General features: G+C 41.8%; 1 protein-coding gene across 1 annotated transcript; it reads right to left on the reverse strand.

The window, feature by feature from the left end:
• Positions 1-16,199: 16,199 nt before the first annotated feature.
• Positions 16,200-55,183, reverse strand: LOC126456204 (odorant receptor 43a-like). Its single transcript, XM_050091957.1, has 4 exons — positions 54,348-55,183; positions 53,627-53,726; positions 30,439-30,645; positions 16,200-16,271 (listed from the first exon to the last, which is right to left on the reverse strand). Exons 1-4 carry the CDS (start codon positions 55,181-55,183, stop codon positions 16,200-16,202), a joined length of 1,215 nt encoding a protein of 404 aa, XP_049947914.1.
• Positions 55,184-72,089: the final 16,906 nt, after the last annotated feature.

Here is a 72,089-nt window from a genome sequence, read left to right on the forward strand (position 1 = left end):
TTGCGGCGAGATCTTCTGACAAAATTTAATCACCAACTTTCTTCTTAGAATACGAAAATATTTTGCTGTCGCCGGCCCATGTTGGGGGAAAGGATAATGGTAATAAAATAAGAGAAATCAGAGCTCGCACAGAAAGATTTAAGTGTTCGTTTCTTCCTCGCGCTGTTAGGGAGTGGAGTAACATAGAATTATTGTCAAAGTGGTTCCATGTATTCTGTGCCAGGCACTTAAGTGTGATTTGCTGAGTATCCATGTAGATGTAGATGTATATGCCCCATCTCGTCACATAAAGCTCTGCATGTTGAACAGTCGCGTTGTTTTCCTATGTCTGTCACTAAGGGAAATTTTATTTTTGATTTTTTTTTCCTGTGCGATCGGCTCGTACTTCATGTTCCACTTTCCTCTGAGCTTTGTTTGAAAAACAGTGAAGGCAGGTACACGTTCAGATAACACCAGCAAACGACATAAAAGCGGTTGATGGATCGCTATTCAATAGAGACACAACACAGCGACAAAGAAATGAGTAAATAATAATTTCTTCACTGTGTAATGCCGTAATGAACACAGAAGCGCCGCAAAATAATAAATACACGGCACATGTTGACAGCAGGTACAAGCTGTGTGATACATTCCAAATTCCGTATTTTTGTTCATAGAAGAACTGGGAAGGAATGGGGGATCAAGATAGTGAGAATAAAGTACTGCTGTCGTCGACTTAAATTACCAGTCATTAATACAACAGAGGCATATGCTTTCTTTTTATTAAACACTGTTTGTAGATGACTTATTACTTACGAAAGAAGAAGACGTATCTATCTTAATCAATCTACTATTGGCTTTAAATGTGTTTTTACTAACATATCGATACCTGGATCCCTTGTCATGAAACACAAGAACGTTAGTAAAACTAGTCCTAACTGTCGATTTTGTTAATTTTAGTGTTGAGAAAATACTTTCACACAAATATATAGTCTAGAACATATTGCAGCCTCCAGCAGCTATTGCGCGAACTATTTTTGAGGATATTTCTCTTGAACCATATCAGTATTTCCTGCAGTGTGAAACCTCCCCCTGAGCACACGTCTACACTCAAAGTCAATGAGCTCGAGCTAAATTTCGGGAGGAGCACTTTCAACGTCCATTGCCAAAGGGATTGATAAATGCCAAAATCATTAAGTGTTTTATCAAAATTTTCTAACAAAACTTGTAAGGCAGTAACAAATTCACACAATTTTTGCTCAACGCCTGCTTTAAACAAGATTTATTTCTTCTACAACTTGTGCAATATTGAAAGGTTCACAAATTATCCTTTTGAAAGTTTATTAGTCCACAAAAGCAATTCATCCTTTTGTACTCAAGTCATGGATGTACTTTGTAAGACCAGTTAGAAGTTAATAACACCATGTCTTTACGTAAGATGAAGAAACTTTCTAAAACAAAATCTCGACTCAGCCAGTGTATATCACTAAAATCCGGCACATTGCCATTGTGGCACTCTAGATCACCCAGGATAGGATTTAACTTGCCCATCTCCAAACCGCGCGATCTTCATTTATTAACAGTTTTCACAAAAATGTTGATGACGCCACATATTTTGGCAGACCAGGTTAATGGGATGCAGGGCGCAGTCTCGAAGATCTTTCCTATTGGGTAAGAAATTCTCTACTCTTTTCTCTTGCCAAAACAATTACACCAGAAATCTGACCAGTCATTGCAGGTGTCCATCTGTGCAATCGAGGACTATTTTTTCCCAACGAAGATCAAATTAGTCAATGTTTTCTAAGCAAGAAAATATGTCGTAGGTCGTAGCGTCGACACCTCATAACGATTTATAAATAATAATATTATTTTCAAAAAATGACATATATATATGAAATTACTTCTTTCTCTGTCTTCTGTTTTAGCTCGAGAAGCTAGGCCTACCTCTTCCATATATCCAATGTCATCACGAGTTTCTTATGAAGGAGTGGAATATATCGGTTCACATTGTACTTCTTCCATGCTGATAAAGTACACTACTGGCCATTAAAATTGCTACACCACTAAGATGACGTGCTACAGACAGGAAGAAGATGCTGTGATATGAAAATGATTAGCTTTTCAGAGCATTCACACAAGGTTGGCGCTGGTGGCAACACCTACAACGTGCTGACATGAGGAAAGTTTCCAACCGATTACTCATATACAAACAGCAGTTGACCGGCGTTGCCTGTTGAAACGTTGTTGTGATGCCTCGTGTAAGGAGGAGAAATGCGTACCATCACGTTTCCGACTTTGATAATGGTCGGATTGTAGCCTATCGCGATTGCGGTTTATCGTATCGCGACATTGGTGCTCTCGTTGGTCGAGATCCAATGACTGTTTGCAGAATATGGAATCGGTGGGTTCAAGAGGGTAATACGAAACGCCGTGCTGGATCCCAACGGCCTCGTATCAGTAGCAGTCGAGATGACGGGCATCTTATCCGCATGGCTGTAACGGATCGTGCAGCCACGTCTCGATAGCTGAGTCAACAGATGGGGACGTTTGCAAGACAACAACTATCTGCACGAACAGTTCGACGACGTTTGCAGCAGCATGTACTATCAGCTCGGAGACCATGGCTGCGGTTGCCCTTGACGCTGCGTCACAGACAGGAGCGCCTGCGATGGTGTACTCAATGACGAACCTGGGTGCACGAATGGCAAAACGTCATTTTTTCGGATGAATCCAGGTTCTGTTTACAGCATCATGATGGCCGCATCCGTGTTTGGCGACATCGCGGTGAACTCACATTGGATGCGTGTATTCGTCATCGCCATACTGGCGTATCACCCGGCGTGATGGTGTGGGGTGCCATTGGTTACACGTCTTGGTCACCTCTTGTTCGCATTGACGGCACTTTGAACAAACGACGTTACATTTCAAATGTGTTACGTCCCGTGGCTCTACCCTTCATTCGATCCCTGTGAAATCCTACATTTCAGCACGATAATGCACGACCGCATGTTGCAGGTCCTGTACGGGCCTTCCTGGATACAGAAAATGTTCGACTGCTGCCCTGGTCAGCACATTCTCCAGATCTCTCACCAATTGAAAACGTCTGGTCAATGGTGGCCGAGCAACTGGCTCGTCACAATACGCCAGTCACTACTCTTGTTGAACTGTGGTATCGTGTTGAAGCTGCATGGGCAGCTGTACCTGTACACGCCATCCAAGTTCTATTTGACTCAATGCCCAGGCGTATCAAGGCCGTTATTACGGACAGAGGTGGTTGTTCTGGGTACTGATATCTCAGGATCTATGCACCCAAACTGCGTGCAAATGTAATCACATGTCAGTTCTAGTATAATATATTTGTCCAATGAATACCCGTTTATCATCTGCATTTCTTCTTGGTGTAGCAATTTTAATGGCCAGTAGTGTAGCATTACAAAAGAGACACTGAGAGCTAGTTTGTTTTTCGATAAAATATAATCTTCTTCTGATTGCGGATTGATGCATGGGGTCCCGACCAATTTTAACTTTGAGGATCTACTCAGTCGACTTACTATCACTAATTTTGTCCTAACACGAAAGCGAAAGAGCCTTCGATACCGACGACACTAACGGCACGAAGTAAACAGGCCGGTCTTGCCACTAGCGCGTGCCGGGTACGGACGAGCGACGTTAGCAGAGACCTGGAGGGGAACTGCTGGGTGACAGCGCCCGCGGGAAAGCATTAGCGCATTTGTCCACCCGTGCTTTAAAACCATTTAAAGAAATTACGGTAACCCTATATCAGAATGCTCACACAGATTTGACCCCTTTTCCTGAATAAGAGTCAAACGACTTCCACTGCACCACATCGTCAGGGCATGTCAATTCACCAGCCTGTCCAAAGTATTTCACAAACAGTTCGTGAGCGCAAAGGTACAATTTCTATTTTGTCAACAAGTGTCCTTCCCTTGCCTCAGGAGTGGGACTGAGATGCTTCCCCTCCGGAGTCCCATATTCGGTGGAACAGGTGAGAAGTGTTCATTTTGCTGCCACTGTGAGGTAGCACATTATACACCCCCGCACAGTCAAATGCTTGGATTCTTCCCTTGGCACTGGTTCACACTTCCACGAATTGTTTCTCCGTTGTCCATCCTATGTTTCATCGATATGGCCGGATGAACTTAACGTTGCTAAGTACCCATTTTGTTTGTTCCTTTTCAGGCTTTTATAGTTTTGTTACTGAAATGTGGTCCCTTAAGTTTAAATAGTAAACCATTTTCCGCTTAGGGTTATCAGTGAGTGCTGGAAAGGATAATGAGAAGAATCCTGTGATAATGGTGCCTGCCTGGTTGGCTATCAATAGTAATATATATTTATACTCTTACTACTGGAGACACTAGAAGATACAGCACGGATCCCTGGATCGTAAGAGGTACCCAGGAACATACGGACTGTAGTATTTTTACGAGAAATAGCTGAAGTTTAAGGAATGATCATCCAACAAAGAATGTGTGATACGATTGTGGAACGATAATGTCTGTTCGAAGTTCTCTGAGGCTGTGGATACTCCGATATTTAATATCCCAGTAGGTGTAAGGGGCAATCAAATGAAAACTAAACACACGGAAAAAAGTTTATCATTTCCAAAGTAAACCTCACAACTCTTAATAAATTTATCCCAGTGTGAGACAAGGCGGTCAGTGTTTCATGGAAAAGTGTTTTCCGTTGTCTAATGAACCATGGTATACATGAAATGTATTCGCATTTGCTGATATGGACAACCAGCAGCTGTATAATGGAATGACGACAGTGAAAATCTGTGCTGGAGCGCTCGCGACATGCGGGGAAGCCGCCTGTAGTCACCGCAGTGCCTGTTAATTCGGACATACATATATGACCGAAGGAGCACTGCGTTGTAATTCTAAACAACACAGGCACTGCAGTAGCGTATCAAATGTAGGTTCTATGCAAGGTTGCGTCTGTTTGTCCGAAGGAAATCGGTAGCCACAAATGTATTTCTTCAGGGCTCCAAAAACTTGGGAAACGCATGGGAAGGAAACTGCACTGACAAACGCGGAAGAGGGAGCGGATACGTGAAAAGACAACATAGAAGGGAAGAAGCGGAAATGTGGTACAGTTGGGTGTAAGTTTGGAGTTCAGATGTACAATTTTTATTTGTCACTTATCACTTCTTTCCAGCTCCATCTATGTCTGTCAATGTGGAAAACGCGGAATGTTTCCATGACCAGGAGTCCACGTTAAACTAGGTTCCCTGTAACTGGCTAGGTGAGTCATTTCAGATGTCGGATGAAGACAACGGCATATCACCACCAACAAGACCGTGGCTAGTAAAGCACTGTGATGTTGAAACCAATCTCTGGGCTGATGATAGAAGGGAATTACACTAAGGCCGAGTTTGACAGAATTTTGGTAGACATTCTATCCATAAAGGCAGATAGTGATAGGTTATTATGCTTTGTAATCCTTAAAATCATTGGGAGGAATGGTAACTGGAGAACAGAAGCGTACCATCGGATTTCCTGGGAAGCATCTGCTTGGTGACCAGGTTATTATACACAACAATCGAAAATAGACTGAAGATCTGTTACACTAAAATCTGTTGAACTGTAGGTGACATTTTTTCTTTTTTTTTAAAAAAAAGAAAAGACAAAGTTATGATATTATCCATGACAATGGAAGTAAGACATAAACAAAATACGTATGTGCTATAGGAAAAGTCAGGTAAATTACAATATGTACAAGGCATATCAGGAAAGAATAAGAACGGATAATTTAGAAAAACGTTCTCAGATTAAAAAATGTTTAAGTCTATCTTCTACGATTCAACCAGCAGGCAGAAGAAGCAATGAAGAGAATAAAAGAAAGGTTCAGAAAATTTCCTGTTGATTTGCTATCCTCTGTGGAAGCGACGAAGAATTACAGGATGTGCTGAATAGAATGAACTGGCTACTAAGCATAGAATGTAGATTCGAGGTTTGCGGAGTAGTGGAAATGAGATTAGTTGAAGATAAACAGAACAGGCTACTGAGTGCAGAATGTAGATTCGAAAACTAGACAAATATGATATTGGCTCGATGAATTTTTGACTAGTAGAACACGGTACATAATACAGGATACTGTCTGTTCTGCCGGCCGCGGTGGCCGAGCGGTTCTAGGCGCTTCAGTCCGGAACCGCGCGACTGCTTCGGTCGCAGTGCGGCGGCGTGGTTCTTTTCGTCCCTTTACGACGAACCTGCACCTACCTGTGAACATTGTCTCAGCAGATCATCAGTAGGAAAGCCAAGTGAAACCTACTGTACTTCGACGTGAACCAGGCTACACTTAAAGTCACTAATCTACGTCTCGGGAGAAAGTTATGTCACTAAATGAAAGGTTGGAAATTTTGTCCTCAATTAATATATTCTGAAACTTAGGTGAGCAAGTATCACTGCCAATCCCGTGCTAGTCTTAACACAGTCACTCACAATCCCTTTCACTCACGTTAGCAAGTTTATTGTGTTGCGTTTCCCGAAAACGTAATAGCTACAAAAATACTGATTCTTTTTGATGATAATGCTCGCCAAATACTAAGTCTGTCGGTACCAAATGCAGTCACAGTTTTAGCCACCGACCTGCTCAATACGCCACGCGGAATATATGTCTTTTCTCGCCACAAAATTCCCTTAAAAATTCCGAAATTTCTACAAACACATCGGAATAGTTATGCCGTCACTTTTCAACACTTTTGATGTATGAAACACTGCTAGACCCGGCAACTTATCATTTCCATCGGAACTACTACTGCACACGTCCGATCTCTTTCATGGCTAGGCTTCGAGTCCTCTCTAGAATATAAGTCTTCTCTTCTCTACCATCCGAGAAAAGCGCGCGAAGAATATTGCTTTACCATTGGTCAGTTTACTCAACAGCCAATATCAAAACAACACTCTCCCGCGTCATTCCGCGCTTTTCATCAATAACCAATGGGAAAATAGTAAACCCAACGACTGCACCTTTTACCGACGTAATTATCTAATATGCTGAAGTTTTGTTTATGCATAAATTTATTTACTACTGTTATTTATACCTGAATTAACTTTCCCTTTACCATAAACTTACTTTACAAATCTATTCTACAAAAATCCCCTTTATTCGTATCCATACCTCTTAGAAATGTTCTCACACTAAATCCTACTACATAACTCGTTAAACAAGTATCTTCATATTAACATTAATCCACACTCACGCATCATTCATACTGCTAAAACACATTTATAACATTTTACATACACAAAAAGACATAATAACACTTTATGAAAATACTAGAACAGTTTATGAAAAACATTCTACTACTTTAGTGCACACTAGTGGGCACAATCGAAACTAAAATCACAGTCCCCCATACAATATTGTCCTCTATCGGCTGATACATAAACTACGTGCGCGTCCAGTCTCGCGTCACCATCTGTCACTATCCAGCTCTGAGACACATCTCCCACTTAACTACCTCCAAGGCAGGATCGTTATACGGCGCTACGCCTCAGCAGGTTCGAATCCTTCCTCGGGTATGGATATGTGTGATGTCCTTAGGTTAGTTAGGTTTAAGTAGTTCTAAGTTCTAGGGGACTGATGACTTCAGATGTTCGGTCCCATAGTGCTCAGACCCATTTGAACCATTTTTGAGCTGACTGTTCTACAGAATCAAAGTAACATCTGGTATGTCTCAAAGAAGTGAGGGATAATAGAACATCCAGTTCTCAATATACACAAACGATTCATCACGTAGGATCAACAACAGTTTCAGAATGTTGGCTAACAACGCTGTTGTCACCATAATGTCGATGGACGGTCGTAAAGAAATATTAAACTATTGGAAAAAATTTCTACTTGATGTAATGAGTGATAGCTGCTTTGAATGCAAGATAATGTCTATAACAAAGAGGAAGAACGTGATTGTATCCGTTTACAAGACTAGCTGCGACATCTGGAGCACGCCACGCGTTTGAATAGTTAACGGTAACGCAAGTAACGAAACTTTGATTTTATCCGTAATGGATATGAGGTCGTAGTTGTAAAAATAGATGGAAAATGGCGGCTCACCCAACTATTTGCAACGTGAAAACACTAGAATTTACGTGTTTTGGAGAACAAGCCTCATAGCAGTTTCTTGTACAGTACTTCAGAAGACGAAGGTTTGATCTTCACAGTGCATAAATTCAATAGGTGCTTCAGCTAACATTTTGACTTCAAACAAGAAGCGATATAAAATGAAGAGAACACGTACAATCAGTACTAGAGAAGCCGCCTAGGAGATTTGTTGGACTGTTGAAAGCTTTCTGGGAAAATGCAAGGGAAGCCACGTGTTAGAACCTTGTACTACGAGTTGTGATGTTATAGCATTAGAGTCCTCTTCAGGATGACCTGAGTCATTTTGAGATGCTCTGCCGGGATACTAACAGGTGAGTATAGTTCACACGAAAGTGTGACAAATTTTAAATGGGGATCATTGATAGAAAGAGGCTATTGTTCCCACGAAAACTGTTTAGCTACATTAAAAAAACATCCTGAATAATAATCGCTTGGCTATTCTTCAAAATAATTTACTTAACAATCAGTTTCATAGCTTGGAATCACATCATTACGTCGGATCTGTTAGATAAAGAGTTCGCCACATTTGTTGTCTATTATAGCTACAATCAATAGTGAGATATGCGGCAATTATTTACATGTTAAATCATAGCATTAAGCTGCCGACATGGACGGGACCTAACATTCTTTGTCTACGTCAGGCAAGCGGAAAGAATGGGTCCACGATTCATGAAGCATGCCCAATAAGTTTTTTGAAAAACTTTCTGAATCATCAAGAAAATGAATTACTTTTGAATGCATTACGGGAACAGCAGTGATCAATGTCTTATAAATAATTACTATTAAAAACAGTCTTGATCACGATTACTTAACAAGGTGACCAGTTTCGACCACTACTGTGGTCATCTTCAGACCATTAGAGTAGTGATTCTCCAACAGAGAGAGGTTCCTACTCAATGGTCTGAAGATGACCACAGTAGTGGTCGAAACCGGTCACCTTGTTAAATAATCGTGATCAAGACTGTTTTTAATAGTAATTATCAAGAAAATGACACAATAAGAAATTTCCTAAAACCTATGAGAATGTAACATAAAACTAACAATGGCCTGAAACATGTAGCCAGACATGTAGTCACCTAACGTGGAGGACAATAGGTCGAACATAACAAGTTAACCATTAGATTGAGAGTCACAGTCCATCAAAAGCGCCGACACAAGGATCTACTAAGTAATAGAAACAGTATAAAAACGATAACCGATGAGGAAATTTGTATTCTGATGAAAAACACATACCATAAAAGGAGCTCTGTTTCTCACTATTGTTGTAACTATAAAAGATCACAATTATAGTGAATGAATTTTCTAATTTAACAGGTCAAACTGGTAATGTTGCTACGGAACCGATCGTTAAATAAATTATTTGCAACTACAGAGCAGCCAAGTGGTTATTACTCAGGATGTCTACATATGGGTGCGGCTGTTCCTCATACAAGACAGTGTGAAAATTTAAAGATCCTTTTTTCAAAAAAGACCGAAGGGATGGTTTTCTTCTACCATCGTGCGTCCAATGCAGTGATCACGAGAAAGAGATAAATGAGGGCGGTCAAACAGATGAGTGAGAGAGGATACAAAGTAGTTAACATAATAACTACGTACGTGTATAGTGGCTTGTGAGTCGTAGATGTAGTTATCTAAACCCATGTGGTGATTACATTTCCGGCTTTTACACTATAAAAACCATCCTGTCAACATCTTGTTTACGCTTTTCAAAACGTGTGGCGCGTAACTCTGAGCCTGTAAATAGTTTCCTAATTCGTCTCTCAATATTCGGAGGAGACGCTAGATCAGATTTGTGTATCGCACAGATTTTTCATGTTTGCCCTCTCTGAGCTGTTTTATGTTTCTGGACAGCAAGCGTGAATCAGGTGAGCAGATTTCGATAGGGGGATATGGAGGAAAGAGCCTAAACGTGACTACGAGAAAAGAAAGCTTTTGGTACCAGAAATCTGCTTATGTGACAGAATTTCCAATAAAAGTGATATTTTCCGCTGACGTAGCAAGTGGAAATCTGAAAGGGGAAAGAATTGTCCCGACGCGGGCCGGCGCGCCTTTGATGTGTGCCGTTGGGTGTCGCCACCATCCCCTGCAGTCTCCCTGGCGCACGGGGGTGGGAGCGCCTGCAGGGGATGAAAGTTCCCAGAGGGGGCTAGCCGGGGCAGTCAGGCTGGGAGTGGAAGGACCGAATGAGGAGGCAACGACCTCATGAATACTCCCTCTGTCAAATAGATCTTCTGAGACGAAATTGATGTATACCATACATCCTGAATTTACTTGACATGGAAAAGCATAGAGCAGTTTGAAAGGTGGATGAACTGGTAAGGAGCGAAGATTATCAGCTCCTATAAGGAGCGAAGATTATCAGTTCTTACATTTAGCAACTCTTCTTGACTCGAGTTGATAAGAATAGCCGGCCGAAGTGGCCGTGCGGTTAAAGGCGCTGCAGTCTGGAACCGCAAGACCGCTACGGTCGCAGGTTCGATTCCTGCCTCGGGCATGGATGTTTGTGATGTCCTTAGGTTAGTTAGGTTTAACTAGTTCTAAGTTCTAGGGGACTAATGACCTCAGCAGTTGAGTCCCATAGTGCTCAGAGCCATTTGATAAGAATAATTTCGATACGGTTTTCTTGGTCGGTTTACGGGGCGACGGCAGACTCAACCATATTTATAACGAGGAAATATCACTAACTTTGCTTCGTAATTTAAGGAGAAATAAGCACACTTTCAAGATATGAGCTCCAGCAATCGATCCCCCACGGATATTTGGGCACTAATTCTGATATAAGCTTCTGATTACTTGCTGGCAGTACAGCTCTTAAACTTCCTCACGCACTGGTTGTTTTTCACTAGCTCGGTCCCACTTCAGCCACCCACCGCCCAGGCGCAGGGTACTGCACAGCGGATTGACCAATTGAGCCTAAACTAATACCGGAATGTTAAAACTGCGCTAAGTGGAACTGGAAATATCTGCCCAACGCGCTCTGAACTCTTCTTGGAGAACAAATGGTACTACACGCGAAAGATACCTACAGTATACGCAAATTTCAACCTCATACGTTCAATATTATTTTAACAATATTCTTGTATCGATATTCTGCAGCTATATATAATGATCAGCCAGAACAGTACGAACACCCACTTACTACCGATATAAGCCCGTCCAGGCGATAGCAGCGTCACATGGCGAGGAATGACTGCAAGTCAGACACACAGATATGACTGAATAAGTCGCTCCTGGTTAAGAACGGGTAAAGTGTCACAAAATCGTTTACTTTCCAACATGAAAGAAAACACAAGAACTGTATCTATTAAATATTGCATTAAGAAGCAAAAATTCAAAGAGAAACTACCAAAGCACGCAGATGAAACTATACAATTCGCTCCTACTTAGGAACTCGTAAAATGTCACAAAATTGTTTACTACTACGCTATTACTCTGTCTTGGCCGGCGGCTATTGGCTGACTGCATAAAAGCATACACACTGTATAGCGTTCATTCGTCTGTTTTCGTCACAAAAGAGTTATTATAAGGTAAGTTCTACTACTTTTTCATTCGACCGCACTTTTGTGTAAGACAAGGTAGACTACACAACTCAAATACTACACTCTTGTTGTATCTGCACTGTCGTGCTGCAAAAATTAAGACAGTGAAAAGAATGCTTCTAACAATCTTACGTGACTACAAAGTCGAGCACCAGCATTCGATTGCCCTTAGTCGGCAGTCTTCGGTACCCTTCCCTTCGAGAGTAGGAGAATGCAAGCTGCGCCCGCTTCGTGCCAGCAAGGCGTCACAAACCACAAGTCACCAATGCCCACGGTGTCCGCGGGAGCTTCGCCGTCAGCTCACCCGTCCAGCCGTGTTTTAGAGAAATGTCGGGATTGTTTGTTCACAAGATCAACGCCGACCTTCATTCCCTTTCTTGTGCAGCCTGAGCTTCCGATTCGTCTCTAATTACCTCATCGTGAACGGGACGTTAGCCCCTAATCTTCATTCCTTTTAATATCCAGATGAAAGGGCCTTAGTTTGCGCATGACGTGATTCGCAATTACCAATTTCGTTCATCTAATGCAAGCATACTTTGATAATCATGTCGTGGGTTAAAAGCACCCCTTATTACCACATTTCGGCCACAATAAGAACGCAAAAATGTATATCTGCTTTGCGATTTCTTACTAGATTTACAAAATAATTATATCACTGAACTTTTTCCTTCGAACTGCTACCCCGTCGGCAAAAATAGCATAGTTACATTTTCAGTAATTGGATTATTAATGAAGTTGCGAGAACACATTGCTGTATGTTTCGTGGCCACCTGTTGGTCTCGGTGAAAACAGATAACGAATGTCTGTAGCGCGTAAAAATTAATTTGGGGAGAAGCAGTTAGCGGCCTCATTCTGGGCAAAACTGGACGTAAATTCGATGTCTCTTTTAATGAACACGCCAAGGCTTTCGGATACAATACTCCTGGTATCTCTGGAACAGTAACAAACTTGAAAGACACAGGACATAATTTTTGAAACATATTAGTGTAATGCCAGCAAACAGTTTTTATGTAACTAAGTTACATTTGTAATATTCGGTAAATACGTTTGCAAATAGGTTGAGCTTATGATGGAGTAGTATAAAAGTGCTGAAATCAGCTGAACCAAATTACCAATTTTTATCACTGTTTCTTTTTTAAATTAAAATAATTAATTTCATTAGAATATTTTCAAATAGAACTAAAAATCGATGCCTCTAATGTATCTCCCTATCTATTAAGGAAATCTTGGCACGTGTCCAGAATATCTGTGATAGGTTTGAACCTGCAAGATATTGTAACACTCAAAAGTACCTTGCGACGAACACGTGGAGTTCACTAGGCCGTATACAGCATATATGTATTTGCCCAGATACGCAGTAAGTACAGAATTCACAAACATGGAGAAAATGTGTATAACTCCCTTCACTACCGTAAATAACGCTGATGTTTCTCCACCAGTGCAAGAGGACATGCAAGCTCCCTGGTGGAGCGCTGTATGCCAGGTCGAGAACACACATGTATATCACAAACTCTTTCAGTATGTAAAAGTATAGTAATTCACCTGATGATGATGGCGTGACGCAGCAGGTAGCGGTGAGTACAATAAAAATAAAACTGGCATAAGGAATGCACCAATAACTTTTCTGTATTTCATGTAATATGTCGTAACTCTTAAGAAGCAGTGCATTTTGGACGACATTTGTGTTTTTATTTTGCAATTCACTAATGATTCAATCGAAGCATTATCTAACAACAGTTGAGGTATTAGCCCGGCAGCTAACAGCTAATGTTGGATGTAGCGGCATAATATAGCTGTATATTAAATTCACGATCTTGTGTTCACGTGAGATGGGTGAAGAATCTCCTACTCGACATTAGAAAGCCACTGAAACTAACTTACGTCCAGACCAAAACTGTACGTCATACTTAATTCTAATTCCAGTTTCAACAGGCAGATCTTCACGTAATTCCAACATTATGCTGGTATCAGGGTCAGGTACTCAATACAAACCTATTTTTAAATTACTAATTAAGGTTGAAAGGTCTCTTTTGGATTCCTTTCATGATAATTTCTTAAATATGTTGTCATTTACCGCATAAATTCCTCTTCTAAATTTACTGTGGTGTTTATGACTATCTGGGAGGAGACTGAGCAGTGAAACGTGTTACTTTTACACATAAACAAGAACGATCTGTCACACTACTACACTTTAAAACACAGTTTATATGTAATTCATGTCACACAGTCTCATACGGAACCTACATCCGCTTTCTTTTATATACTGTATATGATAAGATACTGTCATCCCCCTTCCCTTCTGTGTGGGAGGATGAATGAGCAAATGTATTTCTAGTTGTATGCTTGATGGTAGCAGACAAGCCTGTCTGCTAGAGAACAGTAGGACCAACGTCGGAATAGGTAGCTACGTTTTCTAAAAGCAGAGAGGTTTCTATTCTTAGTATGATCCTGTCCATCCCTTGTCATATTGGTATAGGAAGCTGCCTCTCTGGTCACTTCCGTTTGAATCTGTTAAGCACGCTCGGTAGGGTCCCAGGTCAGTCTGTCCGCGGCAAGCGTCTGAAGTGGTAAGATCTCTGGCTAAGTGCATGTCTGCTAAGTCCGTAGGACAATGGATTTCTTAAGTTGAGCCTAATTGAAAATTTAATCACCTTTATTTCAGGTTTAGATCTAAAATACGTTATCTTAAATTGCAACGCAGTGTAATTCGAGTATGAAGTTCAGAATATATTCCAGTAGTTGCTTTGTCACTACTTTGTGAGTAAAGTGGAACCACGTGTTGATCAGTAACTCTAACTAAGATCATCGATCTTAAATGCGAATGTGCGTGAGATTATAACATCTCGTCTTGACAATATTTTTCAATATAGCAACTTTTCTTTATGTTCAACCCACGTGGGGTGTACTTTGTGAGACCGGTACCACGTGCTTATACAATTGTTTGACCCATCAGGTTAATAATAAGACGATAGTAACCAGTTCGAGGTTTTATTTTGAATTGCGTTTCGATGTAATTTATTTTAATTATCAAAATTATCGTGGAGTTACACTATTTGTGTAAACCAAGTTGACCACGTGAAGCATGTGCTGTAAGCATCAAAGTAGCCCTCAGCTATTCTTTTTGGGAAGATTTCACAGAGTGTTAGTATGAATTTAGTATACCAGTGTGTGGTAATTTCATGACGGACAGGATTGCGCTACGAACATAACTTCTTTGGGTGAAAATTGAATCGGTTGGTTGTTGTTAATTTCCTCTTGGATATGTTTCAACGTTCTTCGTGAGTTATTTTATGAATGCAGTGTTGTATGTAGTCTCCCAATCTCGACTCCCTATTTGATGTGTTCCGTAAGATTACAAACTCACATTTTCACAATCCTAAATAAGGCACCAGTTTAGTTATGAATCAAGTTTGATACGCTGAAATTTTAACAGAACAATCATCAATGTTAAAATAAATGTCCAAATATAAACTGATTTATTTCTTTTTATTTAAATTGTCTATATATATAGCACTGGTTATCGTAAGATGAGTACTAAAAGATTCTAATTAATGTTAGTCTGGTTGGGAATTTGGTAAGCTAGACTGGATACCTGGTGAAACAGTTCCGCAGTAATGCAAGGTTAACTTCCTCAGATAGCTCACAGCTTTTAACCCACTTTTATGGTCTTGAATATCAGCACCGCTTACAGAACAAATTAAAGCAACAACATTACAAGGTCTTAGTCAGATGTGCATATAATATTTTTATTAGTGACCAGTTTTGAGCATTTTCGTTGATTCTGAGGCCATGACCTACACCAAAAGGTACAATGTCACTAATAAAACATGAAATATAAAATTTTCAAACATTTTCTGTGCACAGATTTCAATAGAGAAATAAATCCTACATACTCGTACTTGAAATGTTAGATTGTAAATAATACATTTGCGCTCACATCAGATCAATGTAAAAAAACGTTATTTGACTGTATCGCAGTTTTCTTGGTTGGTTAAATATTCGACCCGCATCTTCCGTTACTTGTACATCAAAAACTTGACAGGTGTCTTCATTTGTCTATTATGCGTTTATATGCTCGTCTTTCCAGAAATTATAATGTTATAAATGTACGAAACTAGTGACCAGTAAAAATATTATCTGCAACTCTCATGGAAACCATAATTAATAAATTACAAGCAGGTGCTTGATACTGAAATTTGTTTCTCTTGTTATTTTTCCTAACAATCGATCATTAGAGGAAAACAATAGGCAGATTTTTAGTATTGATTATTTGCAAAAGTGGTGAAAAATATTGACATTTTCTTCAACGTCTGTAAGCAAATTACACTATTTTAATACAAGAATTGTGAGAGTACAAAACGCAATGGAACAGGTAGTAACAACTGCTGGAACCAAAGTGAAGTACATGTGCAGATGTATCAGTTGATTAAAATTTTTATGAACTGTGGTAATCTACAGCTATCGCTGGTACTTGACGTGGTGAGCGGTCTGCGAGTGTCAGTGTGCGACAGGCTAGTGGAGTGCACGTCGGAAGCAAGAAGGACCGGCGGCTGTCTAGCTCCTCTGGCTGTCCCGGCTGTGGAGCTGCCGCAGCAGTGCGTAGTACTTGTACGAGGCGTTCACCAGCTGCAACAGGCGCCACACACTGCTCTGCAACACTGGAGGTATCCGCTTCTACTCGCTATACACTCTACAGGAGCTGCTTCAGCTGCATCTTAATTTTACTGTCTTGTGGTAGAATACTCGAAAGCGCACATTAGACATTAAGTTCTCTTACGTGAAGTGAGCTGACTTATAGCTTCAATACATTACATTTATTTTCACCAACTGCGACATAATAGTGTATACAAACAGTGATCCAATACTGCAAAATGCTTTTTTATTCCACTCTCTGATCACAAATGAATTCTTTAGACGATGACCGGTTTCAGTCTGTAATGGTCATCCTCAGATCTTTTTTACACCATGCCCTAAAGTGATACGGCCATAATGGCATCGTCAAAACATATGCTGATTATATTTATTTGTTTTGCCGATGCCATTATGGCCGTATTACTTTAGGACATGGTGTGAAAAAGATCTGAGGATGGTCATTACAGACTGAAACCGGTCATCGTCTAAAGAATTCATTTGTGATCAGAGACTGGAATAAAAAAGCATATTACGTTTATTGTTTATACAAAAGAAACCATGTTTTAGAAATGTTTCAGAGTTACTACTATCTGCGTTTTTAATATAAAGCATGATTTATATACACCATGTTTCAAAGTCCTTTCATCACTCGTCTAGGGCTAGTAGACCACGTCACAGGAAATAACTTTTGTTAGAGACAAAACGTTCGCTGACACTTCCTGGCGGTCCTTTAGTATGTGTTATACCCCTGGGAGGCGACTATGCGTAGGAACTCTTCTGCGAGCACATGAAATTCGTCTTGGCTATAATCCAAATACCTGCTCCGTGTGAAAGGGGTTGCGCCGAGAAAAATTAAAGCTCCTTATTCACTTCTAAAATATCTTTCTCCGCTTAGAGACACTCATTCTTGAAGTTTTCGTGTTGATAATCATCTGCCAGTTCCTGGATCAGCTATTATGCAGCACATCACGTTAGCAGACCCAACTAGTTCGGTGAAATCTCATCCCACAGCGGCGAATGCTAAAGGTCGCCTACCGTCGACGGGAAGTGTCAGTGAACATTTTACCTGTAACAGAAGTTTTTCCCTATGACCTACCAGTCCCACACGTTAGATGCAAAGAGATTGAGAAACACACATGGGGTGCAATTTTGTCATATGATGACATATTGGAGACCGTGGCTGTTTTTGAAGACAAATGTTGATCGTGTTAGGACAGCAACCAGCCACAAATTTACTTTGAGTTCCTTTATTCAAAGGAAACCGTTACCGGTTTCGAATCGTTGCGATTCATCATCAGACGGTTTACACACACCAAATGTAGAAAGAAAGCGTGTAAACCGTCTGATGATGAATCGCAACGATTCGAAACCGGTAACGGTTTCCTTTGAATAAAGGAACTCAAAGTAAATTTGTGGCTGGTTGCTGTCCTAACACGATCAACACATGGGGTGATTCAGGAGCAATTTCACATAATTTGTAAAGTGATTGTACACGTAAAGATAAACCGAGAAACTATGAGATATGTCCAATTTTCTATCGTTACACAATTGAACTGGAGCAGGTTGAGGGCTACGAATATCTGTGAACGGATATGAAGACAGTTGTGAATATTACTAACCGAAATCCTGTGCAGGTGCTGTAGTCGATAGAATACCATTGGAACAAATTAATAATCCATTATACAAGAGGTTTGGGGTTCTCCAACAAATGACAGGTCTATGAAAACAGTTTTGAATATTACTAACCGAAATCCTGTGCAGGAGCTGTAGTGGATAGAATACTAGTGGGACAAATTGCTAATCCATTATACAAGAGGTTTGGGGTTCTCCAACAAATGACAGGTCTGTGACATCACATAGAGGCAACAGCTGCATGCTTACCCAGCGTGCAATCATGGGTTTGGTCAGTAAGCAGTCGTGAGGCCAGGTGCGTGTCGTGCTTGAGTGTTGTATAATTGAACAAATCGACTGTGTCCATCAGTACCAACATGCTGCATACGTCCATCCATGCAGAATACGTAGACATGTTTGTGTACGGATATTGTAATGGCAGTGTCGTGCGGATGTGACTAAATATTTGAGATGATTGCCTGATCGACGATCCCCCCGTGCCAGGGTATTTCTCAGGGTTTTTCACACATTATTTGAATCAAGAACAGTACCCAGTTTACACATAATTTCAGAACGTAAGGTTGCCCAGTCAGTTTAGTAAAGGGAATACATTATTGCAATGGTGCAACAGAGTCCCACCACCAGTACACAGCGCATCAGGCATCAGCTTTATCTTCACAGACGCGAGTGTGATGTACGGCACATTCCGAGGGCTTGTACCCATTCCATGTGCAGCCCATGCAACATCTGTATCTATGTCACTCAATAAGCAGATAAGATTTTGTGAGTGGTTGGCTGTACACTTTACTTACAGACGAAGGAGCATTTACACGCAATGGTATTTAAGCACTCCAGTTCTCATACATGGGTGATGGAGTACCCACACGACACTTGGGAAACAAGATTCGAAGTTAGGTTCTCAGTGAATGTCTGGTGTGGTATGACTAATGTCCTGGTGATGGGGCCAGCCAAATGGCATGACAGCCGCAGCATACGCACGTTTCCTGCTAGAAGACCAATCCACACTTTTGAAAAACTTGTCATTAGAGAAAATGTACCTGCAACATGATGTATCACCGATTCGCTGTACCCGACAAGTATTTCAGTATCTGGATATCACATTTCCTCGGCGGTGGATTCACCTTGGGGACCCATTAACTGGAGTACCAAATCACCTGGTCTAAGAGCATTAGACTTCTGTTTACAGGTGTGGTTAAAGTAGGATGTGTACGCTGTGAGAATGGATACACCTGAATAAATTGTCACTCGGATCCCTGAAGCTGTTGCCCGCACTAAAGCCCACCGAGATGCTGTTCGATATGCAACACAACACACAAACCAACACGCTCGCAAGTACATTGAAATGTGTGGGGGTCTTTCCGAACACTTCTTGTAGGACGGATCAGTTATCCATCCCACCACTATTCTATCTATCACAGCACCTACACAGAATCTCGATAACTATTATCGCACTTGTCTTCATAATCAGTCATGGATGTTTGTAGTCTTCTACATGCTCCAGCTCCGTAATAATCGAAAATCCGACACGTGACTTTTTAGGTTTATTTTCACATGTAGAATCACCTCACAAATCAGGTGACGTTCCTCCTTAGTGAGCCTGTATATCTGTGTGCGTGTGTGTGTTTCAAAGTCCCTGCACCAAACCGTATAGACGCTGAAGTGACAAAGGCCATAGCATAGCTGTATACACGTATAAAGATGGCTGTCATGTCGCGTACACAAGGTATGAAAGAGCAGTGCAGTGGCGGAGCTGTCATTTGTATTCAAGTAATTCATTTGAAAATGTGTCCGACATAATTATGGGTGGACGACGGGGATTAAGAGATTTTGAACGCGGGATGGTAGCTGGAGCTAGACGCGTGGGATATTCCGTTTCAAAGATCGCTAGTTAATTCAACATTTCAAGACTCACAGTGTCAAGAGCGCCGAGAATAAAAAGACGGACAATGTAGTGGCCGACGGGCTTGAATTAATGACTCAGAGCAGCGGCATTTGCATGGATTTGTCAGTGCTAAAAGAGAAGCCACACTGCGTGAAATGACAGCAGAAATGTGGGACGTACGATGAAGGTATCCGTTAGGACAGTGAGGCGAAATTTGGCGTGAATGGGCTATGGCAGCAGACGATCGAAGCGAGTGTCTTTTCTAACAGCACAAAATCGCCACAGCGCCTCTCCTGTGCTCTAAACCTTATCGATTTGACCCTAGGTGACTGGAAGACTATGGTCTGGTTGAATGAGTCCCGATCTAATTTGGTAACAGGTGATGGTAAGGTTCAGGTGTACTGTCACACACTAACTGACTAGGAAATCTCAATGGACTAAAGGAACACACAGGAAAACTGTAGGCAAACATAATAATATCGTACCTTGCAACTGCTAAGGCTGAATGGCAGAAAGAAGTGTAGGTATAGAAACTTTTCAAAATACGATATCTGATAAGCCATTCGCACTAGAATCCTGCAACAAACACCACTCACATTCTACTTTTCCATACTTCTAGTTTTTTAATGTCGATAGGCATTCTTCCATTTAAAAAACGATTTTTTGCACAAAAAATACACTTTCTAAGTATTATTACAATCTGTTGATTTGCTAACAAGACGAGCCCATAACCACCAATCCATTCTGTGAAAATAAAACATCAAGAACACTTTCAATTTCCGTAACATTTGCGATGCAAGTTCTAGGTAATTCATCCTGTATAGATGAGGCGCACTCAAATGAAAACCGAACACTCAGCAGAACGGGACCATGAAATGGTTCCACTGAAATGAAACCACTACACGCATTAAGACATTTATCCCACAGGGAGAAAAGACGGTCAACTCCCGTTTCGTAGAACGCTGATCCACAACCATACCCACTCTTACACTTCCTCGTTCAACGGAAATAGACATCAACGTGTGTCTTTCTTCAGGCTGCCAAAGATGTTAAAATTCCACGGTGAAAGATCCGGGCTGTACTGAGGTTATTACAGGGTTTTCCAACCATATCGCTGAAGCGTAACCTTCATCGTATTTGCAGTGTGGGGGCGGGTTTGACTGGCTAAATTCTATGCTAATTAACTCGAAAACGGCGCAATATATAGGTGTTTTGGTGGTGTCATCCCAAACAAATCCTGCTCATGACGTCTTCGATACGACGCCCAATGCCGACCGAATGCTTCGATTTGTTTCCCTTTTCAAACAAAGTGATTTCTCACTCAGAGTTTTACGTGCACATTCGATATAGCGCTGCCATATTAGTCTAGTGCTATATTCTCTTTATAGATGTATTAAGAGAAGCAGTACTCCAACAGCGACCGAGCAGCGCGCTTCTGCATGGGGACAGCTGTCAGGGAAATGCTGTCGCAACTAAGTTCCTGGCTATTTCTCGTGATTTAATATTCCTGTTAATACATATCGATATAACCAATATCGTACTAGACTAATTTGGGGTCCTCTCTGTGTAAAACTCCACTTCAAAAATAATTTTCTCTGTAACTGGAAACAAACCAACGCATTTCATCGTCGTCGGGCGTCGCATGAAAGACTTGATGAGCAGCATTTGTTTAGAGTATTTACACTGACTCCAGCTACACGATGCAAAAAAGAAATTACGTACAGCTGCCAAACCACCAGAGAAAATGCGCCTGAGAGCTCTTACATATATTAAGTGGACTTCAGAAATAAATTGCATATGTAGTCCCACTCTTCGGCAAGGAGAGTGACGCGCTGTCAGATTATCAGAGGTGAGTACGTGTTGTAGATTTCCTGTAGACACATTTCTGGTGGGGTAATGGTAACATGTGTATCATAGTGTGGGAGTGAAATGGGGCGACAACTGGAAACGTACTTCATAGATAAAGTGCGGGGGAGACTAAAATTCTTTTGGGCCAGAAGCCTAAATTGCACTCAGATTCGCCATGAAATTCTGCTGGTACATGAACCAAATGCTATGTCACGTCCAGCAGAAGTGAAATAGTGTCAACAAGCGGACCAAGGCCATGCAGTCGTGGGTGGCTCTGATTGGGAAGGAAGGCCACCGATGTAGACGACAGACAACAATGTCAAGGCAGTCGAAGAGGTGATTCGCAGTAATCGCAGAATTTCCAACAGTGAGTACGTTAACACAGTTGTTCACGATTGGCACCATGACCAAAGAGCGGATTTATGTTGCCGAGGAACTGAATGACTGGTAGAAAGTTCTCACTGTTGTTTACAGAGACTTGTTGACTATGTTAAAAAATAGTACGATGCATTCGTGTTACTTTGGAGTGTAGTACAGCATTCAGTAAAAGGACTCTGCCTGTCATAATAATATGTAATAATGTGTAACATTCTTTTTAATGTTGTACATATATATTCTTTCAATTATCTATAACTTGTATTTTACTAGTGCTACTGCAGCTGATCATTCGAACTCTTATTTTATTCTTAAATACGCATTACCTGCTCCTGTTGTTCTGTGTATTTACTACGCAGCTGCTCGTCACTGCTTCAATCATTAGGCACTTTGTTCAGTTTATTCGCACATTTAATAAGTCCATACTCCTGTTTTAAAAATATATTGATTTCCTTTCGTCCGTATTTTCTCATCTCTAGAGTTGTGGTAGCTGCCAAGCTTAAAACGGTACTAATTTTAAATAAAGTAGCTTGTGACGAAAGCATTCGTATTTGTTACCTACTACAATACATAGGTCGCACGTCTGCTCCGCAGGGCCAGACAGCCTCATTTCATGATTGTCGGGATTGTAACAATTTTTAGATTACCTGTTTCTTGCTTCAGACAAGCATAATTCACTAAACTTGGCATTACCAGTATTTTCGTTTACTGCCAACACCTGATTGTTCTGCAAAATTTTTCAGAAACTTCTCTTGGAATTTGTTTAGCACTACTTGAAAATACATCTGCATCCTGCCACAAATGAGGAACAGCGATATGCACATATACAGATGGCTGTAGTATCATCTACACAAGGCATAAAAAGGAAATACAATGGCGGAGCTGATACTTGTAACCAAGTGATTCATGCGAGAAGGTTTTCAAAGTAATTATGGCCGCTCGATGGGAATTGACAGACTCTGAACGCCGAGTAGCAGTTGGAGCTAGACGCATGAGGAACTGCATTTCGAAAATCATTAGGCAATTCAATATTCAGATATCCATAGTGTCAAGGAAATTAAATATGTAGAACAGTGTAATAAAATGGTAGCCATCACTTAGGATAAACACTATCTATGAACGTAAATTAAACTCACTGTAATTGTACTATCAACTGTACTTATTTCAGCTTTTATTTAAGATTCACCATTAATTTATCCAGCAACAAACGGAAGAAAGGAACGTTAAGACACAACGTCCCTTTGACAATGAGAAGATTAGCGATGAAACACTAATTCGTATTGGGAAGGATAGGGAAAGGAGTCCTAGCATTTCTCATAAGCCAGTTAGAGTAACCTCAGAAAACCTAAATTTCCGAGTCAGGATACAGTAGATTTTAGCTGCCGTCTTTCCGCATACGAGTGTATTGTTAACCGATGCGCCACCCCACGCACTTGGTTTGTGCGGTTTTCAGTGCAGTCAAGATGAAACATTTTTTAGTCGTAGTCGTCTCTCTGACTTGCACTATAATTGTTTCGTAGCCCTTCTAAGCCAAACACTGACCAGTAGGTCCTTAGCTTTGGTCCTTTACACCGTATCATGTCAACTCAAAGTGCAGTATGAACGAAATAATCACTACAGACGCCACATTCGTCTTGAGAGTTTCAGCAACAGTGTTAATATTTAAGATAATTCACATTTATTGTTCCGGCTCAGTTACACATTTTTAAAATTGTTTTAGGTGTTTAGATCACTCAGGATCATTTTCGGTTCTAAGTAGTTCCTTCAGCCACCCGTCTTGTCTACTCAGAACTACGTATCACAGTAGTCTGATACTTTGAGTAGACCAGACGGGTTACTGACGCAACTATTTAGGTTTTAAGTTGATCCTGAGTGATAGAAAAATGTAATCTAATTCAAAAATGTCCAACTGACACGGAACAGTTCTCGTAAATCTATAAGGGAGGGAGTTTTGACAGACAGATTGAATGGAACAAGTAACAAAATAAAAGTTACTACGCTCCTCAGTAGTTGTAACAAACGATCTACACTTACATGCAGGGGGCATAATACGTCACAATTAGCATTGCTATATGACGAACAGGACTGTTTAATTAGCTTAGTAGAAGAAATTTGCGTTAACCTACAAATGAAATATTTATTTATTTATTTGTCCTAGTCCGCATTTTTGATAAGAGCCGACAGTTTCTGAACAACGTACGTTAATGTGAATCATTATATCTATCATTTTAGAAGGTTTTTCTATATTGAATGGTGAGCAAAATTTGTAGTATCTATTATTTCATCTTTTTCCTGTTTTTGCTTGTGCTACTCTAATATTTCCATAACTTTCTGTAAACTACATTCAGTTTCTCCTATCAGAAAAAGATCCGTAGGTATCCTTTACTAGAATCTCTTTTAAACAATTTTATTACCTTCTTTTCCGCCTGTTGCTATTAGTGCTGTTTTTTTTTGGTCATCAGTCTACTGACTGGTTTGATGCGGTCCGCCACGAATTCCTTTCCTGTGCTAACCTCTTCATCTCAGAGTAGCACTTGCAACCTACGTCCTCAATTATTTGTTTGACGTATTCCATTCTCTGTCTTCCTCTACAGTTTTTGCCCTCTACAGCTCCCTCTTGTACCATGGAAGTCATTCCCTCATGTCTTAGCAGATGTCCTATCATCCTGTCCCTTGTCCTTATCATTCTTTTCCACATATTCCTTTCCTCTCCGATTCTGCGTAGAACCTCCTCATTCCTTACCTTATCAGTCCACCTAATTTTCAACATTCGTCTATAGCACCACATCTCAAACGCTTCGATTCTCTTCTGTTCCGGTTTTCCCACAGTCCATGTTTCACTACCATACAATGCTGTACTCCAGACGTACATCCTCAGAAATTTCTTCCTCAAATTAAGGCCGGTATTTGAAATTAGTAGACTTCTCTTGCCCAGAAATGCCTTTTTTGCCATAGCGAGTCTGCTTTTGATGTCCCCCTTGCTCCGTCCGTCATTGGTTATTTTACTGCCTAGGTAGCAGAATTCCTTAACTTCATTGACTTCGTGACCATCAATCCTGATGTTAAGTTTCTCGCTGTTCTCATTTCTACTACTTCTCATTACCTTCGTCTTTCTCCGATTTACTCTCAAACCATACTGTGTACTCATTAGACTGTTCATTCCATTCAGCAGATCATTTAATTGTTCTTCACTTTCACTCAGGATAGCAATGTCATCAGCGAATCGTATCATTGATATCCTTTCACGTTGTATTTTAATTCTACTCCTGAACCTTTCTTTTATTTCCATCATTGCTTCCTCGATGTACAGATTGAAGAGTAGGGGCGAAAGGCTACAGCCTTGTCCTACACCCTTCTTAATACGAGCACTTCGTTCTTGATGGTCCACTCTTATTATTCCCTCTTGGTTGTTGTACATATTGTATATGACCCGTCTCTCCCTATAGCTTACCCCTACTTTTTTCAGAATCTCGAACAGCTTGCACCATTTTATATTGTCGAACGCTTTTTACAGGTCGACAAATCCTATGAAAGTGTCTTGATTTTTCTTTAGCCTTGCTTCCATTATTAGCCGTAACGTCAGAATTGCCTCTCTCGTCCCTTTACTTTTCCTAAAGCCAAACTGATCGTCACCTAGCGCATTCTCAATTTTCTTTTCCATTCTTCTGTATATTATTCTTGTAAGCAGCTTCGATGCAACAGCTGTTAAGCTGATTGTGCGATAATTCTCGCACTTGTCAGCTCTTGCCGTCTTCGGAATTGTGTTGATGATGCTTTTCCGAAAGTCAGATGGTATATCGCCAGACTCATATATTCTACACACCAACATGAATAGTCGTTTTGTTGCCACTTCCCCCAATGATTTTAGAAATTCTGATGGAATGTCATCTATCCCTTCTGCCTTATTTGACCGTAAGTCCTCCAGAGCTGTTTTAAATTCCGAGTCTAATACTGGATCCCCTATCTCTTCTAAATCGACTCCTGTTTCTTCTTCTATCACATCAGAGAAATCATCACCCTCATAGAGACTTTGAATGTATTCTTTCCACCTATCTGCTCTCTCCTCTGCATTTAACAGTGGAATTCCCGTTGCACTCTTAATGTTACCACCGTTGCTTTTAATGTCACCAAAGGTTGTTTTGCCTTTCCTGTATGCTGAGTCTGTCCATCCGACAATCATATCTTTTTCGATGTCTTCATATTTTTCCTGCCGCCATTTCGTCTTAGCTTCCCTGCACTTCCTATTTATTTCATTCCTCAGCGACTTGTATTTCTGTATTCCTGTTTTTCCCGGAACATGTTTGTACTTCCTCCTTTCATCAATCAACTGAAGTGCTGTTACAACTATGAATACAACTCCATACTTTGAAACATCCTGGCAGATTAGAACTATGTGCAGGACCAAGACTCGAAATTGTGACTTTTGAATTTCGCGGGCAAGCGCTCTACCAACTGAGCTACCCAAGCACGAGTCATGACTACTCTGAACAGCCTGTTTCCGCCAGTACCTAGTCTCCGATGTTCCATTCTGAGTTCGAGTCTCGGTCCACCACAGAGTTTTAACCTACCAGAAAGTTTCATATCAGAGCACACTCCGCTGCAGAGTGAAAATTTCATCCTGGAAATGCATTCATCACTACTACTACTACTACTACTACTACTGACACAAATATTACTAGGCCTTGTTGAATTTGCTTCTTCAACGAGTACTAAAACGTATGTTATAAATATAAATACTAACTCTTATATTGAACGTCTACTACGATTATAGGTGAAGTACTACGTCGGACACAGTATTCAGATAGATGATTGCAAGTATTTTAAGCATTTTTCTTTGTCTGACTTCCGCGTTTACTTCGCTTGTCATACGAAAAAGAGAGAATCTTATGTAGCACTCATTACAAGAATACAGATTTTATATACATCCGCAGGCCTTCACTGGATTTTGTTTGTTATTTCACCGTGACTAATATAAAGCAGTACCGTTTCAGCCTGAGGTGTCAACGGAACTACTCCCTATCAGCAATCCATCAGCAGGTAATCAGTACCAGAGAACGAGGTAATTGAGTGGTACAGACTTTAGACTCCCATGCCGCAAGAGCAAATTTAAAAGTTACATATGGCCATCAACAATAGGTTTTCCCTGGGTTTCCTACATTAAGCGTTTCCGGATATAGTGACTATAGAAATGTGATGGTCTAATTCGAGTTTGTGCTAACATCAAATGTTGCCAGTTTTACACCCTCTTTTGGTAACCAGCGGTGCTCCTATCCTGTGATGCAGAATTTTGTTCCGTCTTTTACCCATACGCTGCTCTCTCTCTCTCTCTCTCTCTCTCTCTCTCTCTCTCTCTCTCTCTCTTTTACCCGTTTTTGTAAATCTTCGATTGCTCGGCGTATGTTGAAAGAGAAGTTACTCTTGGTCCATTTCAAACAGCTGCACCGGCGGTGTTCATTAGCGAGCTAATTAACGTACGCCATATTCCCGGCCAGCCATTCTGCCGACGGCTGCTGGCGATTCTCCGAGGCCGCAGGGGTTCGCTCTTGGGTGTCCTCCGGTGCAGAACTAACGACCGTGGCCGCCCATCCTCGTATACAACGCGCTGCTGATCGTGAACACCACTCGTCTGTCTGGATCCATGTTTTTACTTCTCATTGCGATTGTCTGCAGCCGTACATGTACTTGTATTACACGATACTGACTTCCCCCACCTATTCCTCCCACCGAATTAGCTTTGTCGATCCACTCACAAAGAGAAACTTCCCTTCGGATTTAGTCAGAGTCGTCATTGGCCTTGCCTGCGTTGTACATCTCTCATAACGTTATATGCAAGCTTTCACGTTATCCATTTATTTGTCTTTCGTAAACACATTATTTTTCGCAGCTGTCACACTTATAGCTCTCAAGTTATTTTGGCTCAGGAAAGGCGCGAATATACGAGGAAAGCTAAAAATTGTTGGAAAACAGTCTTAAATTAAGTATTCGTTTTTTCTTATGAAAATGTGTCCTACTGGTGAAAGGAGGCAGAAACTTTCTTTTACACAGAAAATGTTTGAAAATGATTGATCCTTTTATACTAGAACTGCCAAATGATTGAAGATAGAAACTTGGGATGCATTTTAACTTACGCATCAAACTGTAGAGGCCATAGAAAAGATTAGTTGGTGCGAGTTGTAAGGTACCGTTCCATTTACTGGCGGTAGGGATGTCGCTGGTGAGTACTCCATGCTCCCTCCGTTACAGGAGTAACGTAGATTGGTGTGCTGTAAAATGCCTTTTTCCAAAATTGAGAGAAAATACCGAAAAGTTCTTATTTCAACGGGATGGAGAACCGCCGGACAGGTACCTGCATGTAATTGCATTTCTTAACTATCAGCTGCTTCAACGTCAGATCAATCACAAGAGGCTTACAGATCTCGTACTGCAATATGGGCCTCCAGTGTTGTCTTTATCTCGAAGTATGCGGTGTCCTTTTTATTGTGTATGAATGAATTCGTCTATACGCCTCTCATTCCAAAAACTTTGGGTGGGCTGCAGCTCTTCGTAGCAATACATGTGAACGCAGTAACTCCAGACGTACAAAATTAAACGACTTGTCTGACTACCGCCAGCGGACGTTTGTCGCACATCAGGTGCAGGGACTGATGTGTTCCTACTGCTGCAACATCACATAAGCCATTTGCATCCTCCCACCCAGATAAGTCTTTTTTTTTCTTTTTACATTTGTACTCCTTTTGCCTAAAATTGAGGGTACAGTCCTCACTAAGCCAAATGTTTCCCCTTCTCGGCACATGCAGTTCTTGTGAACATTGAATGAAACCTTTGGGCCTGCAAGTTTGTGCAGGGGATGGACAAAAATACAGATACACGAAGAACAGCGCATTACCGTGCGTAGCAGTAAGTCAGAAAAAAATGGGCATTTAAAAGATATTCAGGTCGTCTCGGAATGAGTAAAGGCAGGTCCTACACGCTTTTCAAGGGAAACTTACCATTGTTTCTGCAAAATAGTGGCAAGTTCAGGTAAGGATGATGGAGGTGGGTAGTGACCACGCACTCGTCTCTCCAAAATAAACCGCATAGGTTCAGCAATATTGCGATTTTGTGACTGTACCTGCCAGGGGAATTGCGGCAGTTCATTCTCGTACTGACAAAACTAGTCCTGGGCGATGGGAGCGGCGTCTTGGAACATAGCATCACCAATGGTGAACATTGTATCATGGGATGGAGCTGATCAGCCAAAATGATCACATAATGCTTGTAGAGACCCATGGAACTCCACAATTTGACTGACCAAATCATCACCAAAACCCCGTCATGTTTCACTCTTGGGATGTAAACTCGACCAAGAGTTGCAAATAGTGAGAAACAAGACTTGTCCGATCAAATGACATTGCTCCATTGCTCGCTAGTTCAGGTTTCATGATTTGGCACCTGTTCCAAGCATTTGCATCACTTGTTTTAGAGTTTCAGCTCGCCTCTAATTCCTTGTTTATGGTGCTCGCTTTGTGCTATCTTGGTGCTGTTTGAGTTAGCGAGTGCGACATTCAGTTCTACAGTAAGTTTCGCAGCTGTCGTCGTCTCATTTGTCGTTACAGTCCTCTTCAATCACCACCTGTCACGATCAATCAACACACACATTCGTCCACGTTGAGGCTTGGCGGATTGTGGCTTTCTGCTTTCCGTGTATCGCGTATGAAGCTTCGGTACGGTGACTCTCTAAGCACCAAACAGAGGCCACCTTGGTCAGGGAAGCATGCACCATACGAACGTGAACAACTGGCTAACGTTCCGAACTCGCTTAATTCCGACGTAATGTCCTCACAACTATACAGAAGACTGTCCTAACCAGCAGTGACACTTTCAACATACTGAGGACATTGCACAAGTGCTTTTCGCGCTCAGATGCAACAGCGCTACCTGTTTGCTTGGCTAGCTAGCATCTTCATTCATGCTAAACCACGCATTTCTCGCGGTGGTTCCATATTTTTGTCCAAGTTTATATTTGCATTTACGTAAAACAAATACCCTTGTACGATGGATGATTATTTTTGGGGGGCAAGTTAAAACTGTAGAAGATATAGACTCATAGATCAATTTTATTGAAACACACTGCAATTTGAAGAACGTATATAAACTATCATATACGTGAGTGATGATGACAGGAATTGTCGTTAAGAGAACGAAGAGAGTTTTTGTTTTGCGGGTCATAAAAGTTAAACATGTTGTAAGCATTAGATTGCAAAAGGCTTGTGTTACAGAATGCAGTGGTCGCCGAACAGCAGAGGAGTGACAAGACAGAGACTAAGTGTAGATTTAATTTTGGAGCGCTTGCTTGTGTTTATAATTTTTCGAGGGCGAGGAAGAGCTGTTGACTTTCCACGAATGTCTTTCTACAACACGGCGGCTGGCAGCTGCGGAACTTACCCATACAAATGTAGCCCTGCTGATGGGGTACATGCGTCCCGCCGTGAGCAACAGTGGCTTCTGGGCGCGGCACATCAGGATCCTCATGCTGCGCTTGAAGCGAGCGTTTACGTCGAACCATGAACTGTTGTAGGCGGCTGCGCACACCGCCTCCCCCTGGCGAGCAGGCAAGGGAGGAACACAGTCAGTCGCTGATGATTCCAGCACCTAGAATTAAGTTTCTCGCGAAAAAGTCGAGATATCATAGTGTTTACATTCTGGCTATTAATCGAGACTCTGTTGCTAAATATCCACATTCACAATTGGGTGTTCTTTTTTTTTCTCCCAGAGTTACAAGATTACAGCTTCATTTAATGTCTGAGGTGTCATGTGGTTCAAGTAAGTAAGAAAAATTTTACGATCTGTTTTCCTACTCTACAACTACAGCACAAGTAAAACATATATCTGAACCACTACTACTGTCACCCTCCCCACACTCTCCCTCCTTCAGCGGAGGCAGCTTGCTTTGTAATGCTGGATTATGATGTCATTCTTATTGCTTCAATCAAGATATACTGCATAGCTACAAAACGTTTTCTGACTCATATTTTCCATTATTTGAAATTATACTGAAGGCAAATTATATGGAAAGTTAATTAAATGAAAGTGATCATTGGGGTCCCTCTTAGATTGCTGACTGTTTGCAACAAATCACGCTTATAGTTTTATATTGATTTAGCGAGGCTGGCATGGAAATAGAAGGGCTAAAATTATTCAGTTACAAAACGCACCATAGAAATGACAAAATAAGTGTTGATGAGGATGTTACTGTACGTACAGTGAAATCTATATCATACTCCGAAAGCCACCTAACCGTGTGTGGCCGAGTGTTATTTCTGGTACTACGAACTGATCCCCTCTTCGCAGCTTCACTAGTAATGACGCGCGGGAAGAATGATAGTCGGTAAGCCTCTATATTGGCTCCAGTTTCTCCAATTTTGTCTTGCTAGTCATTTCGTGACGGATATGAAGGAGGAAGTAATACCTTGTCTGACTCTTCCTGGAAAGTGCTCACTCGAAATTTCGTTAGTAAACCTCTCCGTGATGCAGGACACCTCTCTTGTAAACTATACCACTAGAGTTGGTTGAACATCTCTTGTAATACTCTCGCGCCGACTAAGTAGCGCCTTGACAAAACGCCTCGCTCTTTATTACATCTTTTCTATCTCTTCTATCAGTCGTACCTAGTAAGGAGCCCAGAATGATGAACAGCACTCAAGAATCAGTCGAACTGGCGACTTGTGAGCAACTTCCTTCGTGGTTGAGTTACGTTTTCTGAACATTCTTCATAAGGATCATAGTCTGCCATCTGATTTTACTACTACTATTTTCCTAATATTTGTTTATATTATCATTCCACGTACAGTCATTCGTAGATACAGAGTGACGCAAATAGGTGTTAGAAAGATTTTGTCTGCTATGACGTAATAATTTTTTATCGTTTTGCTCTAGCAGTCAATCTGAAATTTGATACAGAAGGCTTCCAAAGTGGTTTCCTCTTTCAGCAATGATTGTATAGAGCCTTTAACTAAATTCCGTGACTGAATTCCGTGATGACTTCTGAAGAACATCATCTTCGGCTGCACATATTTCTCTGGAAAGGTCGTGGAGTGTTTCAGGAACATCTTTCAAGACTCTGCCCTTCAGCTAACCACATAAGATATAATCAAGCAAGATTAGATCGTGTCTATAAGGGCACCAACCCACACCATGTCCAATGAATGCAAAAGTGCACAAGGCAACGATCCGATGTCTGAATGACGCCTGAAGAAAACGGAAGACATCTGCAGACGATGTGGATGTGCTCCATCCTGCATGAACAAGTAGTTTCGGAGCATTCAGCGTCGTCGTACAGCCGGTACGAATTCATGTTCCAGGACTCGTCTGTATTTATAGTCTGTGACAAGTTCCTCAAAAAGGTGGGTCCGGTAATGCGTTTTGCACAGATTTCGCACCAAACAATAACTTACTGGGGATGAAGGTGAACAGCAGCTTGAACGTGCGGCTTCCATGTACCACTGTTCCAATGATGATGGTTCAAATGGTTCAAATGGCTCTGAGCACTATGGGACTTAACATCTGAGGTCATCAGTCCCCCAGAACTTAGAACTACTTAAACCTAACTAACCTAAGGACATCATACACATCCATGCCCGAGGCAGGATTCGAACCTGCGACCGTAGCGTCGCGCGGTTCCAGACTGTAGCGCCTAGAACCGCTCGACCACACTGGCCGGCTCCAATGATGATGCTTCCATTCTGAAATGTGAACTGAGACATCAGTCAGTGAGGTATATAATTTTCAGAGCTGTAATACAGCAATACCACGAGGAGAATTATTTACGGCATACGATTAAATCACAGTAGGCAAACACTTTTCAAGTCGTTATTCTGCGCCACCCTGTATTCAGATAATGTTCCCAACAACTTGTCATCAATAGCGTAGTTGTGGACGTCATTCTGCAAATCGATACTCTCTTCTGGCGCTGCTAGTTTCTTAGAGACAACGCATCATCTGCGTAGTGTCTCAAACAGCTTCGGATGATTTCTACTAATCATTTATATACACCGTAAACAGTAATGATCACATCATACTTTCTTGGGATACTCCGGAAATTACCTATACCTCTGTAGATTTTATTCCGTTAAGAGCAACATGTTGAGTTCTGTGTGCAAGGAGGTAAGCTCGTATTTTTCCAGTAAGAGGCAGTGCGAGAAGGTGTAAAATGGCTTCCTGAAGTCAAGGAACATGGCATCAGCCAGAGCGCCGTTGTCTACAGTGTTATGGATCTCATGTAGGAACGGAGGTAGCTGGGTTTCGCAAGATCTCTGTGTCTGGAATCCATGTTGATTTTTATAGAGGATATTTTCGTTCTCCTAAAACGTCATAATTCTTGAGTATAAAACACGTTCTATAATTCTACAACAGATTGACCTCAACTATATAGGCCTATAATTATGTACATTTGTCTTACGATGGGACTGACCTGTGCTTTCTTTCAGTCACTAACAAGGGAACATCCCCATCGCACCCCCCTCAGATTTAGTTATAAGTTGGCACAGTGGATAGGCCTTGAAAAACACAGATCAATCGAGAAAACAGGAAGAAGTTGTGTGGAACTATGAAAAAATAAGCAAAATATACAAACTGGGTCGTCCATGCGTAAGATAGGCAACATTAAGGGCAATATCAGGCGAGGAGCGCCGTGGTCCCGTGGTTAGCGTGAACAGCTGCGGATCGAGAGGTCCTTAGTTCAAATCTGCCCTCGACTGAAAATTTTAACTTTTTATTTTCAGTTTATGTGAAAAACTCTTATGTTTTCATCACTTTTTTTGGAGTGATTATTACATTCACAAGAAAACCTAAATCGGGCAAGGTAGAAGAATCTTTTCACCCATTCGCCAAGTGTACTAGTTAGGTGGGTCGACAACATATTCCTGTCATGTGGCGCACATGCTGTCACCAGTGTCGTATACAAAATATCAGACGTGTCTTCCTGTGGAGGAATCGGTTGACCTATGACCTTGCGATCAAATGTTTTCGGTTCCCATTGGAGAGGCACGTCCTTTCGTCAACTAATCACACGGTTTTGCGATGCGGTCGCAAAACACAGACACTAAACTTATTACAGTGAACAGAGACGTCAATGAACGAACGGACAGATCATAACTTTGCGAAAATAAAGAAAGCAAAATTTTCAGTCGAGGGCAGATTTGAACCAAGGACCTCTCATTCCGCAGCTGTCCACGCTAACCACGGGACCATGGCACTCCTCGCCTCACATTGCCCTTAATGTTGCCTATCTTACGCATGGACGACCCAGTTTGTATATTTTGCTTATTTTTTCATAGTTCCACACAACTTCTTCCTGTTTTCTAGATTGATCTGTGTTCAGTTTTTCAAGGCCTATCCACTGTGCCAACTTATAACTAAATCTGAGGGGGGTGCGATGGGGATGTTCTCTTGTAAGTACCCTTCTTTGCTCCTGTGACCTGCCATAACCTGCTGCTAGAAAGTGAGCAAATTCTTTAGCATAATCTTTGTAGACTCTTTTAGGTATCGCATCTGATGCTGATGCCTTTCCACCATTATAAGTGATTATATTTGCTTTTCTGTTCCGCGATTGACCATCGCAATGTCTGCCATTTCAACATTCGTACGATGATTCAAGTAAGGGTGAAACAAAAGGCCGAAATGGAATACCGAGTTCAGTAGTTCGGCCTTCTCTCCGGCATTCCGTTGCTGTGCCAATATCGTCACTGGTGGTTGGTTCATTGCTTGTAAATCTTGAGGCAATACTGTCTGAATAAATGTATTAGCATTTAATGGGAGTCCATCACTCCCTCTTTGTGGGTTTAACATAATCGCAGTGGCTACATGGTGTACTGTCGTAACGTGTTTGGTTTTTTGGATTGAAGTACTGATGAAGTTGATCCTCACTGCTGAACAATGGGTGCACGGAAATGACAGACTGTAGCAGGTACAATAAAACGTACACTCGATCCATTACGTCGTTTTGAAGGAGACCTTGGTTTCAGGAAGTGTAATTATAGACAGACGAGAAAAATTCAAGTGCCACAGACTTTTATGTGTTATAAAAAAGTTTCCTGTTACACAAACACTGCCCGAGGAAAAGACGGGATGGACTATGAAAGCATTACTAATAGCTGCAAGATTACGAGTGGCTCTTACATCTACATTCTACGCCGTAAGAATCGCTAAAATCTCTTACGAACATTTGTCTCAGTGATATATCGATTGACACACAGCATTATGTTATTAAAAAAGAAGTACTGCCCTCTAACAGCACTTCAACAAATGTAAATAAAGGAACACGAACTAGGTAATCAATATATCCGTGCACGAAGTATTTTCAGTGGCCATCTCAGTTTCTACTCTGGTGTGAAGCGAAACACATCCTGTAAACTGTAGCTTGAATACAGTCGGAATGATCTCCCTCGCAGTCGAGTGACTTATCGTTACGATTGGTTATGCTCAAATGAACACGAAGAAAAGCATTAGTCACAAATAATAAATAAGTGAGCGTTGTGAACTGTACCAAGATGGTCATGCGTCCCTGGGAGAATGATCAGCACTGGGTCCTCTCCCCCCTCCGTCTTTTGCCTGTAATTTTTCCTATGCATGTTCCGAAAACTTTGTAAGTAAAATAAAAATTAAGTATTATAAAAAAAATACTTAAATGAAGCCCGTTGATGAAAAATGTTACACACAACAAATTGAATTTGAGATTGTAGCAAATAAGATGAATTGTATTAACTTTCTAAAGAAATTGAAATTAAAACAAAGTTTGTAGCTAGTGGCTGCTGTTCATTGGTTAAATAACATACACACATCAAAAAAGTTTTGCATCACCCCGGTTCCCCCAACTCCTGAAGACAGGCGTTGACTGTGGATATTGTATCGCAGACACAGTCCATTTAACTGTTCAGAGATGTCACTAAACTCGCCCCAAAGATGTAAACAAACATGTATGAGCAGCGAGTATTAGACGGAGGGGGTCCGACAGCCGATCAGTTCCAGTCCTTCCACCAGGAAGCAGGTGCACAGCTCGTGTTGTCTGTAGTTCAACCATGCCAAGACGGTCAATACCGCGGTTCGATTGCTTTCGCATTGTTACTTTGTGCCAAGAAGGGCTCCCAGGCCGCTCGGAGTGGCCGTGCGGTTTGAGGCGACATGTCATGGACAGCGCGGCTCCTCCCGCCTGAGGTTCGACTCCTTCCATGGGCATGGGTCTGTGTGTTGTTCTTAGTATAAGTTAGTTTAAAGTAATGTCTAAGTCTAGGGACCGATGACCTCAGCAGTTTGGTCCCTTAGGAATTCACACACATTTGAACGTTTGAAGGGCCCCCAATAAGGGAAGTGTCCAGGCGTGTCGGAGTGAACCATAGCGATGTTATTCGGACATGGAGGAGATACAGAGTGACAGGAACTGGCGATGACATGCCTCGCTCAGGCCGCCGAAGGGCTACTACTGCAGTGGATGACCGCTACTACCCTGACAGCAAAGCCACCATCTTGAATAATGCTATTCGTGCAGCCACAGAACGTCGTGTTACCACTTAACCTGCGCGCAGTAGGCTGCATGATACACAACTTCACTCCCGACGTCCATAGCGAGGTCCATCTTTGCAACCACAACACTATGCAGCGCGGTACAGATGGGCTCAACAACATGCCGAATGGACCGCTCAGGACTGGCATCACGTTCTCTTCACCGATGAGCGTCGCATATGACTTCAACCAGAAAATCGTCGGATGCGTTTTTGGAGGCAACCCGGTCAAGCTGAACGCCCTAGACATACTGTCCAGCGATATACTGAAGGTTCCTTACTGTTTTGGGGTGCCATTATGTGGGGGTATGTGGGGGAGACGTACGTCGCTAGTGGTCATAGAAGGCGCCGTAATGGCTGCACGATACGTGAATGCCCTCCTCCGACCGATAGTGCAACCATATCGGGAGCATATTGGCGAGACATTCGACTGCATGGACGACAATTCGCGCCCCATCGTGCACATCCTTCAGGTTAACGACATCGCTCGACTAGAGTGGCCAGCATGTTCTCCAACACCAATAGTGGACTGTTGATGACTGGAAACTTGTTGCCTAGTTGGACGAGTCTCGTTTCAAATTGTGTGGAACGGATGGACGTGTATGGGTGTGGAGACAACCTCAAGAAACCATGAACCCTGTATTTCATCAGGGGACTGTTCAAGCTGGTGGAGGCTGTATAATGGTGTGGGTCGTGTACAGTTGGAGTGATATGGGACCACTGATACGTCTAGATACGACTCTGACTGGTGACACATACGTAAGCATCCTGTCTGATCACCTGCATCCGTTCATATCCACTGTGCATTCCGACGGACTTTTGCAATTCCAACAGGACAATGCAACGCCCTACACGTTCAGAATTGCTACAGAGTGGCTCCAGGAACACTCTTCTGAGTTTAAACGCTTCAACTTGTAGCCATACTCCCCAGACATGAACATTATTGAGCATATCTGGGATGGCTTGCAACGTGCTGTTCAGAGGAGATCTCCAAACTGTCGTACTCTTACGGATTTATGGACAGCCGTGCAGGATTCATGGTGTCAGTTCCCACCAGCACTCCTTGAGACATTAGTAGAGTCCATGCGACGTCGTGTTGCGGCACTTCTGCTTGCTTTTGGGGGCACTACACGATATTAAGCAGGTGTACCAGTTTCTTTTGCTCTTCAGTATATTTACGATGGAAAATCGGATAATCAGTTCATTGGCTGTTACTGGGTAGCACCACATACCAACAGTTCCCGTTACACTGCATGTATGGGAGTTAATTTTGCATGAGCAGTGACAGCGTTCTTCAAAAGCCGCTATCAGCTAAGGAGGAGCAGGTATTTTTTTGGACTGGAAGATAACAGTGCGTGACGTCGGTGGCTTAAGGTACTACAGGCGCAGATCCCCAGTAGTGGGTACACAGTGGGTGAGAGGTGCTCGCCGGAGAGACGAAAAAAATTTCAGAATGGCACACTTGGAAAAAAGAGCATCAGGGGTGAAAGAACGAGCAAAGACATCCTTTTAGTGCGAAGGAATGCGCGGGGTCACATACGATGTTCTTGACCTTATCTCTTTGGAATCCTCTTACGGGCAGCGCCAGAGCACGTCTCCAGCTGAAGAAAGCAGAGACGCGTTAAAGATGGGAAATGGAGCCTTCCAGCAATTCTTCTGAAGGGAGTATGAGCTTCAGGCGATTGGCAGGCCGATTCGTGATCCATGTAGTTGGCGGTAAGGTTTTATAGAACGACCGCTGAGATTCGTCATCTGGACCCCTAATATAGAGATCGTATGTCCAGCTAAGGGCGGCGCATGGCGAGAAAGAAGGGGCTTCCCTGCCGGCAGTGACTGAGACCATTTGCATCTAAATACCAAATGATAGTTCAAACGGCTCTGAGCGCTATGGGACTTAACATCTGAGGTCATCATTCCCCTAGAACTTAGAACTACTTAAACCTAACTAACCTAAGGACACCACACACATCCATGCCCGAAGGAGGATTCGAACGTGCGACCGTAGCGGTCGCGCGGTTCCAGACTGAAGCGCCTAGAACCGCTCGGCCACACCGGCCGGCATCTAAATATCACTAGATGGGATTTCCCTGGCGATAGCCATAGCGGAGGAGCTGGCGGTCGAAATTTATGAAGTGTTGATTTCAACATGAGGAGCGCGCAAGTCGTTTCTTTGAGGGAGAGTTATTCTGTTTACTGCAGTGACGACCTTCTAAGGGGTGCTTCTTTACGGAAGAATGCTTGAGTCGAATTTCTGTTCCTGGCCAGTGAGCAAACAGAAATCTTGGCTCGTGTTCTGTCTTGCACTGGGATAATTTCCGGTCTAGGAGGTGGCGGACGGCATACTGCGTTCACTAATAAGGCAGAGAATTGCAGGGACGCCATGTGCATCATCTGCGCAGCGGTCAGCGCCACAACTAGCGTATCATCGGCGCAGTACAACTGCTCTCCGTACTTAAACAAGTGATATGCGTTCTCCAGTTTGGCGACAGGGAAACAGTCACAGTACATGTGTTGAGTTCCATTTCCTGGCCCACTCAGGTTTTTGTTGAAAGTTCCAGTCGGGTTGTAGGTTCTCTGTTTCTCAGCACTAATCAGTATGAGCCAACTTTGGGTCCGTCTAATAACGGGGAGGGAGGGTGTCCTAAAGTCAAATATACGCGTCGCCAATCTCGAAATTGCATATAGGGTAGAATTCGATATTGTGTGTTTTATATTTGTACTTTTTTGCATTCTACATGTTTCTTAAGAAGAAACAAGTTATAGTGTCTCGTTATAATTCATTCGAGTAGCAACCCGATGAGAATGATTGGTTTGATGTGTTAATTTGAACTAAAGCACAACTCGATACTTCGTTTTATGGAAATCCCTATCCGTAGTTTGCCAGCGGGAGGGTCAGGTTAATCGTTTATAGGCGTGAGAATTCCACTGCGGACACAACACCAGGCAGCCACACATACACACGCTGTGTGTTATACACACCGAGGGTTTACAACCTCTGCTGACAGCTTTCTCCACATTCGCGTCTCGCTCAAGCCTCAGTCGGCAGATATCGGCTGAAATCTGAATCCTTCGGTGAAATTAGCATATCGTCGGTGAAGAAACAGTACTGTGTCACGGTCTATTTGTCGATTTTGTCTTTGTCAGTCAACTGATCCTTGACTCTCGGCTTAGCTGCTCTTACCGCCATAACGCCGAATTTTTAGCTATTTACAAGGGAAATGAACTAAAACAATGCAGCGTTTGTGAAATAGCGAAAAAGTAAAGGGAACACCCCGTGACTACAACAGAATGAAACAGTCCGTGACTAGACTGTTCTGGGTGTGGTAACCAACACCGTGTCAATACAAAAGCGCGGGAAGCCACAGAACACTGTTATTGCTTACCACGTATCTCGCAGTTTTCAAATGCGATTCCTTGCGAGTAACTTCACTTCATAAAAAAGGGCAGCGTGGTACAAGACTATCTGTTTACAGGGAAGAAATTGTTCCTTGGCTGAAATCCACGTATGGAAACGGAGATTCCTTCCTCAGAATGACAGCAGTAAGAAAACTATTTTGTTATTTACCTCGCATTAACAGCAGTCCGTTAAAAGTATGAAAACTGTTAGTACTACAAGTGCTTGATTATTATGTAAATCAAAACGCCGCACTTCACTCATTCTGTGCCTTAGTTATAACTGCCAAAAGTTTTTAGAATACCCACTTATTTGTAGGATTATAGGTTCTCCTGTAAACCCAGAACGAATAACAGGTAAGAACAGTACTAACAGTAAAGTTACATGCACAAAAGACGAATTAGTTTTGTATGTGTGGTTCTCCGTAACTTTGCCTGGATCATATAACGACGAAAGTAATTTTTCTTGTCGTTATTATTAATGACGTTATTGATATCGTCTTTATTGTAAACATGTGAATTTGAGCTTCAATTTTGATTACGTTTATTTACTATTTTTTTTGTCTAGAAAACCTCAAATTAAACACCAGTCACAGTTGCCATTGGATATGAGAGTACATCTCCACGCTCACTGCTACACATTGATTCTGATTGTGCACCAATTAATTCAGATAATTTACTGGAAAATGACGGAAACAATTATGTGGAAATGGAAGGCCAAGAATTTGATAGTGACTTTAGCAGATACAGGTAAAGGAAGTAAAGGAAGCCACGAAGACTGAGGAAAAAGGCCAACAAAGTTCTGAGAATGCGTGAACAAGCATATATTGAATATAAAAACGTCGAAGCAGAAAAATTACTTTTAATAATCCAAGATAGTCACGAACATTAGGTCCGGCCTTTTGTTGAAGATGTGTGAGAAATCCGTTCATAGTAAGTGTCTTGAAGTATGTGCGGTATTTAATACATTCCGGTAAACGATGCCATAGGATCAGAGGGAGATTGACGTAATCCGTCTGGTGGACAAAATTCAAACCAAACGTCCAGGGAAGATAGCTGGCGAAACTAGGAATAGAGGCACGTTGATTTATCATCTCAGAACTGAGGTGGGAAAACTTTAAAAGTGGAAACTAACCTTTGTCAATAATCATGGGTTTAACGAAAGAACCATCAGATATGACCGGTTAATTCCACGCATTTTCGAATAAACAAACCAAGAACTAAGTTCAGAGACTCTTCATAAAATAATCCTTAGGCTGCCCCCCATAAGTGCCATCGCATTGCTGCACGAAATCCTCCTCAAAACTCTGTCTTGATGCTATTCTACATTGCAAACAATATCTGTATGGACTCTAGAATAAAAAATACAAAATGAAGAAGCTTTCACCTTTAGGTCGAGACACATTAGCTTATTTTCCACCAATGCGACTTTTGTTGTAGTTACAGGCTCGGAAACTTGACCGAAAACATGTGGAAGCTGTACACATAACGAGACGAGCAGACAAAGCTGCATATAGGAAGCCCAGCGGAAGCTGTTCGGGGAACACGTTGGAATTACAGGCCGTCAAAGTAGCTTCGTTTATAAATGCAAGTGCAGTTTATTATAACACAAAGTTGATAGTTCACAACTTAACACCGTGTAATTTAGAGAATCTTGTTAGTGGTTCGAGGAAACGGAAGGATGCACCAAGTTTGCCTTACACCAGAAAAGAAACGCGATATTATTCAAAACCTCTTTTAAGTTAAGCAGTTGATACGGGAATATTGATTACGCAGGAGGCTTTGGAGGATGTTCATACTCAGATGGAGTGTGACTTTGTTCGCAGTTCTATCGAGAGCAAGCTTAAACGACGTGAAGTTACTCTTGCTAGCCAGTGTGCCCTGATATATAAAAACGCGAGAAAAAAGCTACGACCTTACGAAGTCCATTACCTAGATTACTCGTTTTTCACTATGGAGAGAAAAGTTTGTGGCTATATGACTCAATTAGACTTCGAGGAGCTGTAAGAAATGAGACCGCAGTTATGGACTTGTGGGCGATACAGTACCGTCCAGCAGTTTTTATTTGTTACAAGTGCACATTTATCGAAGTGTGACAAGAAATACTACGGCGCCCGAGCAAAATTTATGCTAGACTTTGCTTCCTAGAGACCATACGAAGAAAGACTGAAAATCAAAAAGGCCAAATCGAATCATTTACAAAATCTTAAAATTGTTCTTCCTAAGAATTTGCGCTCCAATTGTGACAACATCTCATAAGAATGAGTCTTGCGAAAACCCTGTGTTCGTGACTGAAGTTAACTGCATCATAACTAGTCTTGATGCAGAAAAATGTTGGACTAAAAATCTACGCAACGGAATTATTAATGCTATGGAACATCTCGGTTCTAGCAGTTAATCTTAAGGTCGGGAATACGCATTTTACCATCGAAATATATGAAGTATGACCAAGGAGAGACTCTGTACTCGAATCAAAGATATAATTTAAGTGAATTCTTTAGTTTATTACAAAAAGGCATGAGAATGAACAACCATCTCAAAAAGTCATGAGACCACGAAAATTACATGTACAGGATATTTTAATTATGAGAAGTAGGTGATTGAAGTTTCTCTTGGTAAAGTTACTTGGGGAAGGCAGGAATTAGCTCTTGATCACATACCTGAGTTTGCGAAATTTAACTCGCCCTGCCAACACATCAATTACAGTGATTCTTTTTCTGATGAGAGAAACCAAGAAGCTTATGCAACTGCGAACCCGCTGACAAAGTGGGAAAGTGAATCCGAACACTATTCTGAACTTCTAGTATAAGATAGTCCCAAAATGTCGAAGCTGCAAGCTGTGCTCACCATTACCGTTAGCGCGATATGGGCAGATCTATGACGCCATATCTGGCTGCCATCAACTACGCCGTAAGGACTCAAACATTGGACACCACTCTGCTAAGGGAGTCACCTGTTCCAGACGACAGTGAATGCTGTGGAATAATGATGCGTTCGGCGCCATGACAAAGAGACGTAGTCCCAATTATCTAGTGAGAAAAAGAACTGACTGCTCACTTACTCCTGCCAAGAATCTCGGCAAACCGTTCTCTTCAAGTCACCCTACCCGCCAATGGTGTAATTGTTTCCTTACAATAAAATCTACAGCAAGAAGAGGCGAACTGTTAAAAATCAATAACCTCGCTTTATTCCTCATTTTTGCTGAAAACTTCGCACCACTTACTACGTTCTCCGGACGTCATACCAATTTCACCAATCGGTGCTCTCTCAAGCAGGAGAGCTAGCATCGCATTATAGGTCGCTGGAAGAGCCTAAAAATTCTGTGCTATAGACTTTCTGTCGAATCTGCAGAATCTTAGGAGCTTGTAACATATTATAGATGTTTTACAGGTTTTTTAAGACAGCTGAGAGATGTTTATCAGCTGAATGTACCTTTCTGAGCATGTCCCAGGCGCCATCATCCGGAAAGAATACTTTCAGCTTGCCCATCCAAAATGGGTGCGTGCAATAAACCACACAATAAGCTGGACGCCAATATAGCGCTAGCCGAGGTGACATTCCCCCTGGCAACACGAGGGTAGCTTCCACTAGTCGAACCCCCAGCTAGTAGTTCTTCAAAGGGCGCACTTCCTCGGCTATCGTTGGACCAGTTACGGCGTCCACTCTTGCGACTCTCCTGCCAAATATCCTCAGTAAGTCTTACTGCTAAATGCTAAGACTCATCCGCTGTAATGATGGAAAAACAAGGAGCCTTGCGTCGCCCCCATCGGGCTCGGCGATGCTTCAAACACAAAACAAGCAGAATGAGATTTTCACTCTGCAGCGGAGTGTGCGCTGATATTAAACTTCCAGGCAGATTAAAACTGTGTGACGGACCGAGACTCGAACTCGGGACGAGATAATGACAGAACTAAAGCTGTGAGGACGGGGCGTGAGTCGTGCCTGGGTAGCTCAGATGGTAGAGCACTTGCCCACGAAAGGCAAAGGTCCCGAGTTGGAGTCTCGGTCCGGCACACAGTATTAATCTGACAGGAAGTTTCACAACACAAGCAAAAAGAAAGCTAGTCTCATAAGTTCGTGTGAGGTGGGTTAAAGATGTCTCATTGGCACCAAATACGCGACCTTGAACGTGTCACATAACGGAAAGGCCGCCATCCTCTGCCCCTTACTCACATATCGATGGCCGCCACCTACGTGCAGTCCTGGCATTATTATACGATGTAGAACGGCCAGAGTATGGTCAATAGAAAGCAGTGGAATGACTTCACCTGTAACGCAACGGATGTGAAGATAGGAAACATATTTACTTACGGAATCGTAACAGCAAATTCATCCTCCATCACACACACACACACACACACACACACACACACACACACACACACACACACACACACACACACATATATACACATTATCGAAAATAGAGCGGTCTAGGGGTAGCGTCTTTGATTCATAATCAAAACGCCTTCGGTCCCGGGTTCGATCCCCGCCACTGCCTCAATTTTGATAAATAATCAGCATTGGCGGCTGAAGACTTCCGGCATAAGAAGTCAGCCTCATTCTGCCAACGGCCTTGTCAAAGAGGGCGGAGGAGCGGATAGAGGTTCAGGGCACTCTCTTGTTCTAGGGGTGGGAAATTGCCCCTAAAGGCGGAAGAATCAGCAATGATCAACGACATGAGGATGCAGAAGGCAATGGAAACCACTGCATTAAAGACACGTAACGTGTATCCACAGGACATGTGGCCTGTAATTGAAGAAGTGTCATGATGATCACTCCATTGGCAAAAGATTCCGGAATAGTCCCCCATTCGGATCTCCGGGAGGGGACTGCCAAGGGGGAGGTTACCATGAGAAAAAGACTGAATAATCAACGAAAGGATAACGTTCTACGAGTCGGGGCGTGGAATGTCATATGCTAGAACGTGGTAGGGAAACTAGAAAATCTGAAAAGGGAAATGCAAAGGCTCAATCTAGATATAGTAGGGGTCAGTGAAGTGAAGTGGAAGGAAGACAAGGATTTCTGGTCAGATGAACATCGGGTAATATCAACAGCAGCAGAAAATGGTATAACAGGTGTAGGATTCGTTATGAACAGGAATGTAGGGCAGAGGGTGTGTTACTGTGAACAGTTCAGTGACCGAGTTGTTCTAATCAGAATCGACAGCAGACCAACACCGACAACGATAGTTCAGGTATACATGCCGACGTCGCAAGCTGAAGATGAACAGATAGAGAAAGTGTATGAGGATATTGAAAGGGTAATGCAGTATGTAAAGGGGGACGAAAATCTAATAGTCATGGGCGACTGGAATGCAGTTGTAGGGGAAGGAGTAGAAGAAACGGTTACAGGAGAATATGGGCTTGGGACAACGAATGAAAGAGGAGAAAGACTAATTGAGTTCTGTAACAAGTTTCAGCTAGTAATAGCGAATACTCTCTTCAAGAATCACAAGAGGAGGAGGTATACTTGGAAAAGGCCGGGAGATACGGGAAGATTTCAATTAGATTACATCATGATCAGACAGAGATTCCGAAATCAAATACTGGATTGTATGGCTTACCCAGGAGCAGATATAGACTCAGATCACAATATAGTAGTGATGAAGAGTAGGTTGAAGTTCAAGACATTAGCCAGGAAGAATCAATACGCAAAGAAGTGGGATACGGAAGTACTAAGGAATGACGAGATACGTTTGAAGTTCTCTAACGCTATAGATACAGCAATAAGGAATAGCGCAGTAGGCAGTACAGTTGAAGAGGAATGGACATCTCTAAAAACGGCCATCACAGAAGTTGGGAAGGAAAACATAGGTACAAAGAAGGTAGCTGCGAAGAAACCATGGGTAACAGAAGAAATACTTCAGTTGATTGATGAAAGGAGGAAGTACAAACATGTTCCGGGAAAAACAGGAATACAGAAATACAAGTCGCTGAGGAATGAAATAAATAGGAAGTGCAGGGAAGCTAAGGCGAAATGACTGCAGGAAAAATGTGAAGACATCGAAAAAGATATGATTGTCGGAAGGACAGACTCAGCATACAGGAAAGTCAAAACAACCTTTGGTGACATTAAAAGCAACGGTGGTAACATTATGAGTGCAACGGGAATTCCACTGTTAAATGCAGAGGAGAGAGCAGATAGGTGGAAAGAATACATTCAAAGCCTCTAAGAGGGTGAAGATTTGTCTGATGTGATAGAAGAAGAAACAGGAGTCGATTTAGAAGAGATAGGGGATCCGGTATTTGAATCGGAATTTAAAACAGCTTTGGAGGACTTACGGTCAAATAAGGCAGGAGGGATAGATGACATTCCATCAGAATTTCTAAAATCATTGGGGGAAGTGGCAACAAAATGACTGTTCATGTTGGTGTGTAGAATATATGAGTCTGTCGACATACCATCTGACTTTCGGAAAAATATCATCCACACAATTCCGAAGACGGCAAGAGCTGACAAGTGCGAGAATTATCGCAGAATCAGCTTAACAGCTCATGCATCGAAGCTGCTTACAAGAATAATATACAGAAGAATGGAAAAGAAAATTGAGAATGCGCTAGGTGACGATCAGTTTGGCTTTAGGAAAAGTAAAGGGACGAGAGAGGCAATTCTGACGTTACGGCTAATAATGGAAGCAAGGCTAAATAAAAATCAGGACACTTTCATAGGATTTGTCGACCTGGAAAAAGCGTTCGACAATATAAAATGGTGCAAGCTGTTCGAGAATCTGAAAAAAGTAGGGGTAAGCTATAGGGAGAGAGGGGTGATATACAATATGTACAACAACCAAGAGGGAATAATAAGAGTGGACGATCAAAAACGAAGTGCTCGTATTAAGAAGGGTGTAAGACAGGGCTGTACCCTTTCACCCCTACTCTTCAATCTGCACATCGAGGAAACAATGATGGAAATAAAAGAAAGGTTCAGGAGTGGAATTAAAATACAACGTGAAAGGATATCAATGATACGATTCGCTGATGACATTGCTATCCTGAGTGAAAGTGAAGAACAATTAAATGATCTGCTGAACGGAATGAACAGTCTAATGAGTACACAGTATGGTTTGAGAGTAAATCGGAGAAAGACAAAGGTAATGAGAAGTAGTAGAAATGAGAACAGCGAGAAACTTAACATCAGGATCGGTGGTCACGAAGTCAATGAAGTTGAGGAATTCTGCTACCTAGGCAGTAAAATAACCAATGACGGACGGAGCAAGGAGGACATCAAAAGCAGACTCGCTATGGCAAAAACGGCATTTCTGGCCAAGAGAAGTCTACTAATATCAAATACCGGCCTTAATTTGAGGAAGAAATTTCTGAGGATGTACGTCTGGAGTACAGCATTGTATGGTAGTGAAACATGGACTGTGGGAAAACCGGAACAGAAGAGAATCGAAGCATTTGAGATGTGGTGCTATAGACGAATGTTGAAAATTAGGTGGACTGATAAGGTAAGGAATGAGGAGGTTCTACGCAGAATCGGAGAGGAAAGGAATATGTGGAAAACACTGATAAGGAGAAGGGACAGGATGATAGGACATCTGATAAGACATGAGGGAATGACTTGCATGGTACTAGACGGAGCTGTAGAGGGCAAAAACTGTAGAGGAAGACAGGGATTGGAATACGTCAAGTAAATAATTGAGGACGTAGGTTGCAAGTGCTACTCTGAGATGAAGAGGTTAGCACAGGAAAGGAATTCGTGGCGGGCCGCATCAAACCAGTCAATAGACTGATGACCGAAAAAAAACAGCACTAATAGCAACAGGCGGAAAAGAAGGTAATAAAATAAGCTGCATAGTACGAATCAGCGTTCAACATTAAATATAATTATCTCTATATAAGGACAAAGCATTACCAAACTTTGGAGCTGAGTGTCTCTTCCAGAACCAGCCCATTTGTGCAACAATGAGAAAAGTAAGCGACCGAGAGTAGTCCAAGGAACTGCAGTGGCTTTTGCCTCAGATAATCAGAGAAAAAGATTGTAGACCTAAAGCATGAGAGTTAGGAGATGATTACAAGACCGATTTTACTGAATGCGACTATAATTTCTCTTACTGCTGCTGCTGTTTCAAGGCTAAAGAAATATTCTGAGACGTTCTGCATTGTTTGTATCAATGGCGTGGCTGTATTGAAGATAGTGATGGTAGCTTTAAGACAGTTACGAAAAAAATGTTAGTAGGGTGTTTCGAAAACATCCACAGATGTAGGGTTTAATGTCCGAAGTTTCTGTATGAATTACTGTGGTCATCGTGTCATTTTGAAACAGTGCGGTCACTCACATCTCCCAGGGCACACAACTGCTACCAGTCCACTAGCGTAGCCACTGGACTCTCTTCTGGGGAAACGAATCTGTTGATGTGCACACACGGGCTGCAGGCTTTTAAGTAATTCGTAGTCACGCAAACCACGCAAGCGTGTAAACTACCCGCGCGCATAACGCTGCTGCGAAATAAACACCATGTTCATTTTACTTGACAAATCGCGTAAATACAAACTAAAAATAAGAACAAGAAACATCAGTACTTTCCGCATTTAATGTGTGACCTAACATACAAATAAATATTTGAAATGCTTAATAAGTTCTAGCTGTCGTCGGAAGTCATGGAATTGCTATGTTCTTCTACTGACGGAATATTCCATAAATATTAAAATTTGATTAATTTTTCGGTTGGAGTGCTTAATAAACTTGAAGTAGTTTCAGCTATTGGAGTAGTCCATCAGTCGTATTGTATTCTCAAAGTATACTGAAACAGTAGTGAAAATTTCATCAGCATTTGTAGAATAAATAAATACCCCAGAGGAAGTATCTCGTACTTGCTTATGCGGTCTGGTGTAATAGAAATTTGATGACCGCCGATTCAAGAAGTATTTTACTGCCGAGTTATTAAAGGTCTTTCCTGTATAAGGCATGAGACAAAACTACTACAGTGACAGAAAATATATGCATTCGTAATTAGCTCAGATAGCAATTCAACTGACTTAATATTGTTTTCTCTAGAATCGTCGGGCTCAAGTAAGTCTTGACTTTCTCAGTGCGTTTGCATTTCAGTTCTTCCCTATTCCCCTGCGTTATTACTCCCTTGTAACCATCTTCCGGTCAGCATCTCATTGAACAAAAACACAAGTAATGCATAGGTACGGTTAAATAAATCCTGAATGAGATTATTGTACCTAATTTTATCTAAAGATATTTGTATATATATCAAAACTGAATTAGTGGGTAAATTTCTTCGAGTACTTCTGTCAAGGTGAAACCTTCACAAACACTTTAGGTAAAATTAGATACTTATATTTATTTATTTACTTTTTGCTTGGAGCGAAATTAATGGATCTGCCCGAATTCCGATGGTTACTCCCTGCTTCAAATTAAGTACACCTTCAGTCGCGGCATCCAACCAGAAAATGATGGGATACGAGGAGGGAAGGAGTAATACAGCCGTATAAAGAAAAAACGAAAATAGGTTTATATCACTTGGATGACAGCGCATTGTAACAGCCAAGACACAGAGTTACAAGCAAAGGCCGAGCCATTCATATGATTATACAGTACAGTCTCGCGGTGGTACGAATTGATTAAATCGGTGCAGGAACCTCGATAACGTATTGACACTCACGTCCATTTGCCTGAAACGCGCAACATTGTTATTGACATTGTGGTCGGAGTCAACAAATGGCCAAATAATTAAAAATGTTGCACATACTCTTCTATGCGTGTAGGTGTAGCTAATTAAAAAGAGCAATACTTATGTAACGTTGGAGAAGACGTAGTTGCGACATTTTATTATGGTTAACGTTAGCTGTGAGTTCCGTTTATTATGATAATTAGAGATCGAATAAAATAACTTCCTGACTGACAAATGGCACTGGAGGAGTGGAGTGTTGCCGTGGTGGAGGATATCCCATTAAAATAAAACAAGCAACACAACAAAGACTGGCGCCAGAAACGGAACTACAACTGGCTGGCGGCTGGCCATTACACCTCATTCGCTGAGAGGTCACTCACAAAGTTATTTGAAACCAGGTACACGGTTTACCTGCTCCATGATGTTGTGTGCGCCCCAACAGTAGAGGAACACCTGAGCTCCGGGTGTCGGCAGGTAAGACGCGCATTTGAACACAGCGCTTATGTCTGGATTCTGCAAACGAAAGTTGCTGGTATCAGTTATCGGAGTCAGGAGCTTCCACTGTTAGAGTAGGGTAGCAACAATAATTTTAGTATTTTCTACAGTTGCGTGCAGGTGAACAAAAGCTTAAACATTAACTTGATAATCAAACTTGTATCATCAACTTAAAACTGTTCCCAATTTATGTGCCCTTTAAGGTTCTATACGTTGACAGGTTGCCAGTAAATATCAATGTTTTCAAAACATATCGTACTTAATAAATTGCGTCAAAGCCGATTTGTGCATTTGCTACTGAATGTACAGGTCTTCGTGTTATGTAGAAGGAAAATAAACACGTTTTATTGATCTCTCAGGGAATAGTTATACGGCTGATCTTTTCAAGAAGACAGCAGACGTCATTTCTATACGCGTACGTCTGCACTAGTGGTAACTGCACTGTGTTTGCCATGATGTGCAAGTAACTTATTATCGATATGATCATGATGGGCCCCACCCATATCTCCATGCGACCTGCGTCCACTGAGAGTTAAGAGCTGTTAGCAATAGTATTTACATGATTTAGTGTTATATACAGCATACAGTGATTAGATGATTCTGTGTGGTGGAACTTTTCGCATGTTACTGTCCAGCACTGAACTGTTGAATGACCCGCTTCAACTCAGATGCTAAACGAAGACATTCATCCACACATTGGCCACTACAACTGCTCCCAATGACGGATCCAGTCTTCACATGCCGAGCGAGTTGATCCAGTTGTGACGCACTGGTCCGGTACTTGGGACGACGGCGATGCAGAAAGACATCCAGCCATAGAAATTTAGGTATCCCAGACCTCCCTAAATTGTTTATATCATCCATCTTTATCTTTGCCTAATCACTGCTTTTGTACCATCTCTTATACCTCTTCGCCGACGGACGTTAGAAAACAAATCATCCTTCTTGCTTCCAACATATGGCATTTCAGAGACAGAACGTTCATGCGTTTACTCCGATGCCGATGTCGTCGTAAGCAATTGCGTTGACGTCTCACGTTTCGTCCAACGTGTACGCAAGGTCGTGTGTTATATATGGGCTGCAAATATCACGGCCATCAGTCATGCCGTGCTGGTCTCCGTAATAAAAATCGTCCACTGTAATAATTCGTTTGTCATAGATCTTCCACTATTTTGCGTTTGTTGGTTTCACAGTCTCTGAAATCGTAATATCTTATTTCTTCATGTCACACGACCGAGCGGGGTGGCGCAGTGGTTAGACACTGGACTCGCATTCGGGAGGACGACGGTTCAATCCCGCGTCCGGCCATCCTGATTTAGGTTTTCCGTGATTTCCCTAAATCGCTTCAGGCAAATGCCGGGATGGTTCCTCTGAAAGGGCACGGCCGACTTCCTTCCCAATCCTTCCCTAATCCGATGAGACCGATGATCACGCTGTCTGGTCTCCTTCCCCAAAACCAACCAACCAACCATGTCACACGCTGAATATTAACACATCTATTCTGAGTGACCACCTTCTGTATTGTGAAGAAAGTAACAAATTTTATATCTATACTTACAAATTGTAAACCGCCCTACAATGTGGAGGATATATACTATACTATCACTATCGTCCCCGCACCCCATATCTCCTTCCCTAGTCTAAACTTGACGTTCTCTGTAGAAACTTGAACGAATCCGGTTTCATCGCCACTGAAATTCTTGAGAGGTAAGTGAGAGGACGTCTCTTTTCCAAATCTGTGGTGTCGTAACTTCAACAATAACGTCTCTGTGATGCAAAACGCCTCATTTGTAGAGTATGTCACTAAGTGGAGCTACAGTTATACATGTATCTCTCCTTATCCTGATACAAATATAATGATTTTGTCTGTTGAGACTCTCAATGTCACGAACAGTATCAAAAATCGCCCTAACGGAAGTTATGTGAGCTTCCTTATTTATGGATGAATTAATTTCTTCTCGGAGCTTTTCCAAGGAATTTCAAAACGACATCTGGATTTTTCATAACTTGTTTCATGTGGTCTTGCCACCCTCAATCGCCCCTACTAGTTATTTGAGTGTTATGCCTGTTAGCCTGTGACTTATCACAAACGGCGTAATGCAAGAATAATTGCTCTTCCACGCTCAAATGAAGTCTTCCGTCCACATTCAGTACTATCCAAGTGATGCTGGCAGTGAAATAAATTTGGTTCTCCTAAATACAATGCCGGAAAAGTATCAAGACCGTCAAGGACAACGTCATTTTATTGACAAATGAGATGACAGGTAGTATGTGATAAATTCAGATCAAATGGAACACTCATGTCAAAGTAAAGGTTGCCAAAACAGTCGCGTCAATATGCAACGTACCCCCAGATGGTGCCACACACGTATGTACTTCCCATGAAAACGATCAAAAGGTGCCAAAATGCATCCTGCGGTAGACTGTCCAAGCATCTCGCTCCTTTTTCTCCAATTTGGCACTGATACTTACAGACGAGTTAAGTTCACGTTTATTCATGATCAATTGGTGTGAGATCTGATGATCTTGATGGCCAGGGTAGTTGTCTTAGACCACGAAGAGCACATTGCTTCGCACCACAAATGTCCTGCTGAAAAAGCACATCTCCTCCCTGTCGAGGAAATGGCAGTAGCCATTGTGCAATCTAGCGGGCACCGGTTACTTTACCATGCAGAAACACCAAATGTGACCGTGAGTTGTAACTGATGGCTCAACACACGATGAAACCTTGGATGGGACCTGTACGTCGCGGGCGAATGCGCCCTGGAATAGGCAGCTCCACAAGTCAATGCCATACATCTGTATGTCCACCAACCCTTACAGACAGAGGGCAACAGAATGCCATTGCCATCTCCACTCGACTCTTTCACGACGCCAGAGTACCCACACTTGGCGCAGTCGAGATGTCAGTTGTAGCCTGGGGAGAGGCATTTGTGATCTTAATACTGCTGCAAGCAGACGCTACCTTATGATCCCTCATGACACAAAAGTTGCAACATATTCCCTAGATAACGTTCGATAGGACACCACTGCTCGGACGATGCGGTGCCCTTGGTGTGTCCAAGTAAATGTTAGTTAGGTCCACAACCTGATATACATGTTTGGGAATGTTCCACAGACCGCACTTGAAAGCAGCGACGCGCCATTGACACGCTGTGTTGAGCACATATGGCAATCCGTCGATACGTCTGTCCAGCTTACTGCAAGCCCACACTGCGACACAGTTTACTTGGCTGAAGCTGTTCAACAGGATCACATACTAGTCGGGGGAATGAACTTTGCAAACACTGTTCATCTCCAACGTCGGTGCACCTCCTGCCTGCAGAGTCAAAACAGATCGCACACCGACGGCCTCGAAGGCGCCATCTGATCACCGGTGAGTGTGACAAATGAATCGGTAACACTACAACCTTTCCGTATGCACATATTGTCTAATGGTGCCACTGAACACCGTCTTTGAGGGTGCGGCAAATCTTCTGACAATGGATTTCACAGACATTATACAAAATCTAGAATGAACTAGATGAATATGCATTGGATTGGTCTGTTAATGAGAACTTACGTATGTCTCTTGGAACAGTGTCACGCAAGCAGCCAACACACTGAATACGAACTGTGTAAGAGCAATGGGATTCATGACACTCTCCAGGTACTTCACAAACCTGCGAACAGAAAAATCCGTGATAATAATTCTCTAGTGATGCTTGACATTGTGAGGGAGGAGAAATCGGTATTCATGTAATGTAGTAAATAAAAGGAATTAATGTAAAAAGCGTTTTATGCCCAGCCCATAAGTTTCAGTATACAATTAAAACACGGTGACTAGTTTCCGTTGTTTTCTAAAATCTTCATATAGTTCAGATCGTAAAAAAGCACTGTACGTTCATTGAAAAACATCATTAGCTGCAGACGTGCAATGAAATGTATTCGGATGATGGGCCAACAAAACAATGAGAGTATGTAGTTAAAAACTTACAACCTGGCCCGCTCATGAGGACGTTTTTAACTACGTACTGTCATAGTACTGTGACCCCTACTAAAAATACATTTCACTGCACGACTAACATTAAATACGATTTTTTCAGTGCCTTTTTACAATTCTAACGATATAAAGATGGTTGTATAACACAACCAAAACTAGCCATCGTGCTTTAAGTGTATACTGAAAATGGTGGTCGAGGCATAAAAAGTTTTTTACCTTAAAATTTTTTTGTTTAATAAATAGAACAGTGGATAATGTATTGTTATACTGAGTCAGCAGCATATTCTCGTTATCAGCCTACCCTAAGATTTTCTGGTGGGTCTCTATGCAGAGACACAGTTCTTTGTACATTGCTTCGTGCGCTTCATTGTCATCGTAGCCGTGGCGAACCTCAGACACGTCAGCAATCGTGGATGCGTCACGTAATCTAATATCAGTAATGCGATAAACTAGCAGTTTCAGCTGAAGTGTGACGTGGACCATGATGACCGCGAAGAAACAGTCCAAGCCAGTGCTGATGAAGATGAAGAAGAAGGAAGAAATGTCCTGCAAAAGAAACGAAGTTTCGTAAACAGGAAAACTGGTCCGATTAATCCAGTAATGAAGCTGTATGAAGGGCAGTTTATGACTGTGAGGCTCCACGATGAGCGGCATGGGGAACCATATGACACACAGCAGTGCGATATAGGCGTAGACGGCGAGCGGGAGGCGATAAGCGACTTTCAGCGAGTCGCGGGAGATGGCCGCCATGCCGTCGTCAACCTCGCAGTGTGTCTGCTGCAAGGCGGCAAGGTTGTCCGTGAGGCGGACGAGTGCGCAGTAGCGGCGGTGGTTCCTCAGGAAGTGCGTCATCTTCAGGATGCCGCTGAAGACGGTGAAGGTGTTGGAGAAGGCCATGGTGAGCTCCTGCAGGTCGCCCCAGCTGGAGTAGACGCCGAGCGCGATCTGCGAGAAGTTGCCGACTCCAAGTGCGAACACAGTGGCGCTGAAGGCGTGGAAACGCCAGGAACCGGGCAGCGGCCACATGCCGTGGAAGTTGAGCTGGCGCAGGCTGTGTTTCAGTACCGAGCCGGATGCGTAGTCGCGCGTCAGTGGCGCGTCGCTGTAGCCCCCGTATCTACTGGCACCGGCGTTCATTTTGTGCGTCGCGCGGCTTCAGCTGATGTCTCTCTTACTGACAGGTGGAACACGCCACCAGTACAGTGGCATCAGGCGGGATCCGCGATGAATCTCAGCACTCACGTGCGGTGTGACCGCCCAGGGGTCTAACGTTGTCCCGATGTCTCCTACTCTTTGTATCTCGACCTGTGTATTCAGTATTGAACGGAGTCCTCATGAGCAACGTGTCCTTCCAATTTCACCTCCGAACTGCAGGGAGACCAAACAGAATGACGGAGCAGTTCGGAATGTAATTACACACAAACTGATGCCGGGCCATCCTCGTGGTCGTCTTATGAAAATCCAGCTGGGTTAGTAATACGCTTTTAAATGATAGATCGACCAAAAGGACAGACACTGTATTAAAAATATGAGACGTTGTCACAATTGACCCTCGTGCACGGAAAGCAGATGAATATTTCCGCACGAATTTGCTTTCAAGATAGGGCTGTCCTCTCAAAGAAAAACAAGTGTGGTGTGTTCTACCATTCATTTTCGTCTCTGGTGAGCTTTTTCAACAGAGCAGGAATGGACGAATTTCATTTCATTACTTATCAGTTACGCTGGCTTTTACTTACTGCAATTAGAAGTACGTAGGTTATAAATTTGTGACATGAAAGTTATTATGAAACATTTCATAAACTATGACGCCTTCAGTATACAACCGCTTTTCCGAGGATCGCGATATGATATATGATATTGCAGTGCCTGTGATATTCTGATTACGATGCAAAGTTCCTTTGGACATGTATCCATGTAGAAAGGGACAGGTACTGTGGCGACTACTGGCATGATGAAATATATTAATGCATTAAATGCATTCCCTGTTGTATGTTTTCTAGGCTGTGGAATCAAAAGTAGATTTTAGTTTTTAAAAAGTTACGATTCCCCGAAACAAAGGTAGATACATTTATAAGTTTGCATTTCAACTTCCGATTACTTTAAATAGAAAGTACAGTGTTAATTTGTTTCAAATAGCATGTGACAGATCAAAAAGCTTTTTGTTCTTGGAAGTTCACTCTACGTGATTTAAGTTTTATTTGTTTAATGTTTGCCGTATAATGTAACACTTTGGTTTGTATTATTGTAATACTCATTCGAATCAGTCACATATTATGAATATACTTCGTAATAGTGTGAGACCTAAATATTTTGGATGTATTGTAGTATACAATTAGCACTTCTTGTCATGAGACAGTGAGTATGCAATGTTTCTGTCTGTGTTTAAGATGGAGAGCACACGGCTAGGTTTTAACTGAGTTTCGGGGAAGTTGAATTGTATTGAAATAAATACTCCTCTTCTTTAAAGCATGTGCTGTGTGAAATTCTGCTTCTTCAGAGTATTGACCTGAGCTTCCAAAGCTACATAATTTGCATGAATAAAACTGTTGCTCTGTTCTGAAAGTGATTGACTACTGCTGTAGATCTTGAAAAGAGTGAGGGCCAATAAATATACTTGTGGTAACCTATTTTTCAGATATCGCCGTCGATTGCATTGTTTTCACAGAACCTCCTCTTTATGAGTAATTCTCAATGAAATATTAATCCTTGATAAGAAGATAGATTATTTTTATCATTATCCGATGACTGACAGTATCACAGCCGTTGTCAGATCAATGAGGGCTGCGCTTGTCGCGTTGCGAGATTCGAATGCTTCCTCTATATAACGGGCTACAGTGAGACTCCTAGAATTACAGGTTTTTCTTGATGTGAAAACTACTTTTTGGTTAATTAACGTCGACTTCATAGCATACTGTAAACGATTCAGTAACATTATTTCCAAGATTTAATGTAAATTACACATAAATAAACTACTCTTTAACTTTTAGTATCTGTTGCAATTTCACCAGAAGTGTAATTATCAGTGAGTAACTTGCATAGCCGAGAGAAAGGCTGAATGAACTAAGAACTGGTTATTTGGGGAGGCTCTTTTCGTGATATTTATCTGAACATATAAGTAGGTTAAGTATAAATTAGCTTGGTTTATTGCTTATTACGTGGATCGTGAGCCTGCCTCTCTTGTTCCAAATAACAGTATCTGACACAAGAAAACATTTGCATCAGCGTGGTATCCAGAAAAAACTAAAAAGCAGCCTGAGACAAAATTTAGGTACGCCAAACACATTACTTTTTATGCTGGTCAGGAAGAAGGCAGAAAGAGAAAAAAAAACAGGGTTTTGTTAGCACGTAATAAATGTAGGAGACCATCGGAAACCAAAGCAATGTTGCATTCACCAAAAGTACCCGGCGTCCCACATAAACGTGACCGGAAAGGAACCAACAACCACCGAAAGTAATTTCCGTTATTCGGGTGGCTTGCTTGTTCCAGAAGTTGTGCAGGCTTGTCACAGGTCCAAATAGTTTTAAGCAAACTACGACAAAACTATTATACGATAGTAACAGTTCATCGTAACTTATTTAAAGAAATTATAGATTCCGCTTTCTTATTTTGAAGAAGATCATGGAAATTATCACTCTTTGAACACTAATCTAGTCCTCAACCCAGTGAAGGGTGACAGAAAACTGATAGTACTTCCTGTTCGACTGCGTTGGTTCATGACCGACTTCTAAAGATTGCTACGCTTCAGACGTATACTTTGAGGTTCTTCTTCCTTAGTCCTATATCAGTACCAAATACCAATGGAGCTGGTTTTCTTGAAGACAGATTACTTCTCTTTGTCATTCCACTTCCTTGGTTTGGAGATGCTACGTAATGTTGCCTCCAAGATAAAAGAATTCTTTCACTTCCTCCACTATCGTGTCGTTCCCAATTTTGGTGTGAAGAAGGTCATTGCCTTTGTTTCCACTCTCCTTAATCACCTTCATATTTTCTCTGTTTACCCTTGAGTCCTTCTGCATCAATAGTGCGCTGATGTTTGTGCATCGACATGGAAGGTTTCTTCGACAGCCACTACATATAAGTACTATTCACTTCAGTTTTAGTTGAGTTCAAATTCAGAGTGACTGACTATGCATGCCAGTGCTCCCCTAAATCCATCTAATTTGCGATCACAAAATTCATGTTTCCTGATGTGGGACGGATTTGAATAAGAAGAGAATAATGGGATGATGACACGAATATACAACTTCTCTCCCCAACTGTTAACCTCGCCCATCAGCGGTATACCTTACCAAGGAGACGAGTCTTTGATGACGGACAGAGTATTGGCTGTATAACCGTAACATTGAGTACAGAGGAAATGCTCCACTATGCTCACTGACGAGCATTATGAGCTGTGACTGCCACTGCTCAGAGATGGCAGTCCCTTGACCAGTCTTACCTGCAATGGGCTAAAAAGAAAAAAAAGCGTAGGCCAGAGAAGAGCTCTGGGAGATGACGCGACCTTGGCGCACGTGCTTCGCCCATCCACGACGGTCAATCAGATCGTGAGATTTTGTTTACGTTACCGTAGCAACGCCCCAGTGATATTGTGCTGGGCGACCGCTCCTGGTTCGCTGCGCTGCCAGCTGTCAGAGCTCTTCTCTCGACGTACGAAGTGTAGAGTACCCCCACTCACTAAGCCAATAAGCGTACTTGTAGTACATAATCTAGCCTCGGATACAGGATGCATTTCTGAGATACAACATGTACAAGAAATAGGATCAAGAGAAAATGGTTTAATGGAGCTTGAAAGTTGCCACTTGGACGTTAGGTGAATTGTTCTTAACAAAATCGCACTTGCTAAACATCTGAAAGAAAATGAAATAGGTTTTGCAGTAATTACAGATGCAAAGAAGAAATCATTTGGAACTAAGTATTTAAGCGACTGTATTATGATCTACAGTGGAGTACAAAAGGAAAAAAGAGCAAGTAAAGGTGTTGCCATCTACATTGATAGAGAATGAGAAGATGAAATACTGGACTATGAATATGTAAATCGACGCATTGTACTAGTAAGAATTCAAGGTCCAACAGGAGTCCTAAGAGTAATAGAAACATATGCCCGGGAAGAGAGAGAAATTGACGAGTCCAAGACCTTTTACAAACAGTTACAAATGAAGTTAAACAGAGACAGTTAAAGTCACATTTCACTAGTGGGAGATCTCAATGCTATAATAGAAAATATAGCTATTCCAAAAATAGTAGGCACATCTGGAGAAAAACGTATCTAATAAAAACGAAAAAAATACTATGAGATTTTGCTATCTTTAATCATATAAAAATTATCAGTATTTTCTTAGTAAGAAAGCTACATATAAATTTACCTAGTCAGCAAGAGGATATAGATGTGTTATGGATTACATATTAATACACGAGGGATTTCCTGGACAGGCTAAAAATATCAGATTTTATCGAGAAGTGGATACTGGGTCAGATCACCTCCCACTGGTGTCAGTAACTGACGTCTATGGAGAATGGACGAAACCGAAGAAACCAGTTACGGATAAGAAGAAAGAACAAGTTCTTAAACTTTACCTCTTAGAAGATAGCAGCATAAGGGGTCTCTACCAAAAATGGATGAAAACGACATCAACAAATCTAGAAGCGGTAGAAGAACTGTAGGAGGAATGAAAAAAACTTGAAGGTAACCCTATCGAACATAGCTAATGAGGTTCTGGGTAAGAAAAGGAAATACAGAAAACGTAGAGGAGTAAGGAGCTGGATGCCAGAAATGGTACAACAGTTAAAGAAAAATAGGAAGCTTTCAACACCTATGCAAATAATTCCACTAATGAAAAAGAGTACTGAATATAAAGAAAAGACAATTGGAAAGTGCGCACAGAATCATGGGAACGCTTTATTAACAATATAGAGCATGATTTAAATAGCAGGCAAACAATTGCTTATCAGCTGATGAAATCACTCAACAGACAAGAAAATGATAATACAGGAGAGAACGAACGAATAAGACATTATAAGAAATTGTGTTATGATGATACTTTCATTCGGACGTTACCTGAACTGAATGACACAAAAGGCTGGACAATATTGATACGAGAGAACTGGCGGAAGCTCTAAAAGCTGCGAAAAATAGGGAAGCCACTGATATAAATGGAAACGGATTGAAATAGAACTGTGGAAATATTTAGTGAATGTGGCCGAAATAAAAATATACCAAAAGACCGACGCAGAGTCAAATTAATTTTTGAAAAGGGCTACAATAATCCTTAAGAATGGGTTTAAAAATAAATGTAGTAATTATCGAGGGCTATAATTCTACGAATTATATGACAAAATCCCGAAATCAAGACTTAAAACCATCGTGGAAAAGCTAATATCTGAAGAACACTCAGGTTTTATTAGACGACGACAACTGTTGACAATGTTTTTACACTGCAACAAGTTATGGAAAAGAGACGAGAGGTCGGTAAGGAAATTGACTTTGCTTTGGTGATAATGCAAATAGATGAATGCTAAGGAATATCATGGCTGAACGACGTTATGCAATTTATCTCATAAATACTATTAAGAGTCTATACACAAACACTACATTCGTTATAGATATGGGAAACATAACAAGAGAGCCAATCAACACAAACAAAGGGGTACAAGGATGCTGTTTTTCTCTAACATATACATAAATTACCACCAAATGGAAAATTTTGAACGTAAATGTATTTCTTTTTGATCATGTCACTATACTAAATCTAATTTTATGTGCATATGACCCAACTCTGATTACAGGGAATGAAGATGACTTTAAGATGGGAGTCTAATGTTGCAACAGATAGCATCAGATAACAAACCAACATCGCCAGTAGATGAAACGAAAGCCATGGTATTCCAGGGTAGACTACCAGTAAAATCTAAAATAATCTTGAATATTAAAATCATAGACAAGTAAGACATCTTAAATATCTGGTATGAGACATCACTTACGAATATAACCATGACGTGGACCAAAATTTAAATAAATTTAGTTCGATAACTGAAACCATAGTAAAAATTTTGCAGAATAAGTCCAGGAAAGAAACGCAGCTGAAGTTTCATTAAACAAAAACAGTACCAACCCTTACTTATTGAACTGAAGAATGGGGAACAACAAGATGTCAAAAAAGTGGCATACAGGCTCCAAAATGGGATCTCTAAGAAGAGTAGAAGGCTGTACAAGGGAAGATCGAAAAATAAATGGAGATACAACAAATAGTTTAGGAATATATAAACGAAAAAATAAATGAGAATAGGAAAAAATGGAAGCGACATGTAAACAGAATTATTCCCAGTAAAGGCTTTAAATTATAAATGCACACGAACATGAAATGTAGTAAGACCATACGAGAGATGGAGTGCCGTAACAGGCAATTTGCCGAGTAGGTGAAGTGGAAAAGAAGGAGAACTTTCACTCAAAATCATAATAGAAGTAGATTTGGGGAGTATCAAAAGCTATGAGCCATACTCTTGTGCTGGCCGAATCTGTAAGTTGGAAGCATTCAACCCCACTAAGAAACTGTGATGTGAATGTAGACTGGAGTGGCCTGAAGTAGGGAGATAATGACAGTGTAGGGTTTTTAAGATGATCCTCGATGTGACTGTGGACTCGTCCAATCAATACAATGCATTTAGGAGCGCAATACATATGAAATGGGTCCAGTCTTACCAGCGCTGTAGATTTTTCAAATCATAATGCCGAAAAGGCTGAAGAAAACTGTATCAGCAGTCTAGAACAAGTGAACTCTCGTTCCATCCTGAAAAGATGTCTCTTTGTGAGGTACATGTATGCTTTCGTTATACCTAACGCGTAAATGAATAGCCCCAGTGCAATCTTATAGAATAATACTTCAATTTTCCCCCTATATGCTATTTAAGTAGCAAGAGAATCTCTCTAAAACTTTATAAAATTACAACATGGAAACAAATTCTGGAATTCCTTTAACAGTTCCCTCCAGGAAGAGATGAGATGAGGCCACTCAGAGAATAGATGTACCGAGAAAATTTTATACTGTATGCTTAATAGATACATTAAAGTTTCCAAGTATTCTTTCCGCATATCTGTCTTCTTTTCACAATCCGCAATATGGAATGAAAGTGTTGTTTCTTATTCATGTCACATTATTAATTTGGGATCTTTCTCCGAATGAACTGAATGCATATCCCTGAGTCGAAAAATTTATCAGTTGCCTTGTATTCGGATACCTCAGGATTTTCTCTTTTCTCACGCGAATCATCTGGTTTTTAGCGATATTCAAATCGAGGCCCCATTTACATCAAGAAAATTCAACGGCTTACTTACTTGCTTTCTTCGTGTACTTGGTCATAGATACGGATAGCACCGCTTCAGTAGTGGTGAGCTCTGTTCCAGAACGTATCCATGTTTCCTGCTGCTGTCTTGGCACGACTGTTACGGCTGCTATGTTCAATTGTGTTGGGTTGTTTTGGATAAAAACGTCTGTCAAGATGTTTGTGCTGTGAACATAGTGTCACTAGAAATTGCGGTGCAGGGTTGTTTCAACGAGAGTCGTTGATTTCACAATATCTTCTACATGATTGAAAATATAAACTTGAGATGAATTTTAGCTTAAGCATCGAAATTGAAACCTCACCTTAGCGCCAGTTGTAAGTTGCCGGGTCATGTGGTTTGTCGGCAGCGGTTCCCTTTGTACAGCTAACTCTCTCGTTCGGATGTGTTTTATCCAACTTGAGAAGAGCCGAGGTCCACTAACGCAGTGACAAGAGGCATTTGACGATCTACGTTTAAAGAGGTGCATCTCAGTTACAACTGTGCAACGCGACTTCCGTGGAGAGTACGATACTACACGAATGTTTGTGCATGGATGTTTGTTGTGCGTCTGGCGGAGGGCACACTGATCATTTGTCAAAGGTGGATTGATCATAAAAGCCGGCCGGTGGGGCCGAGTGGTTCTAGGCGCTTCAGTCTGGAACCGCGTGACCGCTACGGTCGCAGGTTCGAATCCCGCCTCGGGCATGGATGTGTGTGATGCCCTTAGGTTAGTTAGGTTCAAGTAGTTCTACGTTCTAGGGGACTGATGACCTCAGATGTTAAGTCTCATAGTGCTCAGAGCCATTTTTTACCATTTGATCATAAAAATAACTCGCAGGTTCTGCATGCGTCCATGTAGAAGATACACCCTTGCAAGATCGCATCTATCTTTCGAAAATAAAAACATATTAATCCTTCACATAAGTTAATGCTCACATTAACTTTCTACCTTCATTAGTGTATAACAGTGGTTCCCAACCTTTTTTACCTTCTGTTCCCCTTGGCAACACAGGAGCATCACATACTCTCATCCCCCCTCCCCCTCCTATGTTTATATATTTATTTGCTTCTTTCAAAATATTTTCTTTAACAATAGTCTGCAATCCACACTTTATTAAAAGAGGGTTATTAAACGTAAAGTAATACAAAACTACAGTATTTCAAAGGATTTGGTAGGCAAAACAGAAATGTAGTTATGTCTGAATTAAATACATAATGACATTTTTTCACTTCAAGTTGTTTTTCTTTACGCAGCTCTCGAGTGTTTGGTTTCAAACTATTTAAAGCACATCTGAGCTCACTCACAACCTTCAGGTGACTGCTTGTTTTGTTTTCATGGTGACTAGTGTCGAGAATTCGGTGTCACACAGGTGTGCAGCTGAAAACTATTCGACGACTTTTAAGGTTTCCATTCCCAGCCCTGGTTCAATAAGAAGGAAACTGGTCCAAAATTCTTCCAACCCCATTAGTTGAAATTGTTCTTTAGCACTCGAAAATATTTCAGTTCAACTGCATCCTCTTTAATTTCACCAGGAAATCTATGCACATCAATTGTGGAGGGTGATCTTAAATTTGCACTGAGTCAATAAACGTGAATCCGTACCTAATATATTCTTCACTATACAATCTTCTTTTAGTATACATTTCCACTCAGTGTACAAAGCCAATGAGAATACGATTTACTTCTACAGAGCACGATAGGAGTAATGCTGCTTTAAGAGCGCAGACTGAAGAATGTGTTGTGTCAGCAATAACTTGGTGACACATGAGGCAAAGCTGATGCTGCCAATTCGACAAGAAGTGCATTTGCTAACTGTCATAAGAATATAAAATTTTTTACTTGACTGATCGCATGTTTCTACCTTCTTCTGAGCACTTAGCACCCTCTCCCCCCCCCCCCCCCCCCCCCGCCACCGGTTCTAAACCTCATAAGCCTGTAACGCCTCCGGTTTGCCCCCCACCCCCACTCCCCCACTTGGTGCAGGGAGTGGCAACTGACCCTTAACATAGACAAATGTAATGTATTGCGAATACATAGAAAAAACGACCCTTTATTGTATGATTATATGATAGCGGAACAAACACTGGTAGTAGTTACTTCCGTAAAATATCTGGGAGTATGCGTACGGAACAATTCGAAGTGGAATGATCATATAAAATTAATTGTTGGTAAGGCGGGTACCAGGATGAGATTCATTGGGAGAGTCCTCAGAAAATGTAGTCCATCAATAAAGGAGGTGGCTTACAAAACACTCGTTCGACCTATACTTGAGTATTGCTCATCAGTGTGGTATCCGTACCAGATCGGGTTGACGGAGGAGATAGAGAAGATCCAAAGAAGAGCGGCGCGTTTCGTCACAGGGTTATTTGGTAACCGCGATAGCGTTACGGAGAAGTTTAGCAGACTCAAGTGGCAGACTCTGCAAGAGAGGCGCTCTGCATCGCGGTGTAGCTTGCTGTCCAGGTTTCGAGAGGGTGCGTTTCTGGATGAGGTATCGAATATATTGCTTCCCCCTACTTATACCTCCGGAGGAGATCACGAATGTAAAATCAGAGAGATTCGAGCGCGCACGGAGGTTCTCCGACAGTCGTTCTTCCCGCGAGCCATACGCGACTGGAACTGAAAAGGGAGGTAATGACAGTGGCACGTAAAGTGCCCTCCGCCACACACCGTTGGGTGGCTTGCGGAGTATAAATGTAGATGTAGAATGTAGATGTAGATGTCGCACACTCCAAGTTGAGAATCACTGGCGTAGAATATATGGTCTTGTGATATCAGATGTACTTAGGACGATCCACCTAATCTTTCTCATTCTATTAAGATGTAATGTTGTGAGATCGGCTGATTCATTTCTAAAAAGCTCCCTATTTAATTACTTGCTTTTAATCAATAAATCTCTCATTACGAATTGTGTACATCGACTCTGTTAATGCTGATACGCTAGGTATTCTAACATCACGAGATCGACCTAAATCTGAATATTATAAATGTGCATGTAATCATGTGGTGTCCTAGTCCCGTTATTTTACGGTAGAGGAACTTGAGAGTGTTAGTCAAGAGTGGTTAATTCCACATATGGAATACTGAGGTAAGAAGAATGATTTTAAATCTTGCCGTCCCACTCGTAACCAGTAAAACCGTACCACTAAACTAGCCATGCACTTTTATTAAATCACGCAAAAGAAAACAGGATCAAAAACGTTAGATAAACATTAAACGTAGTGTCCACAACTTTATATCGTGGGCGTTCAATAAATTTAGCACTTTTTTTCTAAATGCAGGTTGGTTTTATTCAGGACCCCAATAAACCACTGTTTTGGATACAAAACCGTGCTTTTAACATTATCTTCGTTCAGTGCTACGGCCTTATTCCACCTTACTGGGAGAAAATGTATGCCCACGTGGCACCAGTCTCCTAGTTCATGTCGGAGTCAACATCTCGCTGTATCAATAACCTCCGCACCATTCGCGTACTGGTTCCCGCGGAGCGCCTCCTTCATTGGGCAGAATAGATGGAAGGTGCGAGATCCGTGCTGTATGGTGGATCTGTAAGAAGCGTCCAACGAAGTTTTGTGTACCCCTCGCAGGTGGGTAGACACGTCTAGTCTTATAGCGACGAGAGAGTCTGCACGTTACAGCATTGCAGAAATCGCAGCTGTGTGTGGCCGGCTGGCACGCGGAAGATCGGACAGACTTGTGCGACAATCACCTCGAAGAAAATGACTTATTGATACATAAGCAACACGGAGTCAGAAAATATCGTTCTCGTGCACCATTCCCATGAAGTAGTAAGTACTATCGACAAGGGATCTCAGATCGATTCCATATTTCAAGATTTCCAGAAGGCTTTTGATATCGTTCCTCAGAAGCGACTATTAATCAAATTACGTGAATATGGAGTTTCGGCTCAGTTGTGTGACTGGATTCGTCATTTTCTCTCAGAGAGGTCACAGTTCGTACTGATAGACGGTAAATCGTCGAGTAGTACAAAAGTGATATCTGGCGTTCCGCAGGGTATGGTCATAGGCCGTCTGCTGTTCGTGACTTACATAAATGATCTAGATAATAATCTGAGCCACCCCCTTAGATTGTTTGCAGATGAGGCTGTAATTTACCGTCTAGTAAAATCATCAGACGATCAATTTCAGTTACAAAATGATCTAGAGCGAATTTCTGTATGTTGCAAAAAGTGGCAATTGGCACTAAACAAATAAAAGTGCGAGGTCATCCACATGGGTTTAAAAGAAATCCGATAAATTTTGGTATAAGACAAACCGCACCAATCCAAGGGCTGTCAATTCGACTAAATATTTAGGAATTAAAATAACGAGCAACTTAAATTGGAAAGACCACATAGATAATATTGTGGGGAAGGTGAAACAAACACTGTGCTTTGTTGGCAGAACACTTAGAAGATGCGAAAAACCCATTAAAGAAACAGCCTACATTACACTTGTCCGTCCTCTGCTGGAATACTGCTCCGCGGTATGGGATCCTTACGAGGTAGGATTGACGGAGGACATCGAAAAAGTGCACAGAAGGGCAGCTAGTTTCATGTTATCTCGCAATAGGGGAGTGTCACTGATATGATACGCGAGTTGGGGTGGCAATCACTGAAACAAAGGCGGTTTTCTTAGCGGCGGGATCTATTTACGAAATTTCAATCACCAACTTTCTCTTCCGAATGCGAAAATATTTTGTTGACACCCACCTACGTAGGGAGAAATGATCATCATAATAAAATAAGAGAAATCAGAGCTCGAACGGAAAGATTTAGGTGTTCCTTTTTCCCACGCGCCATTCGAGAGTGGAATGGTAGAGAAGTAGTATGAAAATGGTTCGATGAACCCTCTGCCAGGCACTTAAGTGTGAATTGTAGAGTAACCATGTAGATATAGATGTAGATGTAGACCTTGGTGCGATGATGACAGACGCCTCGCACAATGACTCACCATGCTTTTGTTCACTGCCAGGCCTCTGCAGACATTCTGCATCCGCCTGTGAATATCTGCGACGGTCTGGTTTTCCGCCAAAAGAAACTCAATGACAGCTCTCCACTTGGAACGCATCTCCGTCACAGACACCATTTTGAAGCCTACGTATAGCACCGCCTCCTAATGGTACTTTAAGAAACTAAAGGAGCTGAAACGGGATTTCCCACAGAAAATTGCGCATATTTTTCATCTGAAATTGGCCGAGAAAAAATGTGATGCGTTACTTAATGAACGCCGCTCCTATTACCAATGTAGTTGAATAGTAACCAAATATGCATCCAGAAATGCTGTCACTCAGTTGGGAACCAGTGGCTCTGAGCACTATGGGACTTAACATCTGAGGTCATCAGTCCCCTAGAACTTAGAACTACTTAAACCTAACTAACCTGAGGACAACACACACATCCATGCCCGAGGCAGGATTCGAACTTGCGACCGTAGCCGTCGCGCGGTTCCACACTGAAGCGCCTAGAACCGCTCGGCCATAACGGCCAGCCGGGAACCAGTAGTAGACAGGACTGCTGGAGGAAATAGATAAGACTTAAAGAAGAGCAAAACATTTCGTTAGAGGTTCATTTAGTAAGCGGGAAAGGGTCACGGAGATGGTCAACCAATTCCAGTGTCAGATGCTGCATCACGGTGCTGTTTACAGCTAAAATTTCGACGGTGTACGTAGTAGTAGAGTCACCCAAAATATTGCTTCCTCCTACGTATACCTCGTGGAAAGACCATGAAAACCAAATCAGAGACTTTCGTCCCCACACGGACCATTACGAACAATCCTTCCTCCTGCGAGCCATTGGTGACTGGGGCAGGAAAGGTGAGGGGGGCGACATTAGTACCCTTCGACACAAACCGTAAAGAGGCTTGCGGAACATAGATGTAGGTGCAGATGTAGACAGTAATTATGATTTTCTTGGTGTCTTACCACCATTACATGTGTTTCTTTTCCCTGAAAATGCTATGACGAACCTTGGAGCATGCTATCATCTAAATGCAACAACCGTCAGGCTGTGCAAAAGTACCGTGACGTGATGGGTGCCAATGCCAGAATAGCTGCACGTAGCGTTGTTTTGCCGCTCTTCCAATGCATTGAGTGAATTCACAAGTGAGGTGCATTTCGGCCATCTCTTCATCAGAAAACCTACTAATTCTGCAGTGTATCACTGTTAACACAACCAATACCACCAGAAAACAAAACCCGTGACAGAAGTCAGCAGTTGCCTGCGGGAGTAGAGCTAAGTGGGGATTCATGCTGTACATGAAGAACTGAAAGTGAGTGAAACGACATTCTTCCCAAACAAGACATACAGCGCGTACCACAGACATTTGGTGTTCTTTAGATGTTTTCAGTGTAACGCATATACAGAGATAAATGGAGCTAAGAAATCAGACGAAATGCAATTACGCTGTAACGAACCGAATGATACCCAGAAAATAACGCTGAACTCCCCTGTTGGTGGAGTTCAGCGAATGTATAGTCATGTGTGACGCGATTATAAGCTTACCGGACTAAAATTAGTCACCGCAGTGATCAGGCACAGATGAATCGATAAGTCATCACAATTGGAGCAGCGGTAGAATCACATGCTTAACCAAGCGCAACTACTTCGTGAGCATAAGGAAGTAGTGGTCAGTGAGACGTTTATGTTTCAAGCAAACATTGTACGTAAACATGGGCAATTGTAAGTAGGTGACTGAATGGTGAAAAGAGGCAATTGTGTTTGCCGTATCCATGGCCATATGTCGAGTGAAGTAGCTTCCTTTGTTAGTGTTTTGCGGAAGACTGTCCAACGTGTCTACATGATGTGGTGTATCACATCTGGCCACCAAACGTCAGAATTGTGCTCGGGAAAAGACGTTGATAAGAGGGACCGGAGACGTGTTTCGCGGCTTGAGAATCAAAATCGCTTCCAAACCCGACTGCAGTTGCTGCAGGTAGTGAATGGAAGCGCATGCCAACCTGTTAGCAAGAGAACATTGCGACGAGAACTGAGTGCAACAAAAATTTGGAGTCGGTCACCTCGCAAGAAGCTATTGCTCACTCAAGTATGTAAAGGTGCACATCTTCAGTGGACTAGAAATCATACAACGTGAAGAGTAACCGACTGGCGGCAGGTAATGTGGTCTGAATGAATCACGTTTTTGCCTGTATTAAAATGGCGCACCTAGTTTCGCTATCAAGAATACAACAGTGATTCAGAAAGTGTAGAAAAAGTTTCTTTATTTGAATCTATGATCACAAACTTTTTAGGTGCTCAATCTAGTGGTTACGATCAGCGGTTATCATATCCATAATAGGACATGTTATTAAAACAGATACGAAGATGATCACTGCTGACCGGAAACGGTAGTCTGAGGATCTGACAAGTTTGCGATCCTAAGCGTAAATAAAGAAATTTATTCCAAAATGATACACGTCGTCGGATGCACCTAAGGCCAAATAAAGCATTTCACCCTGAATGTGCGCAACCTCGGGCTCCTGCCGACATGTGATTTTTCGGGGGTTTCTTCCTTATTCTGAACTGGTTCCGCTCACTGAGGTGACCACTAAAATGAACCAGCGTACTTATTTAAACATTATGAACCGCCAGGTGTTGCCTTTCAGTCAACATCTGCGTGATGTGTATGCTATTGATACCCCCATTTTTCAAGACAACAACGGCGGAGTTCGTCGGTCTGTGAGGTTATATGTGACAGGTTTTCCGATCACCCCACACTCTATTACATCTCGGTTGGCCAGAAAAATCACCTCACTTGAGCCTCATAGAAAATATGTGGGACATAACAATTTGTCCATTTTATTTGGACTGTTGATCTCCGTGGCCGTGGATAATGATATTTCACTATAAAAATACAGCAGCCAGCCACTTTTTAATGCGTTTTATTTATGCCAATATGCATTTCGGGTTTGCACCCATCTTCAGCTGGCAAATTACATGTATCTTCAGTTTCTACAGTGGTATATATAAACCCAACAAATGCATGTAATAATATACGACATAAAAATCTTAATTGTAAAATCTTAATTCTATCTTTGTTATATTATAAATGTATGAATTACTGCTCTGTATTAATGTGTTATGTTAGTTTATTATCTTCAATACTGCCAAAAAAAAAAATTGTGTACATCGTACTTACAATACTTCTGTCACCCAAGTCAATGTTTAGAAAACAGTAGCTTATCTTAGAACCTCAAAACTTTCGTAAAATATAACTCTGTCCATAGATAAACCGCTTGTATGTGAACAAAAACTGTCAGTCGACAACATGGCGGATAAGGCAGTGCGCCTGTGCAAAATACGTGACAAAAAGTGTTTGTGTTGTTGCAAAAAAGAAGAAAAGCCAAGAAAAAACAAGGAGAGGAGAATGTAAGTAAAATGAACAACTGATAGTGCGTAACTTTAAACTCGCGAAATTGAAGTAAATGATTGGAATCGTTGCTTTTCCACAGGCCAGCTGCAGCATCCAAACTGCTGTCGAGATTGTACCACTGTAGAAACTGAAGATACATGTAATTTGCCAGCTGAAGATGGGTGCAAACCCGAAATGCATATTGGCATAAATAAAACGCATTAAAAAGTGGCTGGTTGCTGTATTTTTGTAGTGAAATATGTGGGACATGTTGTAACAGCGGGTAAAACGATGACATCAGCATCACCGCAATTTAGTGAAATTTCACCATAAAATCCTCAGCTAGTGGTTTAACCTGGATGCGACGGACCTGCACAACATTGTGATCTCACTTCTTGACTGAATCCAGTCGCAAGTCTTAAGTGCTGCTTGTAATGATTTCTCTAGCAGTTACTAAATTTTCTTCGGTGAGCGTATGAAGAAATGCAGATATAATCTCGTTTCATTTGCTTCGCCTTTCTGAAGTAGAGAGATAATTAATTATACCACTTGTCGAATTGTAACTCCTTCCATACAGTGTCGTCAGTACGTATAAATATATCCGGGTGGGTGAAATGGCTTCGCAAATTAAGTGAACACGCCGAAAATATGGACTGCTGCCGCCACTCTTCCTAAAGGCTAACGCGGGGGGCAGACACTGCTTTGTTATTACAGCTGAGGAGTTAGTACAAGGCAGAAAAATATGGGACCTTGGCGTTGTTTCACAAGTTAGCATACTCTCCGGTAATGTCGCCATCTCTCGGAATTGCTACTTCTTACAGTACCATTTATGAATAACATGTAAAGCAGCTTCGTTGTTAAGGTCTGAGTGTGTCCTCCGTGCACCGTCTCTACAAAGGCAGAGTATTAGGGCAATTTCGTTGTGGCTTGTAATATAAGGTCTGCCGTTACAAAGGACAACGACAGCACTGGCCTGTAAAAGTAAATAACATTTGGTTTTAAGCAACTTTACGGGTCAAAGGATAAAACAAATTGAAATTTTGAAGGATCTGTAGGCTTTATATAGCTAATGCTAATTTATTTATTTATTCTTTCGAGAGATCGGAGATGGTGTTCCCTGCGTTTAAATCACCATCTCTTGCTACATTTGGCAGCAGTCATATCGCTCTGGTACATATGTATATGCGGAGGGCCTTTCACAAACAGTTGTGGAACCGTCCGTTTCATTTACGCACTCTGTGCCCATTATATAGGCACTAATGAATACTTGCAATACAATTGCAATACAATTTTGGATCCTTCGAAAATATAAATTTCAATGATAAGGTACTAATAAGTGCTTGCAATACAATTTGGGATCCTCCAAAAAATAAATT

This window comes from Schistocerca serialis, chromosome 2 (genome assembly GCF_023864345.2).
Source record: "Schistocerca serialis cubense isolate TAMUIC-IGC-003099 chromosome 2, iqSchSeri2.2, whole genome shotgun sequence".
Lineage (NCBI taxonomy): Eukaryota > Metazoa > Arthropoda > Insecta > Orthoptera > Acrididae > Schistocerca > Schistocerca serialis.

What these genes read in the sequence shown, in the direction of transcription:
- LOC126456204 (XM_050091957.1), bottom strand. Translation starts at nt 55,183, where the DNA reads ATGAACGCCGGTGCCAGTAGATACGGGGGCTACAGCGACGCGCCACTG. An exon ending in ACCCACCAGAAAATCTTAGG is followed by an intron (nt 53,727 to 54,347) that starts GTAGGCTGATAA and finishes TTCTGTTCGCAG; the next exon opens with GTTTGTGAAGTACCTGGAGA. An exon ending in GCAGGGCTACATTTGTATGG is followed by an intron (nt 16,272 to 30,438) that starts GTAAGTTCCGCA and finishes CGCCTGTTGCAG; the next exon opens with CTGGTGAACGCCTCGTACAA.